A 72,089-nucleotide genomic window follows, 5' to 3' on the forward strand; every position below is an offset into this window, starting at 1 on the left:
TCTCAAGCTTCAATGATGATAAATACAAAGATAAAGTAGAGTTGACAGTTATCTCAAATAGACACTTAGGGCTTCAGTAAGTTGTCCCCCACAGATGACCTCAATGTCATGTTGGATTTTACATGAAGCAAAAGACTTTTCTAAGAAATTTGGTTTACCACTCAATGGACCCTAGTGGAGGGCAGCCTGAGCAACCACGAGGCACTAGTGAAATTATTTTACAGAAAAGATCCGAGAGCAAAATAAACCTACATACATGTATGTGACTGAGAAAAACATTGGGCTAACAATCACTTTTCAGCAAGAAGGTATGGGTGTTTAACCTCTAATATAGCAGAGAACTTCAATTCGTGGATTCTTCTCATACCTGACAAGCCCCTAGTACTCTTTATTGTGAGACTTCGTCTCATGCTGATGAAACTTTATGAGAAAAATAAAGATTAGCGAGCAAAAAATGTTAGATGTTGTTGTGCTTAAGGTAAAATAGAAAGATGAATTTAAGAGAAATGCACAACTACTATGTGTGCAAGTAGTGCATTACATGTGGCCGATCTCATAGCTATAATGTTAATCTTGCATACATGAGCTTGTCAAAAGTGACAGGTTAGCAGGATTTCATGCTTACATGTGGTCTTATGCATTTTATATGAGTGCAAGCTACTAGAGAATTATTGTGACAAGTTTTTCATAGTTGAATCATATTGAGCTACATATAGTACATATTCATTCTTTCCAATGGTGAATAATATTCCACACATCGCTTCTTCGAACCTTATTCTTATGTATCCACCTAAGGTTAAGAGACAAAGAATAAAATACAAAGATGTGGTGTCATACGAGTGTGGTGTGGTTAGCCACAACATGCGAAAACACTCATAAAAGTATGTATGAGTATTCTATGCTTTGGAAAATTATTTAGTTAGTAATTTTTAATGAATTGCTTCTTTGTAATTTATATAGTATTTTTCAATAAACTGTTTCAATATCTTATGTCTGTTGTATATATCTTGCTAATCAAAATGTTAAAGATATGATACGATAACATTACTTATTCAATAATGTGCTTATTTTTCTCAAGTACTCATTAGGTTAAATGTTATATTGTAGGTTCATTTTTTTTCAAGGTGGTTTAGCAAACGAACTTGTAATTACTTTGCACATGTTTATTAACTCAATTTATACATGTACTGGTCTTTGACTTGGTATATGATTGTTACAGGTATAATTATAAAATATTTGTACTAACGTATATGCAATATTTGAGCTTAGGCAAATAATTAAATTTTACGCAAGTATGTTGTATGTCATATTTTTTTTTATACATGTATTGCAGGTCCATTTATAGTGGGCTAAATAGATGAGTGAGGGAGAGGAAGAGAGGGTTGAGGGGGAGGAAGAGAGGGCATCGAACGATGAGGTGTTAAATGATGAGGATAAATTAGCTTAGCTCTAGAAAATCTTGAGGACTATATATTGATGATTGTGTATATTTTATTTTGATAATAAAAAATATGGATGTAATTTTGATAGAATGAACAAAAACTTGAATGTCATTTGGATATAAAGTTCATTCATGGTTGTAATTTTGCATGTTATGTTGATAGAATTTGTAGTTTTTTTGTTATGTTTGTGAATGAATTTTAGTTGTAAATTTCAGTTCTATTTATATGTATTGTTAAATTGTTAAACATGCAGATTGGTTCTATAATAGTGAAATTTAAAGCAAAAATGTCACATATTTGATGAAATTATATACATAAGTAGGAGATTCATATATTTTAAAGAAAATTCACATATATATATATGCAAATTTGCATAAAAAATTACATGTATACAAGTGAATTTATATAAGAAATTCACATGTATATATATATATATATATATATATATGAATTTGCTAGAAAAATTACAAATTTAGGAAAAATTGTATGTTTTGTATATGTGTGATTTGTTTTATATACATGTAAATTTTTTATCCTTCTGCAAAATTTTGTAGAGAAGGAGAAAATTCGCTTATGTGCGAACTTGTATAAAAAATTCACACATTTAATTGAAAATTTGCATATTTATGAGAAAATTCACATGTTTTGTATATGTGTGATATGTTCTGTATATGTGCAAATTTTCCATCATTTTGCAAAATTTTGCACATAAGGAGAGAATTCACTTATTTTAAAGGAAACTCGCATGTATACGTACACTTTTTTCATCCTTTTGCGAAAATGAAGTTGCTTATACATTGTATTCATTTCATTCTTTCACAAAATGAAGTTGTTCATACATTGCATTTATTTCATTCTTTTACAAAATAAAGTTGCTTATACATTGCATTCATTTCATTCATTTTATTCTTTTACAAAAATATTGCTTCTTTGATGGAGAGAAAACAGAGTATGTGTAGTTACCTCAATCTCTTGGGCCTCAAAAATGTTATATATTGTATCTTTGATGGGGAGAAAATACAGTATATCAGCGTTGATTCTATACTCTGTTTTGTTCTCCTAATTTTTCTTATCTCACCCATACCATGCGATCAAACATTCACTGTGAGATACGTCGACTCTATATTGATTGAGAAAAAATACAGTATACATTCTCCATGATGAGAACAAGTTTTCAAATGATCAACTGAAGCAGCACTCACGAGTAACTTATGGACTTTCATTTTTTATCTCATCCATACCATAAAATGTGCTTACCGTAAAAATTCATCGTCGATGATTTTTTGCCGATGAAGTGTCATTGATTTTCTCGCGATCGATGTTTGACCGTGAAAAAATGGTCATAATTATCCACTGGTTGGAGACCACAAAAACCCTAGTTTCTGTGAAACCTTGGCTTTGCTTTTATATTATGCTCGTACAAAAATCTGCAAATATGAAAGAAATTTGCATTGTATTTAGCACTATTATTTATGATATATAGGAAAATCCATAAATTCTTAAAGAAAAGCATATTCACTTTTCGAAAAGCAAGCTTCCTTTTCAAAAATATTAAATGTAACCCTCCCCACTTATAATATTAAATGTGACACCTCAATATTTAAAACAATGCTTCAATATTTACAAAGCAACACTTAGTACTTACAAAATGATAGTTCACATATATTGTATGCATGCTCTGTGAGGTCTTATAAAATATTTGCAAACATCTTTTCTTCTTTCTTTAACCTTCACCTAAACGTTACACCTTGTTTTTGCACTTGATTGGCTGAAATAGCCGTCAATGAAGTACCATCGATGTGTATTTAGTCAAAAAATAGTCATCAAAATTTTTGCAAAAAGAGGTTTGGGAACTACTGATTAGGGACCACAAGAGCCCAGGTTATTCAAAAATATCTCTGGGTTACGTATAAAAGAAATTTTGCATCACTTCATGTGAGACTTCATAATTTTCATAAACCTTTCAAAAATTTTGCAACCACGACAAAATTCACAGTAAATGCTTATATATATAGGTAAATTCGCACGCTAAAACAGAATCTCGCATCTCGCATCGCTTAAAATCAACATGCGAATGAGTGTAAATTCCATAATTTTTTCATAAATTCAACATCAAAAATAGACTTTTGCAACCACCAACGCGAAACTCTTAACAAAATTCACAAAAAAAGGATTTTTTAAAGTGTTGCACAATTCATAATTCCGCATGAAAGTTACAAAAATGGGAGTTGTAAGTCATTGAAGATATGCGCATCATTATGTGAATTTACTTTGTTGGATTAAAATAATCATTTTTGCATCATATATTGTGTAAAATTCATGATTTTTGCAAAAATCACTTTTAGTAAAATTTAATGAGTTCAGGGAGGGTTGCGACATAATATACAAAAATCAAGAGATCCACTCGTGCTAAGAGTAAAAAAGTCCTAAAAAAGTCTAGAACCTGCAAAATTGGACATTGGGCAAATTTCAAAATTTGAGGCATTTGGTAAAACGTCAAATTTGGTCATTTTCAGAACAAAGAAAGAGGAGCAGAAAAACTCAGACAGCTGAAGAGAAAAGGATGACATATATACACTGATACCACAAGAAATAGCCATTATAATGAAATTCTTTGACAAAAGAAGCTGAAAAACACTACTCTGATAAAATATTTCTTCCTTTTTTTATTTTTCCAGCTATCCAGAAGACCAATCGACAGCACAACAGGTTCATGCTTTGGTTACAAGTGTGTTTTCGCTTGCAGCAGCACGCTGACATTGCGGACATAACTCAATTTTACTTCACACGGTTGTAGAATCATACGTACAATGAAAAGAATGGGTATACGCATTATACAGGCTTAGCAGAGGACAGCCACAGATCCAAACAGGAATAAGGCTGTCAGTAGGGCCACTACAATGGGGTAGCCTTCTCAATCTACCACCCATATTTACACTTAGGATGACATGACATCCTATTCTTCAAGCAAAGAATTGTTGAGACTGTACATCTGCATCCACCAAACTGAATATGAAAAGGAAAACAAGAGAACACATAAGAACCTACATTTTAAGTCGGGACAGTAGACTTACATGGTACAAGTTACCAGCCACAAGATGCATATTATCCACCATTTCTACCTCTGCTCATAAACAATCCAAGACGAAGAAACATGTCAAATAGTATAAATACCAATATACTGGAGGACATGGACCCACAGACATTTTAACCCACAAATAAAAACAAAAGATATAGACAAAGTTACAAAGGTAAGACCACGATACCGTTGTCTTGGGATGTGAACCAGAATACTTCTCCATAGATTCTTTCTTGCGCTCTGGATCGAGGCTGAACCCAAGAACAATTTATTAAGGACCAAAACGAACTCAAAGTATCTAAAGCATTCAGAAAGAAGCTGACCTGTTCCTCACACCAAGTAGAGCATAATGTATTGCACCAACAGCTGCGGTAGCAGGAGCCACTGCAGCAGCAGGAGCGGACTTGGCAGCACTTGCCAGAGCTGATCCAGCACTCGCGCCGCGCTGGTATGACTTCAAGGGATTTCCAACTAATGCAGAAGCGGTCTTCCCAAAGCCATGAGCAAGGGTTTTGTATGCCTGTCAACAATTTGTAGAAGAATGAAAACCATCACTTGGCACAAGCTGAACTCAAGCCAGAATGACAAAATGACAAGTTGGACGTACCACATTGGCTTCAAGCAATGAGGAATATACAAATAACGTACATAAATTTCTTGCAGAAAGAGACTTTCAATTAATCATGGCAGCCAGAAAACAAAAAAGAGAATGATTACTTGCTGTACTCCCTCTTGTGCATTATTTGGCTGATTCACTCGCACGGCAGCATCTCCTCTATCTCTAGATGTCAAATGTAATGAAGGTGGAGTATTTTGAAGAATACACTCCGTTTGAAGAAGCACATCATGGGCTCCTCCTGCTAAGTGTACACCTAGAGCAACAGCTTCAAGTGATATACTCCTAAGAAATGCAATTGCACCTAGGGATTTGGAAAAAAAAAGCCTATCAGAAACCTAAACAAACACCTAGACGCTTTAATATCAAGCCAGCATGAGGAGAAAAACATAATCGCTGTTATCAGTCATGGATCTCAGCAAAAGGGAATTTTCCAATTTAGCCAGGGGGTACAAACCATACTCACCAGTATCATTCTCAATGATTTCTCAGCTAGGGTTTTTCTTAAGTATTTTTACCAAAAAAGTAGTTTCCTAAGCAAAGATACAAAATAAAATATATATATATATATAAAATAAAGAAACTCTCTCTCTCACTCTCTTATTTGCTAAATGCCCTCATACCTTTTTGAAAAAGGTCAAACTTTAAACAATTCTGGAAATGTGAAGCATGCCCATATTAAAAAAATAGCCCCTATCAAGAACCACGGTACTTGATTGGTTTTTTTTTTCTAAATCCACCATAAACAGACATAATTGTCCTAGATTTCTGGACAATCATCAATATACAATATATAATAAGTTATTTTCGTACACTTTTTGAATCCTTTATTTTGCTTATTTTTTGAAAAAAAATATTCAACCCAACAAAAATCATAATTCCCACAACCTTCATCAATTTGATTTGGTTTTTGAAGCAAACCGAGTGAAATTGTGTGGGGGTGGGTCATTTCTTTTTTAGAAAAATTATGAATATCTTTTTGAATTTTTATCTTTTCGAAAAATGTTTTTTTGGAAGTGCACAATGAACTAAATGGCGGTAGGATTTTGCCTATAAATAGTGTTAATATCATGATTAAAAATCTATACTAACTCAGTATTTATTTTCTCACAATTTTTTAAAATATTTTTAACATTGTAATTGGCTGGCAAGAAAAAACCATTAAAAATGAAATTTTAAAATATCACCAAGATGGGTGACTATGGTACAAACATAACAAAGTGACGCTGCTGATTTACTGCAATAAAACTAAGCACCTGACAAAGAAGAAACCAAGAATGCCTTCTATGGAAGATCCTAACAAGTGCACCATAGTCATCACAATAGTAGATTTCCACAAGTAGCAAGTGAAGATGAAACTTAAGACACTGGGGTAAGGGATCATTTGAATGAAATTTGACGGTGTACACTAGAAAAGTTGGGCCACAGGTTGCAGATTGGTACGATCAAAAGTTGTAACTTGAATTTGCATCAAGGAAATGATAAATTAGATTCAATAAGTTACAACACCATGATCTGAGAAAACGACCCAGGGGAAAACTCACACATCCAAACAGCATAGAAAAGCCAAGAAAAGACACCAAATGAAAGGTTAGACTCAAACAAGCTTGTGATCCCAGTGACCCAGATAGGTCGAGGTTCAAGTTGAACATGAACTAAGGTCAGGAACCGGGTGAAAGAGGTGTAATCTAGGGGAACTTCAAACACATGAATAACGCATTTACAGGCTAGAAGGAACTTTCCTTGCTTTATTTTAAACAACACCTGTTCAAAATCAAAGAGCAACTTCACAGAAAGAAACATGTGGATGACATGATGCATTTTACACATGTTGAAACCTAAAATATAGTCAGTCACAGGAACTTCAAATTGCACGGACTGATCACATGTGATAAGCCTTTAAGGTGTTGTTTAATTCGTCCTCAACTTGGTATTATTTTCTGTCATGGTAACTATGAGTTTCCAACACTCAAAAAGGTCAATCAAGAATTATGAAGAAATGCACATCTTTCAATCAGTATTTTGGAACCCAATCGCCTAAAGGCAAAAGATGGAAGATAAGTATCCTTATCTGGAGCAGGCAAGCTTTCTGACTATCAGATTGGCACAATATATATGAACAGAATATGCCTGTTGAGTTTTACCTCTTTGTAGACCCTTGAGCAGCCTATGGTCCTTGTAGTTCTTCACTGGCAAGGAAATCAGCTGAGCAGCTCCAGAGCTGACAGAACACAAGGACCGAAATGGAACCAGCCCTTTAAGTAACTCACGAACCTGAGTAACAAAGTATTTGTCCACATAAGAGGAAGCGACAACAACAAAAATACAAATGAACAAAAATTTCATCTTTCATATTTTCTGGAATCATTGAAGCTAACAAACCTGGTTATGGGAAATATCTTCCAACCATTCCCCAATTATTGTTTCAAAAACGCTGTTCCACCCATAAACCCCAGCAGCATGGACATGTTTGAGCTGTAACTCAATTCCCTGGACAAAAAATTCAGTACCAAAAGTCAAACACCAAGGTTAGATAGAAACTGAAAATATTATGACAAATATCTTGGTCATGGAATAGGCATCCTCAAGCTTCAGATAAAGCAAACACAGAACATTTTACAAATGTCCTTGTCTTTATGATGGTCAAACAACTTATACACTGATACAACCTTTCTTAGGTAGGGAAAATGGAGAGGAAGAGGTGGGAAAGTGAGGGTGAAGAGTGGAAATCCCAAACACTAGAATGATTAGATAGTATATGAGCCAATCTCCAGCTACTTGCCTAACTAGAGCCAATCCTTTCTCCAAGGATTAGAGAGAGGCCAAAGAGACTCAAGAGTCTTCTTAGATTGAACAAATAGATGACACAAATGAGTGTCCATGGGCCTATGTATAGACTCCATAGCTCACATGCCATAAAGAACCCAAATCTTATCTTCAAGAGCCTTGATTTTTTCATATTCTACATTAGATCTCCAAATACTCAATTTATAAATCATGTTACACAATTGTGAATCCAACTCAAATATTGTGGATTTGATTAATGGGAATTTCCAACTCACTATTTTGGCAGATAAAGTATGGAAGAATACTTAGACGAAGTTTCTGCCAAGAAATTCTGTTGTGATTTCTTTACGCTTCTGGAATTATTTTTTCCCGAACTCTACTAGTGTCTACCACCTCAGTCACCTTCAATGAGATGTAAAGTAAATCTCAACAAAAGTTCAGGCCAATTTGAACAATCTACACAGTCAAAATTAACTATGCACCACAAGCTGTCAGATAGGAACAGAGTGCAGTTTGTAACAATTACTGAAAATAGACTTCTGAAAAACAATTGGATCTCTCAAACCAGAATTCCAATGGCAGTACTACTACTGGCGTTTGAAAATACACACACAGGACTAAATTTATGTAATTTTTTAAGGTTTTCTGTGGCACCGATTAGGAGTTTACAAGGTTGAAAGTTCAGGTTTTTTAGGATTGTGTTCAGCTGAACAGAACATCTTTCACAGGACAGGTATCAGAAAAAATAACATTTCTGTAGCTTCACAATTCTAATTCATTTCAAATAAGATTTTATCACCTTCTATATAAATGCAGCAATCAACAGAGAATTTTAAAGAATTTTACTGTACTGATTTCCCCCTCAAACTGATTTTTCAAACTCATTGTTTCTGTCAAGCAGTACAGTATCAGAAATTCTGAATTTGAACTTAGCCCCACTTGAAGGAGCTTCTGGCACTCATCCGCTGTTTCGATTTGAGCAACACAAAATTTTAAATTCAATCACACAATCTATAAAATCTACCCTCCAAATCTCAGCTCAAAGGATACACAACCAATTCCCAATAAGACAATATTTCAAACGTTTTTCTGCAATGTTCTGCTGTAAACAGAATTACTAACTCACTTTCCAATCACCTTCCTACCAGATTCCGGTGATGGATGGACAGAATTTTGGTGGTCACACACTACCAGAGATGAGATCTAATAGATCTATGATACAAAAGCTCGATCTGACATTGTAAAGGCAAGAGAGCAATCTAATTTACTCAGATCAATCAATGCAGTCAAGATTCTCATTGGAAAATTTTAGATATGGCCTGAATTCACTTCTACAACTTCAATTCTCCACCCAATTTGTTTCAAATCACCAGATCTACTAAAAATCACTTCAATTCAGTCGAATTTCAATTTCAACATATTTCTGATTGGTCGAATCAATGATCAAACACCAAATTCAACATGAATTTCATATAAAATAAAGGTATTTCATCTGATCTTTACTTCTAACCAGTGGATCTCTTTGAATTTTGTCTAATATGATTCTTCTAGCTTTGATTTCTATGAATTTTGATGAATCTGAACCAGATCTTGAATCCAACTGTTGAATTGAAGCTCAATCTAGCCGATCAAGAGGTTGATCTTGCGGTAATCGACGTCGAATGGAAGAAACTCTGAGTGCCATCTAGATCTCCTTGTTCAATTTTTTATTGACAATGTATCTGATTTGCTCCAACACCAAATGATACCAAACCTTCCTTAGGTAGGGAAAATGGAGAGGAAGAGATGGGAAAGTGAGGGTGAAGGGTGAAAATCCCAAACACTAGGGTGACTAGCTAGGATATGAGCCAATCTTTAGCTTCTAGCCTAACTAGAGCTAATCATATCTCTAAAGACTAGATAGAGGCCAAAGAGACTCAAGAGTCTTCTTAGATTCAACACATGGATGATCCAAAAGAGTTCTCCAATCTCCATAGCTCACATACAATGACAATTATGGCCTTCCCTACTTAGGCTAATGTCTCCCATGTACATATGACCCAATCCCATTCAAGTAATTGACCCAATCCCAACACAAAACCTAATCAACCCCCATTGAGCACAGGTGAGCCAAACTAGCATGGTAGGATCCTCCTTCACATGAGCCATCATCCATGGGGCTGATAATATACACGTGTGATCAATCCAAGTCCTACATCTTACAAGCTGGATCCCATGCCATAGATAAAACCACCTCACAAGTTAAAGGTAATATTGGAGGTGAAGTTTTGTCTGGTACTTGCATTTTTGTGCACCTTTTCTCAATTCTTTTTCTAATTTTAATACCAAATCACCATCATATTGCTCAACCCATACAACCAATACGTGCACCAAAGCTACTGTGCTAGACATGGTCCAACAAAGACTACTGAACAAGCACAAAAGGAAACTTAACTGTATATTAGTGGGATGCTTATCAAGGTTAATCTTTCTTATCTATCATAGATTCAAAGGAAATGTAACAAATAACTACTTTTTAATTTTTTGTCATTTCATTCTCTTTTTCTTAGTAAAAAGTGAAAATGTATTAAGAATCAACAACTAAAGAAGAACGCACCAAGCATATATTAACAAGACATTTCCCCAATGATGCCCAAATTCATATGCCGGATCCTGATACTCATCCTCATCCGTTTGATGCGGGGAAAACACTAAGAGAGATTTTGAAGGCAATCAAACTGAAGCTGGCTGCATCATCCGAGGCTAAGATTGTGGAGGAAATGAAATTGAAGCATTCTCTGCTGCACAAGGAGATGGCCAAGGCACGTTGATTTTAAGGGATTGCTGGGGTTGGACGTATATAGCAAGTGAATTACGAAGTTTTCAATGTAGAATTTTCATGGCTTGGGTAGCCGTGACAGGCAGGGGTTTTGGCTAGTGTGTTGGAGGCGACTTCAACTCTCTCATTTTATTGTCTTTTCAGGATTCCTTTCTTTGTATGAGGGCATGATTCAGGGTAGTCTTTTGTCTCTGCTACAGGGTGACTCCTCGTCACCTGAAACTCTTCTATATTATGTACTCTCGCCCAACATATGCTCTTGAATGAATTATTTTTCTTTAAAAAAAAAACAAAATATTCCCCCTAATTCATGTCTTAAAACTAGTGCTGCATAAATGATAGAAAATGTTAAACAATATGACCAACAGGACATCCAATCATACATCATTCATCATTCTCTCACTATTTTCTCTTGGTAGTCATGCTTTTCCTCTGCTCCTAGGTATTGATCCTCTTACAAACTGTAGGGATTAAAGGAGACTCGAGAGAGAGAGAGAGAGAGAGAGAGAGAGAGAAACAATGTGTGAAAACCATATATGTCATTTGAAGCTTCAAACTTACATATAAAGCCATGAGCCCTTGAATAAATTATACATATCACAAAGAATGGCAAGAAGATCCATAGGAATAGTATCATGGGCCTGAAAAGAGGTCAAAAAAAGAACGATAATACATCTGTACAAAAAGTAAAAGGACAAATAGATCCCTGAACACATACTATACATATGTACATATAAGCAAGCACATATGCATATACTTTCACACCACACCTCAAACTCAAGGTGCACTAACAGGAAGATTTCAGATTTTGGAGAGAAGAAAAAAGAAGTGTGCAAAAGGATGAGACATGGTAAACAAATCTGCCATTTGTTTTGTAGATGTGAGATAAATTGTCTCAACTAAGCACCCTTGGGAAACATGGTGGAAATCGGTCTCAATATATTTTGGTCTCATGAAATTCTAGATTTTTTGCATTTTGCAAAGCATTCTTGTTGTCACAATACATGAGAGCAGATCCCAAACTGATAAACCCCATATCAGTCAAAAGTCTTTGAAACCACACAAATCAAAACAACAGTTTGACCCATAGCTCTAAACTCTTCCTCAACAGTAGACAATTCTACTCGTTGTTGCTTCTTACTTTTCCAAGATATCAAGGTATTCAAGAGAAAAAATGCAAAATCAAATAATAGGTCTTCTATCTATATAAGATCCTACAAGTTTGAATCAAAATAGGCTTCAACTCTAATATAGATGATGAAGACATATTTCATAGAAACTCAAAGAGGTCGAATAATGTGCAAGACAGATACCACATCATTGATACAGGAGCTCTAAAAAAAGCTCACCAAATGAATAACAAAGACAATATCTGGTCTGCAAATAGTCAAGTAGATCAAACTTCCAACCAATTGCCTATAAGCAATAGGATTTTGCAACGGGTTCACCATTAGTCAGTCACAATTTAACATTCACTTCAAGTGGTGTACCCACCCTTTTCTTACCATCAGCAAGTCCAGCTCGAGATACCAAATCAGCAGCTTTATATTGTTGCAACAAATAAATATGTTGTGAATAAGCAACTTCAGACCAAGAAAGTACCAAAACATCCCTAAATCTAGGTTGCATGGGTACTTGTGGAAGGGTAATGTACACATGTTGGCATGGCAAATAGCATTGGTACTTCAAGGTATGGGTTAAACCAATTTCAAATCAAACCTTATCCAAACTCAACCAGTTACATGTTATGTGGAATAATTACCCCTTATCTGGAATCATTTATATCCATTTTTAAAGTTCATAAAAGGTCATTTTCATCTCTCTCTCTCTCTCTCTCTCTCTCTCTCTCTCTCTCTCTCTCTCTCTCTCTCTCTCTCTCTCTCTCTCTCTCTCTCTCTCTCTCTCATGGGTGCGGGTGCGAGTGCGGGGGTGCGGCACTTTCAAAAAACTTGGGTGCGGGGGTGCTGCAAATATATATATATATATATATATATATATATATATATATATATATATATATATATATATATTATGTTTTAACAGTTAACTTACCCCCATCATATTTTTTATGAATTCTTTTATCTCCCACATTCTCTAATCAAACCATCAGATTAATTTGAAAGAAAAAATAAATCCAGGTGATCGTAATGTTTTGGAAAACCCTACCCCTGTAAAACCCAGGATTTAAAAAAAATGGGTTGGACCCGGGTCGGGTACCCACCCCCGTGCTTTTATAAAGCAATAGAGGGGTTAGGGTTTTCTCATTCAAGAAAACTCTCCCCAACTTCGCCGCCTGCCCTGGTCTCTCCTCCCGTCCGACCTCCAGCCGTCGGCCGACAGCTCGCCGAAGTGCCGATCGATAGCCTACCCCCCCTGTGCTCGTCCCTCTCCCTCTCTCTGTTACCCTCTCCTCCCCTTTGGTTTCCCTCCCTCTCGAGCTCCCTCAATCACCGGATCGATAGCCTACCCCCCCCCCCCCCTGCTCGCCCCACCGCTCATTTCTCCCTCTCTCTCACGATGTTTTTTCGACAGTCGACCCCCCTCCCACGGGGCACCCTGTTCGCCGGATACTTCAGCGGCCTTCTCAGGTAAACCCCCATTCCCTGAGTCTTCTTCTCTCTTTTCCTTCTCCCTCGACCCTCCTGCGGGCACCCTGTTCGCCGACAAACTTGGGAGCATTTTTTTGTTCAAAAAATGGACACAAATGACCCTGGGTGCGTTGACCGCACCCAGGATCCCTTTGACTGCACCGGGTGCCGCACCCGCGTCGCGTCGATGCGGGTGCGGCACCCAGTTTGCCGAGTCCCTGTGACTTAGCCTTGCATACATACGTATTTTTCTTCAAAAAAATGCATATGTATACCTACTTTTGAAATTCCTGTGTCATGCCCAGCATACCTGCACGACATAAACCTAAATTCTTCATTACAAGTAGCTTTCCAAGTTTCTGCTCAATCAATGGAATAGTACTAAAATTGTAGTGCAGACTCTCCATGTAGAACATACAAATGTAGTCAACAGATGAGCTTTGCTGAAAACCGAGTACAACTATACCAAATTTCTCAATTCAAGCTCTAGGTATTTATTTGAGACTAGAGAGAGCTCGACCAAGCCTACAAACTCATCTAATAGGATCTAAAGTACCTAAAGAAAGATGCATACATACTTTTTAAATTGGCATTCAAGAAGGCATTTTTGACATCAAGGTGAGATAGATGCCACTTCTTCATAGAGGCAACTACAAAATAGTACGAATAGTATTCGTATGCACAACTAGAGCAAAAGCCTCAGCATAATCTATTTAAAAATGCTAATTATACCCCTTAGCTACCATTTTTTCTTTATAGTAATCAATTGAACCATCCAACAATAGTTTTTCCAGGAGGAAGAGGTACACAATCCCATGCATGATGCATGTGTCCTATCAAACACAGAGGAATTCTCGTCATTGCATGCCGCCATTCCAATTGATTTGCAGCCTCTTTGCAGGTTTGGGGACTCAATATAGGAATATATTAGGGCCAAAAAAGCTCAACACTTAGGAGAAAATATAGGAAAGAGATTTAGATGGAGAGACAGAAACACGAGTAGAATAACAATCCTGCATGTAGTGCAAAATCTATACATTCAAATGATTGATTGCCTTCTATTACCTGGTCTACAAAGGGTGTATGGGTGGTCTATGAATTTCTGTGACTATAACTCTGAATGGACACAACAGAAGGTGAGTGACAAAACTACTAAAAAAAGAACAAGAGAAAAGTATCAGACTCGCTCTTAAGGACCTCAGTGATCATAAAAGGTAAATATTCATTGAAGACATGCCTAGATATATCATATAGGGAAGCAAATGGGTCAGATCCAGGATGGAGATTTTGCAATTTTGGCTGTTTCGGATCTGACTCCCCCATGTTTTTAGCTGTTCCGGATCTGACCCGTTTGCATCCCTAATATAATAACACCAACAAACTTTTTTATTCTCAGCAGAAGCACCCTGGAGTACCAAAGCTGCCACGAGTACATTGGGTTACAAGCACGGTTACTAGAATGAGAAACAGTACCGGGACAGAAACAGGAAGCAGAAATTTTAAAATTTAGGGTTGGAGAATTGGGAAGCGGGTGGCAAGTGACAAGGAGAACCATTTAAAAATGTACAGAAAATGAAAAACTATTTAACAAATATATCATAATCTATAAGTTATTTTAAGACATCTAACCTATGTCACATGGGTGCGGGTGCGGGTGCGGGTGTGGGTGTGGGTGCGGCGCAATTTCAAAAATTTTGGACACGGGGACACGCCTATATATATATGTATATATATTTAAAAATATATATATAACAATAATAAGACTCTGTCAAAGTTGTGCCCATTAGGGGACACGGCTATATATATATATAACAATAATAAGACTCGGCTATATATATATTTTTTTAAAAATATACAAAAAAGATCGATTTTTTTTAGTTTTTTGCCCTAAAAAATGGACGAAAATAGACTCGATCAAAGTTGTCCGAGTCCAAAATGTGGACGGACTCGGCCCCGGTGCATTGACCAAGTCTGACACTTGGTTGACCATGTCCGAAGCCGCACCCGTGTCGGGGCGTGTCGACGCGGGTGCGTCGACCCCCTAGCCGAGTCCGTGTGACATAGCATCTAACTCACTTAAAATAAGGAAAATAAACATGACATTCAAAAACAATAAATGCAATAGTTTAGACAAGAATGACATTTATGAATAGTAAGTTCACTTTATATATCAAGGTATTATCCAAACTGAAAAAACATAGAATAATGCGTCAAGAATCCCAATTCCTTAAATCTCTGGAATTACATTCTTCAATACTAATCGAGATTTTTCACAATGGGCATTAAGCTTCCTGACCACTTCCTGCTCATTTGAGAAAAAGATGGCTTTCTGCTTTCGAATAGGATTACCTAGGAAGTGGGATTCCTGTAACTTTGGTTACAAGATATTACTTACGCAATGACTTGCCTATAAGAAATTCAAGCAAAGTGCAATACAAAACAACCCAAAATTCACCAAAAGATTATTTAAAAACGAATCTTATGGCCAAAAGACTTCAGTCCTATGCATTTTCATGTGTGCCACCACTTTGTGTTCATTTTATTTTACAAGAAAGGATTTTTTTTTCATTTTCTCTTCTCTACTAGACAAGATGAAGTACAAATGCAGACGGGATTCAAAACCAATGACCCTACCTAATGTAATGCAAATAAGCCAACTATAATGATAGTTGAGAATAAAGACAGGGTTAATGAATAAGAGATTCATCACCATCAAGCCTTATCCCAATTAAACAGGGTGAGCTTCAAGAATCCTGTTTCCCTGTTCTTCAGGATTCAATTGCCATCCTCGGCATAATAAACCAGACTATCCTCTCCAGAACCAGAGAAAACCGAGTTTGTTTTAAAACAATGGAGAACCGAAAAGAAATCTCAAAAAAATAATAGAATACATGCAGAATAGAAAAAACTTCAAAATTGTATAGAACTATCTAAACTCCTCTAAATAAGTTGCCTCTTTCTTTTACCATGCAACAACCACACCCTTCAACCATGTGTTCTCATAAGATGTCTTAATATGTAGTTAAACATTGACAACCATGGTCTCTGAAACAATGCAACAATTATGCAAAAAGGTAAAATGTAAAGAACAGCCTGACCTTCCAAGGGACCAGATTAAGAAGCTCCACATAGTTTCCCCCACCAAGTGCTGCCAAATCAACATGTTGAGGGATGTAATCTACACGTAGAATACTTGGACAAATGTCGCATTTCTGAAAGAGGGAAAAAAAGGAAAGAAGCTTAATATGGAGACTAGGATCTAGCACTGAAGGAGTGAAAAAAAATGCAACTTTAATAACTAATTCAACAAAATTCTGGACACTTCTCTCCAACAGTTTACGAAGCTGCAACACATCCAGTAATCTGAAGAAGTAAAAAGATAGGAAAGACATGATATGAAATTATGAAGTAAAATTAGTTATAAAGGAAAGACCCAAAGGTACATCATATGACGAATATAGAGATTGATGAATTTAAACCAAAGGAGACCTTGACGGATATCAATACATCAAAAGCCAAGTTGATTGTGCCAAAGTTTATGGGTAACGACACAGAAATTAAACTCAACAAAGCAAAATACAGAAAGCAAAAGTTTACCTGGAAAAAGGGAAGCAATGCCTCCTCAACAACACTAAGTTCGCTAACACTAGTGGCAAATGTAGAAGGCCTGCCCAGGTCATTGGGAATAGATGAAATTCGGTCACTGGAAGGTTGCCGATGTGAAAAGAAAGAAACCAAGAAATCAAGTTGACTTTGATGAAGATGTAACAGCAAAGGAAGCAGTGACAATCTCATCCTGCAAAACACCAGAACCAACCAATTTAGTTTTTCCAAGACTAGAAACAATTCCAGACGTAAATGATCAAAATTGTTTCAATTTTTCATTAGTTAAAAACTATTTGGGTTCCTGCACAACTAGTACAAAAGCCTTCAGGGTAATGGAGAAGCAGGATGAATCAAGGGAGATTTCCTAAAAGCAACACAGCATAGTCATAAATCTTGTGTTTAGAATTAGAAAGATTTAGCAAACTCATGGCAGGTTAACAGCTTAACACCATAGAAGCAGTTGTAACTTCCAAATAGTACATTGTTTTTCTTTCATCAAAATGTGTCTTTTTTCTGAAAAAAGGGAAATTTTGCATTAAGTAAACCACAAATACAGCAAACAGAAGTAATATTTCATCAAATGTGTTAAGAGGGAAAAAAGATAACAGGATTACCAAGTTCATCAGGAAAAATACTTTTTCTCTAAGCAGAAGAAAAGGTTATTGAACGGTTCCTTTTCATTCCTAAAGGACATGTGGGAAAACTCATACATTATCAATATCCAAGGGTTACAGTTTTCGATGTTGTCCTCTAGAAGAAAGATTTCCACATTTATAGTTGTTGGCTTAACCTTATACAAACAAACCAATCAAACCTTTCACTTTAACATTCTTTGTTTCTAATGGAAGAAAAAACAATAGGAGCAGTTAAGCAAAAAATAAAAGCCATCTCTAACAATTTCTCCAGAAAAAGGTAATGCAAGCATGGTCTAGATATTGCTAAGGCAGCTCTTCTCATGCATGTGTAGAAGAAAGATAAATTTTGTAAGTGTACAACAGTTCAACCACTACCATATGTTGTGCCAAGGTTATATGCTTAGCAGTCAGAAAAAACAAAGAGAGACCATACACTATTCTTTAAGAAGATTATGGCAATGTAACATATAATAACATTCATTCAAGTCACATCAGTCACAATGGCAAATCAGATGCAGATTACCTACAAAAGCTAGAAATGAAGGGGCGAGAGAGAGAGATGACCTGTATTCTTCAAGAGGGATCAGAGGATCTGGCTTAACAGATTCTAAAATCAAATTTACTGCTTTTGCATGACTTTCTCTAGGGTGAAATTTTGAATGATAATATCCTAGCACCTTCAACACACAAAACAGACAAATTTATGAATTTCAGTTTGACCTATTGCAATGAAAAATCAATCTATTAAAAATTAAAAGATCCAAAGAAAATAATGGTTCCATTAGGACAAATGCTTACCATTTTCCATGGTGCATCTTTGCTGCTATCATATACATGAACCTCCTGGACAGACACTGAAAGCTTAGATACATGCAGTCCTCCATCGGGAAAAATATCATATTCAATGTTCATCCCCAACAATGACAGTTCTAAGCATTTGGTAGTGTCACGTCCACCTACCTTTGAAACATGTGAACGGTACCTCTTAGAGCTGGACCAATCAGATCCTGCAAACATTGCCCATGTAGCATTGACGTTTTCAAGAATAATCCGTCCTTTTCTCTTCAACTCTCCACTGGGTGAAGCAGAACCATTAGAGCTTGAATTTTCACTACTAACCCTCGATTTTGCATATCCTGAAGAATGGTTTATATTTGGGATATGATTCTCTACGATGCAAAATGAGCCATCTTTATACCATCCACTCCTCCCACTGTCCACATCTCCACACGCTGAAACAATGGTTCTAGATGAAAGACCTGCTTCACTGTATTTACGATAACCACTAGGACCCTGTGCAGGAAGTTTTGCATCTAGTAAATAGTAATCATCTATAAATTCAGGCAAGCAATTGGGAGATGATTCATCAACATTTCCTGGTTCAGAATGATGCAGTAACTTATTTGAGGCATTTAGGAGAAAAACATCACTACTTGTAGATGTAGTTACATTTAGAAAGTATCCCTTTTCTTGAAGAACTTCATCAGGTGAAACATAAGAACGATTGCCCAGGGTTTCAGATGGATGAAAAGCCCGAGATGCTCCCTCATGAAAAACATCATCTAATATCTCATCCATTAGTCCAGGTGCCACGGAGTTATTATCTTGGGTTGTACTATTAGCCTGCTCAGAAAGAGGAGATGTAGCAACATTTCCATCAAGTATTTTTGTCTCACTGCCTTCAACATTGGCTTGCATGACACTATTCCATCTAGTCTGCAAGTGCATCACAGACTCTGTTATATCAGGAGCAAAAAGCTGCTGAAGTTGGGCAGCCAAGCAAATGAGACCAGCTGTTGTGTCATGGCATGTATTGATTTTGACATGACAACCTGAGCAACTTAGTTCCCATGTGGCATCTTTAGAATCAATCTTCAGAATCACTTCCATCAGGGTCTCCCCAGCTATTTTAACATAACCATTAGTATGGAGATGCCCTACATCATAGTCCACCAAACTCCTCAAAGCAGGCAACTCACAAAGAAGGAGGCCTATATCTTGAATTCCAATTGTATAATCATTAGAGGCTGAATTACCAGAAGTTCTATTAGAAACATACAATGAAGTTGCAGCCAAAAGACATGCCACACCTTGCTCCCCAAGTTTTTCTGTGGATTTAGAATCCAGAGATTCATATTTGAACTCATCATTGCGGACCTTAAAGCCATTCTGATAAGGCTCGTAACTCAGACCAACATCCAAAAGTTCCAGAAAAAAGGACTGATAACCCTCTTCCTTCTGAGAGCAACCATTTTGTCTATCAATGTCAGAAGCACATGCACCATCACTAGCAGGCAAACAAAAGAAGGACGATATAGCTGCCAACCAATCCAAACGGCCACCTGGAGCAACTAGGGTCCCGCATTTGACAGTTACCGATGTTGCTGTTTGCAACATATTGGGATAACTGAGATGAATGACTGAAGTACCAGCAAAGCCAGATGACAAAGCATTGGTGCCACATCCATCACCCCGTCTCATGGCAGAGTTCCTGGTACAGAGCAGCATAAGATCCTCACATGCACCTGAGACTTCTCCAGCTATCTTAACAATGGAACCCCACAGCTCACCTTCACCATGGCTTACCCAAAGAATGCTCGAGCTTGGCATTCCACCTATATTTGTCCCAGAAAGCAATTCAAACTTCGCAACAGTCAGACGTACACTAGCCCAAGAACCTGGGAGTTCCGTCTGGATTGATCTATTGACATCTAATGCCTCCTCCAATTTGATTGAAATGTCTAGCACATCGCATTCCAAAAGGAATAATGAGTGGGAAAGCTTTATATCATGGGATTGTGGTTTCTCTTTCGAAAGGTTCTCATCTACATTTACATCATTTTGCACTGGGCCATCACTAGAGAAAACATCCAGCACTTGGCTTATTAGATGCACTAGCAATGCATATTCAGTGTGCCCAAGACTAACTGAAGCTCGAGTAAAATGGACGTGGAAGGTAAAAGCAGAACTAGAAATCAATTCCTGCCGTAATTGGGAACTCACACCTGCTTGATCATTGATAGTTGCTACAGATGCAAATTCACATTTTCTCCCAGAATCTTTGCTCCTACAGAAATTTCTTGAAGTAGCCGCATCCCATGCACTCTTTACTACATGCATGTCTGCGACAGGACCAGCTTTCCAGATCATAAAAATACCAGCACATTCATCACAAGTTCCTGTGACGGATGAGAAAATCTCTTTTGCAGAAAATGATGGTTTACTAGAGACACATGAGTCGCCCTTCGAAGCATCTTTATCAGGTGAAGAAATTAGATAAATACTTAAGTTACCAGTGTTCAAAAGAATAGAAGAGGAAGGCGTGCAAGTGAGACTACCCCTTGAACATCCACTGTGCGCATGAAAAGTGTCTCCAACTAGATTTGTCCTGACAGATGGACACAGGTTAAGAACAATGAAATTATTATGGATGTACAAACTTCTAGAATCCCCACATCCCTGAACGGGGAAGCACAGAATTATTCTTGTGTCCGAAAGAACAACACTCCCTTGCAGATTTGTCTCTGTAGGATTTACCATACCTCCACCTGTTTGATCAAACTCTTTGTGAACCTGTGGAACACAAGTCAAGGTGTCTGAACTTCCAGACACAACACTTGACATAGCAGTTTTACCAACTGAATTGCACAGATCCAACAGCATATTGACAGTATTTAGGTTAACCCACAACATGATTGGTGGAAGCTTAACACAGAATGAGGTTGACGTTTTTGGTTTGTCATTAGCATGTCTAGATATCACTGAAATTAGTTGCTCGGAGAAAATGTCAGTTCTCAAGATGTTCACCTTGATACACTTGGCCTTTGAAATAGGTTTGCGAAAATCTCCTTGCACATTAGCATTCACAGGCTCCACCTCCAAGTCCCCATCCTCAATATTTAACTGACTCACACTCTTGAACATATTAGGATCTTCGAATGAAAAAGGGAATGGCGGAAGAGCACCATGAACTTCTGCCTGCAAAGAATCAACAGAATTCACCTCTCCAAACAGTTCATTCCCATTAACTGATGAGTTCAAATTTGTAGCTCCATCTCTAAAATTAAAGCAATCATCAACAGTGATCTGCTTCAGTACTGCTTCAAGCTTCACTTCTTGGGGGGAAATCTGTTGCCTTTGCCAGACATTAACATCAGTTCAACGAACAAAGAAATGAAAAAGTACATAAATTATACTCACATCTAAAATTGTCTGCAATTATTACCTGGAAAGTAACAGTAACTCCGTGAAGCCTGGCTTCTAGATAATGCACAAATCCATGAAAACAATCAGCTTGATCTGGCAAAGTATACTGCTGCTCAGGGTGCTCAGATTTGACAACAGAATGCTTGTTGATATACATACTTTCCCCACGGCTCTTCAGGTCACTAGACCTGTTTTGTCTCTCATCATGGAAGAAAAAAATGATGGATATTCCAGCAATTGTTGCATTTATATTTGTTTCAACATGCTGCTGCTCTGTACAAACAACAGGATCACAATCAAGGTCTCGACTCTGGAGTCCTGAACAACTGAAACATCACACACACACACACACACACACACACACACACACACACACACACACACACACACACATTAATTGTTGCAACACATGCTTCCATTGCTTAAATAAATTTCACAGTTAAGATAAAAGAAAAGCAGAACAGAACTTACATAAGAGCATGACAAGATATGAATCAATAAGCTTTAAACTTTAAGTATGCTATATTAAGCTCACCTGACATTCCACCATTTACAGCTACAAGTTGACATTATCTATGTAGTCAAAAGCGCTAGGCACCTAGTCAGTAGACTCCTAAAAAGATTAGTCAAGGACTAGGCAGGACTAGTCGGTACCCCAATTAAAATATAAAAAAGTATACAAAATATACATAAAAATATGTTTAATTCTTTTACTAATAAGATGTTTCCATTACACAAGTACAAAATTACACATGCTTTCATATATTAATATACATAACCATAATATACATATACATAATTGTACACACACACACATATATATATATATATTCAATTATTCACAACATATTCAGTATAATCAACAAAATATGCTTTCAGCCTTTCACAGAAGCACAATAACACATATATACATAAGAAACAAAGTAACAGACACATATATAAAAAACATAATCCATTAAAATTAATTGTGCATGATTTCAATGTTTTACAGAAAAAATCCCAAAAGCAAAGTAACACACACACACACACACACACACACACACACACACACACACACACACACACACACACATATATATATATAACTAAGCATGTTTTCATCATTTCACAAAACGAATCACAAACACAATATATATACAAAAAAATAACAGAATATATAAGAATAATAAATGGTTAAAATGCCCTTGTGCCTATGCATGGGCAGCTTAGTCACATACTAGGCGCCTTAGTCAATGCCTAGTCGGCAAAATTTGTACTTTTAAGGTGCCCACCTAGGAATTGCAAAGCCTAGGCGTTTTACTTATGCCTAGACCGACAATGTGGACTAGTCGGGGCTTTTGACTACATAGGACATTATAACTAAGAACACTAAAATAATTTATGCTTATTGGATAACTTTATATTTCATTCCTAGAATCGAAAAAATTGCAAAATATGGGGCAGTGTAAAGGCCACTTAATCTGGGATCAACAGCTGTGGCAGAAACTAAGATATGTGTCGACCAGAGTATCGTACATGAGCTCATAGTTCCTGCCAACCGAATACAAGTGGCAGCAGGTTTTGAGCAAGAATTGCATGGTTTGGTTTTGTCTGACTAGCAGCCACCCAAACTCTAAACATTAAAATATGGCGACCTGGAATAACAGGCATGAAAGTTGACAAGATGAAAGCTACCAACAAAGATCAACTGTTCATAAAGAATACTTTTGCTTAAAATAATGCACCTGCCTTCACTATTCTGAAACTGCAGGAAACCTAACAATCCTCACGTTAGACAAAAACAACTGTGCTTTCTTAAATTAACAAGTATTCTAATATAACACAAGAGACCTAAGAATAATGTCATTTTCCAATGTATGATATTTTTTAACATGGAAACTATATACCCTTTTCCAAATTACAAGCTTAACACTACATTATCACCCCACATGTTCTTGGAGATAAAACAATGAAAAGTGTCCTAGTAACACAGATTTAACATAATCTTTTCAGTTTTTTCTTGTCATGAACCCAACCACCACCACCACCACCACCCCCCCCCCCCGCCGCCGCCACACACACACACACAAAGAAGACGAACATCACTGAAGGATGAAAGCTATGCAGCAAGAATAAATATATGATGGACTTTCAATGAATCAGGAGAGGTTACATAAACGCATCCCAAGGATGCATCAAAGGTGATTCTTAATTTCTTACAATATCTAATGATCTTTAGGCACCTCAAGGATCTTGATGGTGATAGAAATGTGGTAAACTCAATGACCACAATTTCTAGAAGTATCTTTTCGTAGCTTCAACACATTAGTGAATAACCTAAATCTTGTTATGATGGGAGACAGTTGGAAGAAAGATTCAATAAAATTGTCTGCCAATAAAAGAAGGGAGAGATGGAAGGATAGGTTCAAGTTAGATCAAAATGCAACACTAGGAGGGAGAAGTTTTAGGAAAGGAGAACACTTCCAAAGCCGTCTTCGGATTGCAAATGCAGCATTGTAAATACAGGAACTAAAAGACACGTTATTGGTGCTGCAGATGTGGATAAGATGATGAGGATGGAGGCAACATGGACGCGAAGAAGGCAACTGTCAAGAGCACCCAATCACCACATGGGAGATACCGTTTGGCAGTTTGAAGAGTCAACTATGGTTCCAAGAATAGACCCTTCCATAGCTCTTCAAAAAATTTCAACCTGCCTCTTGTGTTTGGAGACATGTCCATCATTGAACAAGAAAAAGAATTACCAGCTCAATTTATTAGCAAGAATATGTAGGACCGAACACAAGAGAGGAAGATAAGAAAGAACACAGTTACCAAAGGAGAAGACCCATTATTTCATTTTTGCATTTATTGTGATTAGTTAAAGAAATCAATCAAAAACATTAAAAAAAAACTCTCTTTCTAATACGCAGACCTTACCAGAGTTACCAGTCGAGGAAGCGGGAGCGGGAAGCGAGGCACTTTCAAAAATTTAGGAAGCGGGGAAGAGTGGGACTACTTAGAAGAAAATTCTGAACCGTCTCGGAAGCGACCTAGGAAGCGAACCGGAAGCGAGGGGGAAGCGAAAAAAATAGAAAAAATGGGGAAGCATGGGGGAAGCGCGCTTCCCATAAAAGGGAGGTGCGCTTCCCAAAAAAAGGGGGACACTTCCCCTCATGCTTCGGAAGCGCGACGTTTCGCGCTTCCCCTTTTACCTAGGCGCTTCCGGTAACTCTGGACCTTACTAAAACCTTTTAAATTTCTAATACTTACTCAAACTTGTTATACTATTGAAGTAAATATTTTTTTATTGGAATGAAAGTAAATATCTGATTTTGATGCTTCATTTACAATTTTTTCATGGCATTAGTGTATTCATTATTTTTATTTTTTAAATAATTTAATCTTAAACCTCTTTGACATGTAATAAGGATGCTTTTGTAAATTGTAATCATGGTTGTCTTTATTATAGGTGCCATATATTATTTGGTTATTGTGCATATTTATTCATGTTATAATGATTCCATAATTATATTTACTTAATATTATAGTTTGATTGCTCAAATGTGTTTGACTCTCTTTGTAGTTGATTTTTTAATTCCTACAACAATTTTATTTTAATTTTTTTGTATTTTAAATATTTTTTTAAAGCTTTATTCAAATTTGATTTTCTTCCATGCATCCTATGTTATGATATGGTATGATAAGCTCCAGTTTTGAAACCTTCTGATATGTTTTCTACAACATTGAGAGTCTAAGGATGTAAAAGCCAAGAGAGCAACTCTCACAGAGTCATAGATTGTCTTGTTAGGAGCTTATGGTAACCTAGCAGGTCACCAAGCAACAAGGGAGGCACAGATCAAAGAGAGGAGATGGGGCTTCAAACAGCCTTCTTCAATATCAAATGCCACTGAATCCAATGGGGGTTAATAACAAGATTTTAGCCAATAAGGTATCTTACTATCCCTAACCCAAATAATAGTACCCTTACATGAATGATTTCAAATGCTTGAAGCTTCCTCATTCGGATCTCTGATCATTAATTCATCATTTCATACTCTCTTAGCTCCTATGGAAAGTAATCTATCATTGGCATTTGCCATACAATTGATATTGTACACAAGATGCCAAGTTAAATATTAAGTGTGTCTAAGATGGGAAAGTCAAGTAGCCATGGATACTTCCAAAGCCAGACTTTCACTCCTCCTGAATGGTCCAGTGACTAACTAATTTCGAGGAATGCAGCACCTATCAAAAGCTAGGGTAAGAGAGTACATTACAAAATGTTCTTCATGATACCCAACTATTTAGGAAGTTTCCCACTGAAAGGTCATAAAGATGCACACTCAGCCTATTAAAAAAAATCTACCAAAATCCAGCTCAATGAATATGATAATTCCTGCAATTTGGTTGCAGATATGTAGATGAATGAACTTCAGCACAGCAACCAAAATCTTTTAGCACATAAAAAAGAATACGTGAATTAAGTCAATGTTTCATTCCAATTTAATACAGCAGTGACCAAATGACTAGTGCGAGATAGAGCCAATTATGACCACAACTAATCAATTGATTAAGGATATCAATGGTAAGATATTTTATGATCCTTGATTGAGAGGTTCCCGAGAAAAGGTTACTACTATCCCATGAAAAGCAGATTTGTGCTCCTGGTTGGCCAATTTTCGTCCAAACTTGTTCTTTTCAAAAAATGCAACAACAACAACAGCAACTACGCCTTCATCCCAAAACAATTGGGGTCGGCGATATGAACCAAAAAAGAAAATCATTCTGGGTCTTCCACATGAATCCTTCTCCTCCAATCATTTTTATCCAATGCCATGTCCTCGGTAAGGTTCAAAGCATTCATATCCTTTCCTATCATCTCCATCCAAGTCTTCTTAGGCCTACCCCGACCTCTTTTAACTAATATATTTTTTCATTTCTCCATCCTTCTAACTGAAGCATCATTAGGCCTTCGCCGAATATGTCCAAACCACTGTAAACGATTCTCTCTCATCTTATTTTCAATGGATGCAACGCCTACCTTCTTACGTATCTCCTCGTTTCGAATCTTATCTTTTATTGTATTTCCACACATCCATCTAAGCATACGCATCTCAGCTACACTCATTTTTTGAATATGATGTCTCTTGGCAGCCCAACATTCCGTACCATATAGTAAAGCGGGCCTAATTGTCATCCTATAAAACTTTCTCTTTAACCGCAATGGCATTCTACAATCACACAACACTCAAGTTGCACTTTTCCATTTCATCCACCCAACCTTTATCCTATGATTTACATCTCCATCAATTTCTCCATACTTTTGAAAGATAGATCCCAAATATTTGAAACAGTCATCCACCGGTATTTTTTGCTCACCAAGCTTCACTACACTCCCATCACTACTTCGTTGCTTACTAAACCGACATTCCATATATTTTGTCTTACTCTTACTCAACTTAAAACCTCTTGCTTCCCATGTCTGTCTTCATAATTCTAACTTAGCATTAACCTCAGCTCTAGACTCATCAATCAAAACAATATCATCAGCAAACAACATACACCATGGCACATTTTCTTGAATTGATCTCGTAAGCTCATACATCACTATAGCAAATAGGAAAGGGCTTAATGCAGTTCCTTGTTGTAACCCAACCGTTATAGGAAAATTGGTTGTCACCCCTCTATAAGTGCGGACATTGGTTACTACTCCTTCGTACATATCTTTAATTATACTAATGTACTTGAGAGAAACACATTTCTTCATTATTGTCCATCAAAGAACATCCCTAGGTACTCTATCATATGCCTTCTCCAAATCAATAAAAACGATATGCAAATCTTTGTTCCTCTCTCTATATCTCTCAATAAGTTGTCTAAGAAGATGGATAGCTTTCATAGTTGATCTTTCAGGCATAAAACCAAATTGATTCTCCGATATCATGACAACCTTCCTCAACTTATACTCAATCACCATCTCCCAAAGTTTCATAGTATGACTCATGAGTTTTATACCACGATAGTTTGTGCAATCTTGTATATCACCCTTATTCTTATATAGAGGCACCAAAGTACTATTCCTTCACTCATTAGGCATCTTATTTGTCCGCCAAATCTTATTAAAAAGATTTGTTAACCATCCTAAACATTTCTCACCCAAGCATTTTCAAGCCTCGATAGGTATACCATCTGGGCCAACTGCCCTTCATGATTTCATTTTCTTCAAAGCCTCTACAATTTCTTTCTTTTGAATCTTACGCATGAAGTCACGATTCAATTCATGAAAAGGAATGGAAAAGTCTCCAAGATCCTGAGCATGACTTCCATTAAATAGCTTATCAAAATAATCTTTCTATCTCTCCTTAATCTCCTCATCTTTGACTAAAACCCTTTGCGTTTTATCTTTGATACATCTAACCAGACTCAGATCCCTCGATTTTCTATCTCTCATCTTTGCAAGCCTATAAATATCATTCTCACCCTCTTTGGTATCCAATTTGTCATAAACCTCCTTATAAAGCTTATCCCTCGCGTTTCGAACTACTTTTTTAGCTTCCTTCTTTGCTATCATATACTTCTCCAAATTCTCATTATCACGACTCTTAGATTTCTATAACACTCTCATTTAACCTTAATAGTTAATTTGACATCCTCGTTCCACCATGATGTATACTTACCTAGCAGTGCACCGCCTTTAGACTCACCCAATACCTCATTAGCCACCTTTCTCATGCCACCCGCTATCTTATTCCATATTGATTCTGAATCCTCCTCGAAACACCAATCAACTTCCTTAACTACCTGCTCTACAAACATTCCTTGTTTAGCTCCTTTCAGTGCCCACCACTTAATTCTAGGATCTATCATATGTCTATCCCTTTTGCGGCATTTTCTAATTCTAAGATCTAAAATTAAGACTCTATGTTGTGTAGCTACACTTTCTTCCGGTATAACCTTACAATCTTCCCAAAATTGACGCTTAATGGAATCATCTAAACCTACTTGGTGCATAAACACTAATTGTTCTTTTCAAAAAATAATGGGACAAAATAAGCCTATCAGGAGCACAAAATGCCCATCTAAAATGTAAGTATTTGTTAGACCTCAGGCCTTTTCCCACTTTCTGCATAAGCTGAACTCATAGATACCTTCTCTTAGATTAGCCATGTCCATTATCAAAACAGACAGTAAGCGAAACACTAAAACATGATGTTGACAGACAAAGGTAAACAGACATAATGTGTACAAGCCCCAGGGAAGTGGCGCACTTACCAGTTGGGATATGCAGTGATCCAGAAGCAAGGGTAGAAGCAGCAGATATTGTATTGAAAACAGAGCAGGTCCAGTTCCATATACCACTGCTACTAAGAGCTGACTGAGAACCCATGCCATCAAGACATTCGAAGAACTGATCTACGCTGTAAAGGAGTAATAAGCATGTGTGAGTCTATTATTTAAATCATGCAGTTCAGCTGCAACCAACTGCAACCCAAATACCTGGTTATCAAATAAATAGCAACGCAATTTTCAGACACAAAAAAAAAATATGAGCAATATTTAAGATGAATTAGAAACAACCTTGCCCCAAAATCTGCCTCCACTTCAGCAACATTGTTTTTCGCTTTGTCAACACCCAGTGGCACCCAATCAAGTATTAAATGAGTCCCAGGAAGCAACCCATTTGGTGTAGTTTCAAAACCAATATGAGAGTTCATGTTTGCTACCAACTTGTCGCTGCTAGGGATCAATCTCTCAGCATCAATCATACGTGAAACCAAACTAAATGGATGACAGTGAGATGCAGATCTTGAACCTACATCAGAATCCACAGCCTTGCAACACGTCTTTCTGCTAATGTTTTTCTCAAAAAATTTGAAAGACTCCCACAAAAAAATGATAAACTCTATGGAGCTAGGCTGAAACCTTATCTCAAATGGATCAATATAGAAGTCTGCATCCACTCTGCCAATATCTAAAGAACCATTTTTCCATGGCATGCTTAGCTTCAGAGTTCCACAAAGACCACCATTTTCCCCAGTAAAAATAGGAATTGGAGGGAATGATGCCTTGCAGCTTTCACCAGGGCCCAATCCTGAGGTACTTGGAAATTGAGACCGACTTTCTTCATCAATCATCCGAACAAGTTCCACTGTTGCCCCACGGAAAGTCGCAAAATTCGTTAATTTTGCCATCCCTAGGAAGCCATCACCACGTGAACCTGAGTCTGAATGTGTGTTAGCATTTTCAGACAGACATGTCCCATATTCCATTTCCATCATATGAAAAACCATGATGTTGCGAACGGGTGACATCTTTCCAAGCTTTTCTGTGTGGGGATCCAGTGCAACAATCAGATTTCTTATCTTTACATGGAAATTAGAAAGCAAGCACTTCACCAAATTCGCTATTGTCTTTACTCCCTCATGAACATCTAAAGGAACCAACCCAGCATCTTGATGGATCCTACCATCCACATCCTTAAAGGGATTACCTAAAACTGATGACTTATCATCTTCACATGACATCACACCTTCAACAGTTCCTGGTATCTTTTCCACCAACAGTGGCGAAAGGACAAGCTCAAGATCCTTTATTTCAACCTCGCAATTACTTACCTTCCATGGTATTTTGACTAATAAAGAACCGATGGATCCATCTTTGACCATGACAGGTGCCATACCTAGCTGCAAAACACAAAGGCAAACATAAATTGTCAGTTTTACATTTTATTCAGCATATTGGCATTATAGCATCTTCCATATCTTCAAAAATTGTCACAATGTGAAGACCTGCACCATTTAACACTTCATCCATTGATGATTAACATACTGTGCATTAGCTCACCATTTTAAATTTTGAATTGAAGCTGGTTGAAGAATCATGCATGTCATTTAAGCATAAACTATTATCTTCAAGTAATAAATGGCATATAATTATCATCAACACAATATTAGATATGGATCCCGCACTGCAGAGGTATATTCCTGGTTTCCAGAAGTTATCACATACAGTTCCCTACATTTGTGCTCAAAACAGTTGTCTGTGAATTGGGCATTTCCAACACTTTTTTTGCAAATCCAACCATGTATGTGTCCGATGGTGAATTTGCTAGGAATCAGCTGTTGGATCGTGTATTTTCGATGAAAAAAATATGTTTTTTGGATGCATGAATATTTATGAAAATTATGAGCCGTTGATTTTAAAACCTTAAAAAATCTTGTTTATGCATCAGAATTGGATGATTCAAGAGCTGGTCCTTATGAAACCAAGTATGTAGATCACATTTGTACGGTTAGATTCAAGAGAAAAGAACAAAAAATCCAAGAAAATCGTGGCACACATGGTATTTCTTATATTCTAGTGACTATATATACATGGTTTATATTTAATACAGATGATTGTAACTTGTAAGTGTAATCTAGTTTGAATCTCATGATGCAAGTTGTTTTGACTCAATCTAACCTTGTAGATGTGTTCAGCATGCTTGATTTAGTGGGAAACTACTCTTAGGTCATGTTTCTTTGATAAATTGGTGCATTTACAACCACCCATTTTTGCATTGCCAAAAAAACTTGTACATTGGTCGGATTTCGACGTATCAAAAGTCGGTTCCCACTAAAAACAGTATGTAGATCACATCCATGAGATCACTTGAACCAAGAAAAAAAATTAAAAAAAACCAAGTTTAATAAGTCATTTGGACATACAAATGATTGTAGCAAACTTTATATATATCATAGTCATCTCAGCTATATCTCGGCAAGGAAATTTCTCGTGATAATATAGGTTTAGCGATAAATCTCGGGAAAAACTCAGGGCTTAAAAAGTTTTAAAAAATATAAAAATAGCAGAAATAAGTAAATAACATATTTAGATAATAAAATACAAGTAGAAAAAGAAATAAGTAAAAAATATAAAAAAATAAGAAAAACGTAGTAAAGATATAGAAAACAAGTAAAAAGTAAGAAGTATTGATAATAAATTAATAATGTGATGGCATCGTGATAATATTGTGATATTATATTATATAAATTTCTGATATTTTCAAAATATCGTGATATTTTCAAAATATCGTGATATTTTCAAAATATCGTGATATTTTGTCTTTAATATCGTTTTTATGAATTTATAGTGATAGTATTCCTATATTTTCAAAATATAGCATATATCATCAGTGTTGTGAAAAAAGTTGAGGCGTAGCGAGGCGCTCAACCATGTATGTGTTTGTGACTATCATATATATATACATCAAACTTACCAATAGCGTCAATATTATGAAAATATAGCAATATTATCACCATTTTCAGCCAGACTGATAATATCAGCAAAACATCACAAAATAAAGATATTGTGATAATATCACAATATTTTTGTGATATTTAAAAAAATCTTATTTTTATATATTTTAAGTTTACATTTTCTATTTTTGGGGTTTTTTAAAACTTGTTAATTTATATATTTTGCAAGAAAAAATAGAAAACCTATTACTTTCCTATCTTTTTTATTATTATTTATATTTTTCAAATTTTAAAGCTTCTGAGATTTTCCCGAAAAAAAAGCACTTCTTGAAAATATCTCTGAGGAAAACCCTTGCTGAGAAATTACCTTGAACAATATAGGTGACTATGATATATATATAAGTCACACGGACTCGGCTAAAAGGTCAACGCACCCGCGTCGACCGTACCCGACACGAGTGCGGACACGGGTGTGGCTTCGAACACGGGGCGGACACGGTCAACTAAGTGTCAGACTCGGTCAACGCATCAGAGCCGAGTCCGTCCACATTTTGGACTCGGTCAACTTTGACCGAGTCTATTTTCGTCCATTTTTTAGGGCAAAAAACGTATAAAAACTAAAAAAAAAAACGATCTTTGATCGTCTTCCTCCTTCTTTATGTATTATATTTTGGTAAGTTTGTGTTGTTACTTCAATAGAATTACTTTTTTATTTTTGCTTTAAAATTTATAATCTTATTATTGTTATATATATATATTTTTAAATATATATATATATAGCTGTGTCCCCGTGTCCAAAATTTTTGAAATTGCTCCACACCCGTGTCGTACCCGCACCCATATATATATATATATATATATATATTGTATGACATTGTACTGGACGTTTTGTGGATCTGGTCATACAGATGCAATCCTATGAGCAAACATATATTAAGAGATTTTGATGTTTTGCCAGGTATTCAAGGAATCTAAAAATCAGTGACCCATGCACCAAATTTCATGGCAAAAAAAAAAATTAGCATTAAACTAATTAGATTCAAATTATATTTCTACATAAAAACCCATGAGAAGACATGTTTACATAGATTGATTCAGTAAACCATACTTGTATCTTTGACATTTTATTTGATCGTGTGGCACTTTTGACAGTGCCAAAGATCCACAAGTTAAAAAATATACAAGGACCACTAGCCATTGGTTATAAGAGTGCGGAGATCACAGTTACATCTAATTGGGAGACAGCCTCTGTACCATCCAAACTACATGACCGATAATTGATAGAATCCAATTAAACAGCTTTTAATACTGCAGTATGGCTTCCTCTGTTTTTGAAGAAGGATTATATTACTCAGTCTTTTCCCAAGTAGCACCATACGATGTCCAAGAGAAAACTAGCAATGTTTTATGATTTCTAACAATGAAGCAATCGTTCACTAACCAGCAAGCAGAAAAGATAGGTCATGAAGCCAAAGGAAAAGACTGCAGTATGGCTTCCTCTGTACCATCCAACCTACATGACCAATAATTGATAGAATCCAATTAAACAGCTTTTAATACTGCAGTATGGCTTCCTCTGTTTTTGAAGAAGGATTATATTACTCAGTCTTTTCCCAAGTAGCACCATACGATGTCCAAGAGAAAACTAGCAATGTTTTATGATTTCTAACAATGAAGCAATCGTTCACTAACCACCAAATTTCATGGCAAAAAAAAAATAGCATTAAACTAATTAGATTCAAATCATATTTCTACATAAAAACCCATGAGAAGACATGTTTACATAGATTGATTCAGTAAACCATACTTGTATCTTTGACATTTTATTTGATCGTGTGGCACTTTTGACAGTGCCAAAGATGCACAAGTTAAAAAATATACAAGGACCACTAGCCATTGGTTATAAGAGTGCAGAGATCACAGTTACATCTAATTGGGAGACAGTCTCTGTACCATCCAACCTACATGACCAATAATTGATAGAATCCAATTAAACAGCTTTTAATACTGCAGTATGGCTTCCTCTGTTTTTGAAGAAGGATTATATTACACAGTCTTTTCCCAAGTAGCACCATACGATGTCCAAGAGAAAACTAGCAATGTTTTATGATTTCTAACAATGAAGCAATCGTTCACTAACCAGCAAGCAGAAAAGATAGGTCATGACACATCAAGCCAAAGGAATGGATATGAACCTAATCCATACCTAACCTAAGCAATTCAGTCCTTGTGCCTAACCAAGGCCAGGTATAGGTCATTGTGAATTGGTCCTCAAAGAAAATACTCCATAACAACCAAGTGGCAAGAGAAAGGCAGAGCAGAAGAGAAAATGATAAAAAAAAGACCTCCGAGAAAGAATTAGTCAAAAAATAGATGTATACAATATCATTACCAAAACGACTTGATAAAAATGGGATAATCACTGGATCACGAGGAAGATGCACCATAAAGAATCATAGCCTTTAACCATTGAGACATGTCACTCGATCAAAAAGCTTCTTACAGATAAGGGCATCCTATTCTTCAGAAACTATCTACATGAGGAGCTTAAAATAAGAAGGCCCCTTTCCTCATCCTGGGGGGACATGGAAGAATTTCACCAAAAGGCACTTTTATACTTCCATTGAACGAGCTTTCAATTTAATGAATAATACTGATATAAAGAAATTAACATCACAGATCATATCACCTAGATGAAAAATCAGATAATACCAAAATAAACCTTCACGATTACATTAAACGATCAATGCATGTGTACCACATTGCCACGACAAAAGAAGAAGATAAACTCCATCTCTCTCCTCAAACTTGAGGTATGCAGCTAACAGAAAACGCAACAAGAAGAGGAACCCCAAAATTTAAACCATCAAATACCTCGCCCAAACCTTTCCTTTTTTCTCGGTGCTCAATAAAAAAGGAGGACGGGTTGCTACGAACAGAATTTCGACAAATAACCCTAGCTCCATTCAGCCAAACTTAATTCATACACTTCCACAATCGAAAAAATTGAAGAACAAAAACAAATTAACCACAATCACCAAAACCAATACTCAGAAAAATCCAACCTTTGCCCCAAGCTACCAAACCAAAAACAAGCGCCCCAGCGAGAAACCCCCATCATCCTAATTCATACACTTCGAAAGTTGCAAAACTCGACGAACTCAACAAAATCAACAACAATTACCGAAACCAACACCTCAAAATCCAAAACAAAACAACCGGGCTGCCGCCGACAAACATTAACAACGAATTCAGCAACGCAAACCTAACTTGAATTCCCCGACGACCCTAAAACTCTGTGATCGAATCAGAATTAAGGGGAAAAGAAGGAATAGACGGACCTTCTGGTTGAGGTAGTCGACATTGAGGGCCAGGTCGTTGAGCTGGATGGAGCCGGATCCCAACTGGACGTCCAATTGGTCGAGATCGAGGTCCCCCAGTATGATCTTCCCCAGCTTCTTCTTCAGCACGAACCTGAAGACGTGCTTGAGCGCCCATCTCGAAAACATGGCGCCTGTCGACCTGCCGGAGCACCGGCGGGAGCGTCGCCGACCGCCGGAAACCCCCCAATTCGCTAGGGCTTTCGCACAAACCCCTTTAAGCCTTTACCTTAGGTTTTGGGGGACTGGAGAGGGGAAAGAGAAGGGAGATTTCCCATCAGAAGGAGGAGAAAGGGAATTTTAGTTCTTTACGCGACAGCGAAGAAGGAAAAGCAATGATATTGTCAAACAGGGATGAGAGAGTGGGTACCACACCGATCCGGGCAGCTGACCGACTTGGGCTCGTAATTGGCTGGATATGGAGTCGAGTTTGATCCGGATCCGTACCGTACCGATCCATGGCCATAAGGAAGGAAATCTGGAGCGAGGTGTCGCTTGAGAAGTTTCACATCAAACCCCCGTCCGACTGATTAAGATCCTCTATTTTTAAATGTATATATGTATATATAAGAGAGAGAGAGAGAGAGAGAGAGAAAGAGAAAGTAATAGGTAGATACCTAATGCTTTTTGTACGTACCACAAGTGAATAGGGTTTTTAGGTTGTTTTTAAAAAAATCTGACCATACGGATCAATTTGTTAGGAAATTATTTTTTTTAAATATATATATATATATATATAATTTTTAAGCATTGAATATTTTTTTTTAAATTATAAACTGTTGATTTTTTAATCTTATAAAAACGTGCTAGAATCAAACAATCGTAAATTAGATTCCCATAAAATCAAGCATGTCTCTGTGCTCAGATTTTAGAAAAAAGTGACAATCTTTTCAAAGCTCGGTAGGCATGCGGTAGCCACAAAAGCATCAAGCAAACCCCTACCCATTACTCTCTCTTTATATATATATATATATATATATATATATATATATATATATATATATATATATATATATATATATATATATATATATAGGTCATGTTGGGTCGAGTCAGTTAGATACCCCTGCAAAAATCATATTCATAAGCCAAACCTAACTTGCATGTTGCTCAGATCAGGTTTGGGTCTACCCAAATGCTATTCTGATTGGCATTTTTTATGCCTATACCAAAAAAATCAGTTTTGGTCGACCCAAATACTATCCGGTTTGGCATTTTTTATGCTCATATCCACAAATTCAGGTTCGGGTCAGGTCAAGTACATGTTATAAACTCGACCCCTAGACAACCCTAAGACCAACCAAGGTTGTCTATGGGTCAAGTTTATATTGGGTGTTTGACCCAACCTGAACCCAAGGGCATAAAAAATGTCAAAAATTGATCGTACTATCCTTCTAAAATGGCGTGATTTCAAAAATGCCTACCAATTTGCCAAAATCATCCCTTTGTCCAACATTACTGATTCTTGACTTTTTATTATATTTTTTATCATTCGCACAAGTGAACCTGTGATTGTCCATGCGATAGATATGTACGCTGTCTGAAGGTCACAACATCTCAATGACAAAGAGATTCGAATGAACATTTCATAGACCTGATAAAATTTGCATAAAAATTTGACCAACATGGCTAACTTAAATCTCAACACAGGAGATTCACATCTGAGATGCGTAGATCTTCTAAGATTTGCAAGCTTGATGCAAACCTTCTAGAATTTAAAAGATTGAGTTTATAAGATTCACTTCATACATTTGCAGAAGTCCTGACTTTTGCTCAAACATCATGCAAACTTTCTTTAACTAAAAATGCACATAAAGTCAGGACGTACGTCCGCAAATTTATGAAGTGAACCTCACATTAATATTATATGTGAAAGCCTGACATTTGTAAACATTATATGTGAAACTCCTATTAATGAAATATGAATTTATTTAACATGTAAATGTCTTAAGGTTATTTTGTGAATGTCCTTTCCCTCACATATTTTTTTGTTCTAGTTCATCATGTCCACGCCACATATTTGTCAACCTCCTCCTAACGTTCGCTCAGACGACTTGTGAACCTCCTTCTTATATACGAAACTTCTGACTTTAATTGTGGACCTACTTAACATTCTCATATTCACCATATGAACTTGTCATGTTCATAAATATTTTTATTACTTTTGTGTGAATCTCCTGATGCACATTATGTTTGCGAAGCTTCGTATGTGCATTAAGTGCAGTTATGCATATGTATAAAAGTTGTGTTTCATATTTAAGGACCATTTTTGCATAACATTAGGATTTCTTTGCGAGGCTTTTGTGGTCCTCGGCTGTGGATCCCCAAATTTTGAAAACAAAAAAAAAAGGTTTTATTAAAAAAAAAGTTTTAAACTGAAAACTATATCGAATTTAAGAGTAAAGAATTATAGGGTCTGCTCTTTAGTTGTGTGCCTTTCCTTTTTCGCTGAATAGGGATCAATTGCACTAGGAGCTCAAAATCTTCAGCACCAGGCTTTAGCTTGTGAGACACAGGACTAATAAAGAAAGTGAGTTTGATGGTGTGAGCCACCAGCAAAGTTAAAAAAAATATATGAAACACGAATAGGTATATGAAAGTTAGCAAAATCCATACTATGAAATAAACACAAAAATGAAGCATAATCGCACCTCAGGCTTAGGTAGCCCTTTTCTATGATGGTGATAAGCACAGTGAAACTCGAACAATACTTCGGCTAGGTGAGGGCTATAGAAATTTGGTGAGATAGGGGATTTTTGTTATATGCTAGGCAAGGTAGGCTTTATAACTCCCCAAAATTTCTAACTTAAAAAAAAAATAGAAAAAATTGATTTTTTTTTGTTAATGAGAAAGAGGTTTTATAGCACAACAAAAATCCATTGGTTGACCTAAGTTAGCAAACCTCAGGCAGGTTACAAGCGTAAGGACAACCACGTAGGCCTCGATCCAACTCCCCCCATAAGGCTTGGATCTCGGTTTAACAACGATTCCACCTTGATTTATAATCAAACCATCGATCAAAGTAAAATGCGTGTAGATAAAGCAAAATTACTTTGAGCAAAAGCAAATATCATTCCAAAAAATATGATGCAAGGTTTAACCAATTTAGAGTTTAAGAATAATAACATGTTTATTAAAATATCAACAAAATAAAATAAGCCTAGAGGCATTGGTCTATCATCTCTGCCTCGCATCCCAGCCTGCATTGCTCATCATGTCATTCCTCTCTTATATCCCTTTAAAGGGTTAGACTTGTGAAAGCCTGACACCTATATACACTAAAAATGCAAGAAACTATGTACCATTAAAACATATATCGCATTTCAGATATTCATGAAAATTATCAGCCTGACATATGTGGAATGAAAAACAAGTGGGCGGCCTGTGACCGGGAGATAATTCTCAGTTGACACTTGAAAAGACAATGCATCTTAAACTAACTGCAGTAGTTGGGCACTATCACCTAGAACACATTGATAGCCCTAACCTCCTAACCTTCGAGTGAATGGAGACACATTGGAATGCTTTGCCCTCTTAAATTACCAAGAAGATAGGTCTCGGGTAACATGATATCAAAATAAAACAGAATACTTTAGGTGTTTATTGAGTGGCCCATGATCGGGAAATAATTCTCACTTAATAGTTGAAAAGACAAGAATTAAGATGCATCCTCAACTAACTGCAATAGTTTGACACTATCACCTAGGACACATTGATAGCCTGACCTCCTAACCTCTGAGTGAATGCAGACTCGTTGGGATGCCTTTCTCTCTTAAATTACCAAGAAGATAAGTGAATCTATCAGGGTCAATCATGGTTTGCATCACCTATCCTCTCCAAGATAGGACATGCAGACGTAATGGTTATGAGGGTTGTTTATCTCATAACTATATGTTTATGCTCTGGTTCCTTAAACCATTCGAGCATCTTGCCACGGACAACAGAACAACATTTATTTAGGTGTGCATATTTATCATTTATAGTGTACATCGTTTGCACTCGTAAGGTTCTTTATACCCCTAAAAATGTTACAGAGCTAACACTCACACATGCATGTCTTATATGCCTTATAGTATGAAAATAAGTGCATGTCACACCCTAATTATCAATTAGTTTTCCCAAACCTCAAGCTCCTACTTGAGCCATAGTAGTTTATGTATATTGTTAAAGGTAACCTCTCATTTCATTATGCTACTAGTTCAAAATAGTTAATACACTAGTGTTTGGAAACCAACAAAATATCATGATTAATCATACCCTTATCCAGTTAAATAGCTTTTTTTTTGTTCAAACCATCTTAAACCCACAACCAAGGTCAAAGAAGGGGTAATTACAACTTAAGAGTCGACTCACAAAGTTTTGGAGGTGACTCTTATTCAAAAGAGTTGATTTACAAGATACAAGGGTTGATTCTCCTCAGAGGAGTCGACTCACAAAGAGTCAATGGTTAGTTCAAAGTACATGGGTCGACTTTTTTTCAAAAGAGTTGACTCACAAGCATACAGGGGTCAACTCTTTTTCAAAAGGGTTGACTCTTTCTTCAAAAGGGTTGACACTCCCAATATAGGTCTACTCTTTAGATGCATGGGTCGACCCTTGTTAGTTTAAATTAATAAGGCCATCATGAGAGTTGACTCTTCAAACACAAGGGTCAACCCTCGGGTTGTCTAACCACTCTATGAAGCAAGGAGGGTTCGACCCTAGCCTGTAGGAGTCGACTCCTATGCTTTACAACATGGTTTCATCTTCAAAACTGAGAGTTTTTACAAAATTTTGCTGATGTAATTTTGTGTGATAAAGGTATGCATTACAAACAAATATATATTTTAAATCTCACATAATCCCAAGCAATATGCGTAAGAATACCTACCTCAAAGATGCTCTAAAATTTCTACGAAGGTGAAGCAATTTCTTGTTGTAATGTTGCAGGTAGGGTGACACAAACAATCCAGATCAATGTGGCGGTTATCAGCTAGAATGAGAGGCAATGGTGGTGAGATGACTAGAGATGGTGGTAGAAGTGAGTGGCGGCAAGATGAGCGGATGGTGACATTGGCTAGGACATTGGATAGGCAGCACCACCAATAGTGGTGGAGGGGCTGGTTGAGGTAGCAAAAAGGGAAAGAGAAGAAGGCTGGGCTGGGGTCAGCACCACCACCTAAGGTGGTGGCTGATCAAGAAGAAGGAAGAGGCTGGGAGAAGGTGGCTGAGATGGTGGTTGCAACCACCAAAAGAGATGAGAGGAAGAGAGAATGGGATAGTGGGGTGCATACGAGTGAGAGTGAGGGAATGAGGTAAAAATGGGGAGAGACATGGGTATTTATAGCCATGGGAGGGGTATGGGGTGATGACATGTGACAAGGGAGGGCCTACACATGTAAACGGGGCAAGTAGAGGGAGGGAAGTGAATATGTATTCTCCTTTTGAAATCCAAGGGGAAAACAATGAGTTGTTTTGGGAGTGGCTATATGGGTCTTTATTGGATCCTAGCTAGATCCAATCCAAATCTAGTCTAAATCTAATCTAGTATAGTTAGGTTTAGGGGCTGGTTTCACTAACTAGGTCTTAACCTAGTTAGTGAAACTAGGTCCTTTTATATTTCATATATTAAAAAAAAAGAATTTAAAAAAAGAAAAATTATAAGAAAATATTTATGAAAAAAAATAGAATTGTCATACATAAATATTTGATTGCTGGTCAACCTAAGCATAGGCGACTATGACCCCCAGGTCATATCTGTCCCTGAAATTTTTTGAAATTACTCTGATGCCCCCATGACTTGTTGAGAACGCTCTAAACTCATTTTAACTCAGTTTTAAACGAAATCAATATTGTTCTTCTTGAAATTTCGATATGAATGCAACCATAAACTCAAAAATCACAAAAAAAAATAAATTACATTTTTTTTTATGTTTCAATAAATAATATTTATCATAATTTCTAAATATTACAGGCTTAACTAGGCTAAGATGCTAGGTCTAGAAGGCTAGGACAAGTATGGATTTTTGTAGGGTAAGAGCACTTCTAGATCTCAAATGTAAGATGCTTAATTGAGGAAATTGAACCCTCTATTTATAGATTTTTTGGCAGATTCTAGCATGGTTCCTATGTATCAAGGATCTGAAGATTGAGATTTGTCCAAAAGTGAGATGGCATGACTTGATTGACTAAGATCTAGGAAGTCTCTTAAAGGTTTCTTGGCCTAGGATTAAGAGAGAAGATGGATAGTAAGTATTTTCGAAATAGGGTTTGGTTCATTGAATGATATCTTACAAATTTATGAGATAGGATAATGCTCTAGAAGGCTTATCTCTATATGGCACACATTTTTGGACCAAATGAGCTGCAAACGGTACATATTGCTAATGACAATCTATGTATCGTTAGGAAAATGTTGATGACACATCCTAAATTTAGCTGGTCACTGACAATAATCTATGTATCATTAGTAAAATATTGATGACACATCATGGTTTAGGTCAACTGCTAATGACAATTCATTGTCTGTAGATGACACTTCATAGATTGTTTTGGTCATAACTTTTGATTACGGTATTAGATTGATCTAATTTTTAATTTGTTTGAAAGCTAAGATCCTTTAGTTTAACTTATTATTTGGACAAAAACCTTGAAGAAGTCATTTTGATACCCAAAATTGAGATTGACGTTAGCATTACTTTAGAATGAGCCAAAAACATATGATCTTGATCTTATGAAATGACTATGTCAAAATTGGGATGTCTATAGATAACCCTTTTTGTTGTTGAGTGTGCGAAGCTCGATTGACAACAAAGAAAGTAGAACACTGTTTTTTAAAAGAGCAAAATATTGGGTCTCACATTATACTATTTGAAAAAGTCTTGTGAAAAGAAAAAGACATTGATGTCTGACGGTGAAAGTGGTAGTTAAAGGTATATACACAACTTAGCACAAGGGTCTCTCTATGATGCTTATCTATATGGGTAGAGAGGTTTTGCCAAACGAGGTTGAACCAAAGACTAAGTTAGTACCTCATTTCACATGAGGGCTTTCCTTTGAACTCAGTTACTATGAACAAGAAGTCTTTGTTGAGCAAGGTTGGATAAAGGATAAAACAAGTGTTTTGTCATGTGAGATCGAACGAAAGGCAATTGACAAGTTTGCAAGAGACAAAGACTTCCTCTAAAAGACAAAGTGAGAGAGAAGATTTTTGGAAAAAAATATCATAATATGACAAAGAAATTTGAAATGATATTCTTAGTCCAAACATGCTTTAGAGAAAATGGTTGATAAGATAGTTTATGTGCTCGTCAAATGGGTTTTAGATTACTCCATTAATCTGTGGGATAACCTATGAACCTAAAATTTGTTTATCTATATGATGATTATAAGACATGACTGGGCAGGTTTCCTAATGGGTTAATTGAGTTCCTATAACATGTTAGAAGAATGCAAAATGTGATGCATGAGATGCATATAAATGCATAAAGATATATGGATTGGCCTTTAAAGAGACCCTTTTGGGCAATTGGATCCATTTTGGAAGATAACTACTAACAACAAATCATGTCATTAAAGAACTGGCAACGACAATCCATGTGTCATTAGGAGATTGTTAACATGTTTCAATCTTTGAATTCTAGTAGGATTGTACCTCTTATATTGATGACATTTTTTACTATATGCTAACGACAATCCTTGTGCCTTTACCAATTTTTGCATATTTTTAAATTTTGAAGCTTCTTGCTGCTTTCAAAATACACTACAAGAAAAACATGGATTAGCGATGGATGCTTTCCATCGCAAATCCGTCGCTAAACTCGTTTAGCGACGGATTAGTGAAGGAAAGCATCCATCACATAATTCTATTTGCTAAATAGCGACAAAACTAATCTATCGCTAATTAGCGATAGATCATGTCCGTCACTAACTAAGAACCGATTCGGTTTTGCGACAGAATTTAATCTGTCACTAATTTAGTGGCGGATTCGTGACGGATTAAATTCCGTCGCAAAACCAAATCGGTTCTTATTTAGCGATGGATTAGCGACGGACATGATCCGTCGCTAATTTAAAAAAATTTAAAAAATTGTTTGAAATATGAATATCGAGAAAGATTTCTCGTTATACAATGGTCGAATCTGGTTATACAATCGTTATACAAGCCTCTACAAAAACAAAAACACAAGGAAATACAAACTGCACTCTTCAGCATTATTCATTTAGCATTCAGAATTTCCAGTCGAACCTACATGTTATGGGAAATTACATAATAACACTAACCTAAAGATCACAGAAAATGCCTCAAGACTTTCATGAATCACAGCTCATTAGTGAATGTGTTCATGTTATCTTTAACCCATTAAAGAATTCATCCTTTTATTCCTGATATATGCAACCACTTCCATGAAGAATATTGTAGTAGTATATGCAGCATATGATCAGAACTTTTTTTGGCAACAACATGCATAGTCGCATCACTCTGGTTGGTGCTCTGCACTGAGTTCACCCCACCGGACTTTGTACTTTGCTGCAAGGTAATGAACACCAACAGGTCCTCGGCTACCATATGGATAAAGCTCAGGCACAATCTTTTTCTCTTCTATTTCTTTCAGTAGTGGAGTGAAGAGTCCCCATGCTGCATCAAGTTCATCACTTCGGATGAAAAGTCTCCGCTCTCCCTCAATGGCATCAAGCAACAGCCGCTCATAAGCATCTGGTATTTCCTTCGAGTACCTTGTCAAATAAAGAAAATTTTCAGATGATTGTTGAGTTAATTGCCCAAGACATTTCAAAGAAACATGATAAAGGATCCCAGGTGTTATAAGGCAGTCAAATTTTTTTCATATATGCTAATACCAGACTCATATGTGTTCTAAGGTTGTCAAAAAACTTTCATAGTGATCTAAAAATATAAGGCACTAGAAAATTCTAAAACTGCTGCTTGCAAGTTAAAAAAGGAAAAACAAACCACAGTAGTTATTTTCACTATAGATGATTATATGTTATATGTATTTAGATACCGAAGAGTAGTCCAGATTTCCAAGCCCTCACAATTATAGATCATGCACCTGATAAGCCATTTTTAAAAGGAAAACTATTTGTTGCATTAAGACCTGGCAACATGTGAATTTCCTGTTTCATTCAGTTATCTGGGTTCTCTTTCTCATGTCTTCCAAACAAACTCAAAGGATCCCATGCTTTTTACAATCACAGGTATTAAATTCCTGGACATATGGGACTTACCCAATTCTCCATCAAGCTTGATAATGCAAGGATGTGGAACTGTTTCAAACATTGCAACTTCATGCTATTATTGCATTTTCATATTTGACTAAGTTATTTTATGAAGGTTAGCATAGTTGAACATTCCTGAATTAAATATATTAAAGGTAGTAACTGATATGGTGTCAGGTTGCTGAGATAAAGGTACTTGAGGAAACAACTAAGTATAATTTGTTTACACCACACACCACACAATAAAAAGGTTGAGAGAATTCTGTCCTTGGTGCCACCTAATAGTATGACTATTGGGAGTCATGCATAGAATTCCAAACCATGAGATTTTCTTTTATTGGTCCACCAATGCTAACATCCATAATCAGCTCAGCAAGTTCATCTAATATAAGTCATCCTAGAGTACTAATGTACTAAGTAACTTTTAAATCATCCCCAGAACTTTTTGGAAGGAAATGGTTATACATTTCCAATAATCAGTCATGACATGTCATGAGATTGAGAAGTAACGGCCCTATTCTATGACAGACATGCAAATGGAGTGACTTGATGAAGATAGTTGCAGAACTTAAAAAATGTCAAATTCTCAACAGGAAACAAAAGTAGAATCTGGGAGACATTAACACAAAAAATAGAATTTTTCACACAACAAAAATTTCTATTGTATCAAGGTTAAGTTAGATGATTCTGAATAGACCACAAAGAATCGTTAGAAACCAAAAAGTAGTTTTAAAAAATATATAAAATCACCTATCTGTTGTAGATATTGAAGCAGACATTGAAGAGATACCAAAGACCAAAGAGAGATCCAAGAATCAAGGTCTCAACCATGCTATTGGATACCTCTTTCGCCGGCAAAGATAAGCTCCCACCGATGCTCTCTGACATAGAGGCGGCCTTAACCGTGACAATCCTCCTTCCTTTCTGACATTCAATTGGAGAAACAGACGGAAAAGTGGAGTCGCAGTAGGGGTTGGTTCGCCTCTGCAGACTTCAAACAATTGACATTAGAATATCAAAAAACAAGATACATACTCCTGAAAAGATTATTCCTCAAAGATAACAATTGCCTATTCTGCCAAAAGTGCAATACAAACCTTGACCAAGAATCAATTCATATTAGGACTTTCTCATGGAGGTTTTCCCTAGTGAAGAAACAAAAAAAGTAGGTAGCGACTACGAATCCTAATGTTTCTGATCCAATCATATTTCTGCAAGGAATTGGCAGTGGAGCATATCTCTGGCTTCATAGCAATATAGGCATACAACAACAAAAACTAAGGCTCGTTTACGCAGTTAACCATAAAAAGCATGGACAATGGAGCAGTTTAAGATTATTTTAAGTCACACTCATTTCAAAAAACTAAACAATGAAGTGCATGGGATGACAATAAAACCCACATTTGTTCTATCTGCAATGCATGCTTGCTTATGCATTAAACTCATGAAAATGATTTGCTTTTGAAACTTGAGAACAAAGGCCATATACGCAGCAATATGCTTTGAATATGACATGGATCATTATGGATGAAAAGGGACAGAACTACCTCTGGAACATTTCCAAGCCCAGGAAATACATGGATGATAGTCTTTCAGATTAAAAGCAGTGACATCTGACTAATTATGATATCAAAAAATTGTATAAATATGGGGTAAGTTTGATTGAAACCTGAGAAACATAAAAATTTCTTTTTGCTTGCTTCATTCTCATGAATCTCATCAGCAGAAGCACTTACGTCAGGTAAGTTCAATAGATGCACTGAATGACATCCATCCGATACCCAAATTGTTGGTGACCCTGAAACATAAATGAAATTTAAATATAAAAATCCATAAAATTTATCATAAAAAAATAGAAAAATATAAGAAAGGTGACCCACTTGATGTATAAGGAAGAACTGCTAGTATCTGAACTTTGATAGGACAATCTAAAGGTCTTGTGGCTATGTTTCTGGAAGCAGTGGAGGCTTGATCAGTGAACAAGCAATGAGCAGTATGAGGCAGGTACAACAGATGCATGCTGCCAACTAAATCCAAAACCAAAATCCTCCACTGGGGCAGAGAATGGATTAAAACTGCTTTACAATTTAAGAACTTCGAGCTTCTAAAAGCTGCAAAAGATGAGCCAAGCTCATCTAAGTCCTGCGTCAACTTGATTGTCCAAAACTTAACTGCAATAAAACAGGAAAAAATGGACAAAGAAAAAACTTCAATCGACAAGTTACAGTTGAACACTCTGTACATGATTAAATCCAGAACTCTGCGAGCTGCTTCTTCCCCATGCAGAGCATCCCCTGTCTGTCGACATCGTGAAAACCAGGCTATCGAGCATCAGATGCTATGCCACGATCTGCTGGAGGAGGTAATTCTGGGCAGAGGCAGCGATCAGCGAGGTGATCGTCCAGACGACGCGCAGTTTCAGCCCGCCGTTCATGTAAAACGACTCTGGGATGCCTCCCTGGTCCTTGGGGCCGCAATTGAGGTCCCTCTCGTTTTCAATGGCGAGATCGACAGGGAGATCGTCGCCAGCAGCGGGCCACCGGCGGAAGGAGGGGGCGACGAGGATGGCGCAACTCTCGAGTGAGCTCCCGAACTCGGCCTTTCACTTGAGGAGGGCGTCGTCGTCGACGCCGAGCTCACCATCGGGGAGCTCGATGCGGAGCCGGCAGAGGACCTCGCAGGGGGAGTGGTAGGAGACCTCCGCGAGGATGACGCGCTTGGGGCGGATCATCTGCTGGATGGCCTGGATCGGCCGGAGGATGCTGCCGAGGAGCAGCTTGGCGAGGTGGGTGAGGACGCCGCCCGGTTTGGTGCCGCCGCTGGGGGAGGGGTCGTTGTTGTCGTCATCGTCGTCGTCGGAGATGATGCAGTCGATGCAGACGATGATGGAGTTGACCTGGGGGAGGAGGGAGGCGAAGCGCTCAGAGACGACAGAGCAGCGGCTGAGGGCCTTGACGTCCCCTAGCTTGTTCAGGATGAGGAGCAGCACAAAGTCAGAAAGCCGATCGAAGTGGTCCACCACCACCATCGACATCCCAAGCCACTCTGTAACGAGAGAGAGATAGAGAGAGAATTTCGCGCCCAAGTTTGGCGGGTTTAAATGAAAATTAGCTACAAAATTAGCTATTAGCTATGAAATTTTTTGGTCTTAAAATTCATGGCTAATTAGCGACGGATTAGAAACGAATATTTTTTGTTGTTGATTCATCGCTAAGTTGCGACGGATCTTGACACAAAATTGTTCCGTCATGAATCCGTCGCTATTAAGCTACGAATTCGTGACAGAATTTTTTTCCATCGCTAATTTTACAAATAGCGATGGAAAAGCCGTCAAAAATTTTGGTCGCTAATTAGCATTTTTCTTGTAGTGATATAAAAATTCTACCTTGTTTATGCACACCTTCAGCTTTTCAATCATGGTGAAGATCGAGAAAGATGATGTGTTTTTGCGCCTGGTGCATGAGTATCACAGGGTCTAAGAAAGTAATCTGATATGATGCTTTATTTTATGTTTCATTTTTTTCTTGTTCTTGTGGTTTTTTCTTTCTGAATCCTTTTATGGGCAGAACACAAGGCATTTTGTAGCCTCTAACGCTTCTCCACGCTGATTTTGTTTATGGGCCACTAAATTCATTTCCATACATCGATAATATTTATCAGAGTATCATCTTCAGTGAGCAATTAGTCTTTATGACTTCCATGTAAATGACAAGCTAGTTACTGCCTTGGGTAGAGAGGTAGAACCCTCGTACATAGACCTTTTGGCTTCCCATGGGGGAGTTGACTATCACTCTAGACGAGTGTATCAAGATCCTGAGGCTTTACTCTCCTCCATGGGTGAGTAGGTTCAAAACCAATTTTTCCTAAATACCAAGCCCTATGATGATTAGAGAACAACTCAGAGGAATCTGATCGGTGGTGCTCAATGGTCGAGAACAGCTCGTTGTGAGGTTCCATGCCTAACTCTAAAAGCTTTATGGGAAGATTACCGGAATATAATGAGCAATCACAACTTGTCTCACTAGTTCAGGATGCGACTTAGGGGTTGCTTCACTCTTTGCATTGTGGTATTCATTGTTCTAGGAGGACTCACGAAGTCATGGATTTTTTTACACATGCATCTTCTGAAGCATTGGTTTCATCTCAAGAAGCACCTCTCTTTAGGCATGGCAACCTTGGCATGTCTCTAGCGAACCTTGAACACTTTTGCTTACTGAAGGGATAAGTGATTTATAGGGAGTAAGAACTTGCTCGAGATCAAGCTTTACGAACATATCCCAGACTTTTTTTTTTTGCTTTTTTTTTAATGCAATTTATGAATGTAAAACTGAAAAGAAATAGCATAAATGCTTACAAAGTTAGCTTCTGGGGCTTCTTGGAAGTCCTAAAGGTCTCAAACAAAATAAAAATGCTAACGACAATTCATGGACTACTAACGACCATCCATGAATTGTTAAGGTCAATCTGATTATCATTAGTGACAAACAGTGGCGGAGCCAGAAGTTTTTCGTTGGGTGGGCAGACTTCGGGTCTCATGGATAATGCCAGAAGTTCCCAACGATGACTCCATCGTAGGTGGGCTTGCCGAAGGTGGGTCTGTCTGGGTCCTCGGCGGAAGGGAGGGCTGCCCTCTTCGAAGATAGGTGGTCATCGATCTCCATGGTGAGGGGCTGACCACCGTCATCGGCAGGTGATCTCTTCCGCTTGTTGCTGTTCTGGTCTCCCAGCCCTTCATTTAGACACCGAAAATTGATGGTGCAGGCCATCGGTTTTAGAGAGAGAGATGGTTGTCTTCTCCTGTTCTATTTCGGCCTTGGTGGCAGAGGGAGAGAGACATATAGAGAGAGCGAAAGAGAGAGTCTAAGGCTGCATACAGGTCGGACTACAGTCCAGACCCATGTGAATTTAGGTCTGAATCAATTCATTTATGGGTTAATCAAAGACTCTTTTAAGCTAATGTATGTAAAAATATAAGGTAAAGTAACAAAATTATTGGATAATGTGCAAAAAACAATTACTGATATTATACCTGACATTTTATGAATTTTTTTTGGTTTCTAATTTTGGGGTGGGCGACCGCCCACCCATGGCTCCGCCACTGGTGACAAACATCAAGAAGCGGGTACCTGTGACCTGAACTCCTACCGACACATGCAATTGTTAAGGACATATCAGCTAAAGACTACTAATGACACTCTTAAGACTCCTAAATGCACTATCGAGATTGCTAATGACACTAGGGCATTTTGAAATTGTTGTTATCCCTAAAAAGGGAAAAATCACTTTAATTAGAGCTATTTTTGCCACTTTTCCAAAAAAAAAAATTCTCACAATTTTTGAGCATCCGAGCGAAAGATGGCATCCACAAGCAGCCGAACTTTGGATTCAACCATGCGGGCGACTTCTTCAACTGAGGATCGATCAGAAACAAGGTAGGTTCTTGAATAACCCTTTTCCTTTTAAAAGTTTCTCTATTTTTTTTTGTGTATTTTAGCCTGAAATTAATCAATCTAATCAGTCCATTCAGATTTTTGGCTAAAAAATGACCATGCAAGGACATTTTTCCTGCATTAAAGCATGAAAAATCACATGAAATCAGTGGTTCACCTTTGAGTTTCTCGAGAAAACACCCAAAACAGACTTTTTAATCAATACCGATTAAAATTGTGGCTTTTAGGGCTTAAAACTATAAAAAATAGATTTAAAAACACTTTAGAAGCTTTTTAGCTAAAACCACTATAAAAACAATTTAAAATCCGGTAGAAAGGGCTAAAAGTAGTTGTCAAAAACCTCAACTACTAACAATACATTATCATTTCCATCGGGTTTCCTGATAACACTTTGAAAAATGCTAAGGACAAATCGATACTCCAGATGTGTCATCAACATTTTAAAGTGGGTACCCACCTTAATGTTGACAACACATGAATGTGTCTTTAGCAATATGTTAAAGACGAGAGGGTGTTGAGTGTGCACCCCCGAAACATGCAATGTAGTTACAGTGCGTGTCTACGGGTCTCCACTAAGCGCTGCATGGCGCTCAGTGAGGTGTACGAGGGAGTCGTACACTGTTGTATATCAGCCTGCATAATGTATGACGGTGTACATACACCACACGACGCTCAGTGGGGACTCAGGAACATGCACTGTAGCTACGGTGCGTGTTCCTGGGGGGAACATATAACCTGCCCACGTTAAAGACACATATATTACCATTAGCAAATTACGAATGACACTTCCTATTTTGTTAATAGCCACTCATTTGATGCTAGAAAATACTTATCTGGATTAGCTTTACAAATAGTACTTTGCAGCTGGTCATTCTCGCTGACTCAATTGGGGAAGAGTCTATGTCACCAGCGAGGGGCATCTCGGAGGAAAGTGGGAACTTTGAGGAGCCAAAGGTCCTTCTTCATCCGTTGGTTCGAGGGTTAGCCATGGCTGCTATGTGCAGGAGGCCATAATTGTGGCCCAGGGAATTGTTGTTGCTCCAGTAGTGGAGGTGACGATGACCGTTCTCCAAGGGGTGATAGATGATTGTTTCCCAGGGCGCAATGACTTCTGAAGAGATTCAACTCCTCGATCTCCTTCCTTCCTCAGGTAGTGTAGGACTTTTTGCCTGATCAGAGTCACCACATTTCTGGTCTGGTACACATGGGAGTGGTAAGCTTTTGGATATTGACTATTCTTTTCTTTTCTGCTTTCTTAAGGGATTCTCTCTTGAAAGTTTTGATAACCATTTTCATTTCGAATATAGGAGATCATCAAGAAGAGATGTAGGACACACCTCGAGCTACTTTGCACCTAGCAGTTGCATGAGGAGGATGAGCTAAAAGGCACCATGAATGAAGTCGGGTTCAATTGCTTGACCCGTTGTAGGATTTTGAAGGCCAACAAAAAGTTGATCTTGGCATTGGTTGAGAGGTGGAGGCAGGAGACCAACACCTCCCATTTTCCCTGGGGTGAGATATGTTGGACATAACGGATCTAGGTCCAACCCATTTGGGTGACCCAGTTTGACACCATTAGTGGGCCACATTAGTGGACCACATAATGGGGAAATAGTGGGTGGCAGTTACGTAGTTGCCTCTTTTCCCATTATATAAGGGGGTTGGCTGCTACGAAGATGATGAGAGTTTCGCCACAGGTCTACCCAAATTTCACATAAAGATGACGTGGTATAGGGTCATGTTCACCATCGACCGAATGAGGAGAGCGCCGAACACCCGCATGCATACTCTGTGACATCAGCAAATAGACTTCTAGGTATGCTTTCTATGTATGCTGATGTCAAAAATGCCAACATTGGGTTATGGGCCCACGTCCACGCATACTGCTACGCGTAGATGCGTGCGGGCCTGCTGACATTTGCTGCGATTGTCGCCATGGGGTGATGTAAGTCGCAGGTTGACAGCGACAGCCACCATGAGGTGACTGTTTTTCTGACAGTCTGTCGCCATGAGGCGACTGTAACAGACTGAAACTGTTGCCATGGGGCAACGATGTTTCCCGGCAACCCGTCAACATTGGTCGCCATTAAATGGAAACTGTCGCCGTGAGGCGACAGTCTTTCCCGGCAGACTGTTGCCATGGGGCAACAACCCTCACTGGTGACAGAGCCACCCTGTGGTGACCACCCGTCGTCGTGGGGCGATATTGGTCACCGGACGATGGTGACAGTCATCGTAGGACAATTATCTTTCCCGGCAACCGTATGCCGGTGGCGGTAGCAGCCTCAGTGACCCTCATTAAAAAAAAAACAGATCGAGGGTTTTACCTATGGTCGTCGGGCTGCAGGGGGCTTTGTCGGCGTCAGATTTTTGCCTCATGATGTCGCCGGGGATATCACCTGGAGCATCGCTGCAGACGTCATCGGAAGGGGGGGCCGGGGGGGGGGGGGGGTGTTGGCTGGATTGCAAGCGTACGTCTGGCGACACATGGAATCTAGGGATTAACAAACCCTTTTCTCTGTTTTTTGTTTAGTCGTGCGGCTTCAGAGCCATCTGCCATCGCCGAGGAATCAGGGTAATCCTCGTGGGGTGATATCCTAGAAAGGGCGGCCGTCGGTCGTCCACAGTTTTACCGGCACCGCTGGGGCATCGTCGGCGACATTAGATCTCCTCTAAGCATCGACTGCCATCACCATCAGAATCTACATTAGGAGTTGCCGGTGCCAGTGACGACAGTAACCCCCAGGCGACGTGGGTCGCTGCTTGTGGTATCCAACGCCGTCGTGCCCCTTCCTCTGCTCTTTCATCCGTTGGGCTAACAGTGGAGGGCTAACAGTGGAGTCGTTGTCGCCAGAGCTTCTGCAGGGGATACGAGGTCGCCATCGTCGGCAGCCAACCGGTCTGACCGTCGGTGCCTGCATCGACACGTCGCCGTGGGGCAACGTGCATGTCCCTCGAGCGACGTGGGTCACCAGTTATGGCTCCCGAGCGGCGTGGGTCACTGTCGATTGAGACGTTCAATTTCCTGAGAAACCGAATGCATTCGGTTTTTTCAGGAAACCGAATGCACGTCTTTTGCAGTTTTATTTACTGTTGTGCGATGGGTCGGATCGGTGCACCGTTTCGGTAATGAGCCCAATCCAGACCCATATGGGTGACCCGGGTCGGACCGGGTTTTCCAAGCTGGTAGAAAATCCTATCCAAACCCGGATCTTGTGTGGATCTATTGGATGTCGGGTCCTAGGATCAGACCCGGACCCATTCGATATTCGGGTCTGGGTCTAATACATTTTTTGGGACCGATTCCTTAAGTTTTGGATCCATTTTAGCTCGGGTCTAGATCCGGACCCATCAGACATTAGGGTCTGGGTCTAATTCGGAAGATCCAGATTTATTTTTGGATTAGGTTATGGTTCAGACTTACAAGGTATTCGGGTTTAGATCTAATCAGAAGGCCCGAATTCGGTTAGTACTGGGTTAGACCCGGATCTCGTTTATACCGGGTCGGACCCGATCTCAGTTTACATTGAATTTGACTTGGATCTAGTTAAAGCTGTGTTTGACCCAGATCCAATTAAAGTCGGGTCTGACCCAAATCCAGTTTGAACTGGTTCTGACCCGGATTCAGTCAGGGTCCAGACACTATTTGGCCTGAACTGGATCAGAGACTGATTTGGCCCCTTCCGGGACTGGTTCAGAGCCATTTTTGACTGATTTCTTACAGTTTCTCACCAGTTCTGAGATGCTAAGACCTTATTTTCATAAATATTAAAAGATACAGGGATTTTGGCATACAATTATAGGGTTTTTATGAACTTTTCTTTATACTTGACACAGGTTCATAAGGTTCAAAATCGGTTTGGACACTTAGATGACCGGTTCGGGACCGTTTCAGACCGGTTCAGAGTCATATAAGACTGGTTCTTGCTTGAGGACTCTGGGTTTTACCCATATGAGCTTGTTTTAGTTATTTTTCATGCTTTATAAAGTGTTTATTATATAGAAAGCATGACTTATGCATATTAATTTATGTGTTTCATGTTTGTTAAGTCATGCATGCTGGTTTTAAACATTAAGCATGAATTATGACTAAATTCATGATATTTTATTATCAAAATTAGTTTATGCATATAAATTGAAGCATGAACTTGTATTTTTTGATGTAAAGTATATATTGTCATGAATATACAAGTATTAAAATATGTGTGCATGGGCATATATTTTTGGTAAAATATCTTGATTGACCGATTCATATTATCACCAAAGTGATCTGAGTCATATTGATTAAGAATTCTTTGAACCATATTAAGATTCGTTATTATGATTGTGTGTGACTTTATGAAATAACGATTCTACCCAAAGGTAGGTTGTTGTATTCCAAATTCACACAGGGTGTTATAGTAGATGTGTATTTCAGCCCATGAAGCATGTTTGTACTCAAAGGTACAGTGCTGAATTGCCTCTAGTTACATAATCTGCTAGTTTCACCAACTGAAGTCAATTTCTTGAGAATTGAAGAGACGGAACAACTATCAGTATTATCGTTTCCACCAAAGTGGAACGATAATGACTCAACTATGCTTGTCTCGAAAAAGGTGAATAATAAGGAGTCTCATATTTACCTTTTCAATATAAATCTCGTATAGAGCGATTTATCTCTCACTCATGCGGAGAATAGAACAACCATTTTGAAGGTTGTCTATGAGAAGTGAAAGCACTCAAAATGATGCCCATGAGAAGTGAGAGTATTCGAATAATCTTAGTCTGTTGTTTTTGCAATCTTGAGTGATTCAGAATATTCAAGGTGTTATCTCTCACTGCAGGACAGTGAAGAAATTTCTGAAATCTATTGGGACAAAAATTATTGATTTTATACGAGGTTTTATCTCTGTCCATTTGGATAAGAAATTTCATTATAGATCTTGGTATTGTGGACCTTATTGAGAGACCACTGAAGATCTTTTGTGATAATAAAGTAGTTGTGTCCTTTTTAAATAACAACAAGAGCTTAATCTCATGTCGACACATAGAGTTAAAATACTTTATTGTTAATGAAAGGACTGAGAATCATCTGGTATGTATTGATACAATTGGGATGAAGGAAATGACTCTGGATCCTCTTACTAAAGGGCTAGCACCGGGATTGTATTCCTAACATGTAAAGGGGATGAGTCCTTTTGATTCTTTCTTATTTATGATAATACATTATGTGATCACATTTGACTCTTTATGACTTTATGAATTGTTGATTTTGCATAAAGGATCTCTCATCTCGTTTAGAGAGAATAGCAAAATAACAATATTAAAGGACCAAAAAGAAAAATAGGTAAGAGACTAACCTATTCATAAAGGTAATTTCAACATGCTTAAGCATTGAAGGTGAATTATAGTACAATACATGAGAATATGATATTTCATAAAAGAGTGCTTATGACTCATATGATTCATCCTTGTGATAAAGGGTCGCATGTGAACCCACATGAAGAATTAAATCGAGATAACAAAATAAACCTCAATTTAGTGCACTTTTGGTGTTAATGGGTCAAGTGGGAGAATGTTGGACATAACAGACATAAATTAGAACATCTATTGAAATAAACAACCTACTCTAAAACATGATGCGTAATCTAATATGCAGCAAAACGTTAAGTGATACTAACAAAAACCTAAACAACGTGAACTAAAAAATTGGCATGTATACTGACTCAACCTAATTAATTACTTTATACTATCTTGCTAGCTTAATTTTTAAAGCAAAGACTAACTTTATTAAAATATTAACCCTATGAAATACCTACAGCTATGGGAAAAACTAATTAACTACCAACAAAATAGAATAAATAAATACAAATCTATGCTACGTTATATGTTGAAAACATCTAATAAAAAAAAATAAAGACACTATCTGTTGTAGGACGTCTAATAAAAACATAAAAAATTGAGATGCTATATGTTGATGAAGACTGACTGATAACCAAAAAACGTTGTCACAATGCTAAAACATTAGTGAAGAGCAACTGAACAAAACAAAAAAAAACGTTAATATGCTAATGGAGAACAACTGAGTCTAATGATGAAAACAAATATCGTATGAATACACAAACTAACGTGCAATTTATGAACTAAACAAATCACACTCTTAGGCCATATATAAAAAAAAATTAAAATACGTAGACCAATAAAGCACACATATTATGAACTAACATATATTTTTGTTCTTTTCTTTTAGCAATAGCTGAAGACAATTACATTGGACTAAATGCGAATGCAATGAATCACAAAATGAAACAACTAAACTATGTTATATAAAGTTGATCCTAACCCTAAGCTGAATGCAAACACGATGCAAGATGAGAAACAAAACAAATACAACGATAAAAGAAATAATGGTGCAGAAAAATGTAAAGAGAAGGGGGAGAAGAAGAAGCTCACCTCGCGGATCGCTTTTAATGGATGGGTTGAGAAGAGAAGGTGGTCATTCCAGCTGCATCCACGCTGCCCCGATGAAGAGAAAGAAGTTGTCGATGATGAAAGGGTTTGAAGCTTAAAGAAAAAGAGGAAGAAGAAGAAGAAGAAGAAGAGGAGGAGAATAGTAGATAAAGAAATCGACAAAAGAGAGAGAGAGAGAGAGAGGGAACAAGGGAGAGAAAGAAGAGAGGGGCAAGAAGGAGGGGGCATGAACTCTAAACCTAGAAAAACGTGTTTCAGCCCTTGAACATAACTATTTATATTAAAATATTAGGTTAAACACATTTTTTAAAAAGAGTGATAGTTTTTCAATAATTTTCAAAAAAGGTCTTTTGAAAAATGTGTTTCCTAAAACACACATTCCTAAACTAATTAAAACTTTTACTTAAACCTTTCTAAACTAATTCAAACATTAATTAAAAATTCTTAAACTAAATTAAACATTAAAAAACGCAAGGCGGCTTTGAAAAAAATATGATTTTCTGATAAATTTAATTTCAATGCGGATTCTCAAAACTAACGATAAAAATAGTTTTTTAAAGTGATTTTAACATAGATCATGCATAAAATAAGATGAATAAAATGCCAAATGTATGCATGATCATGATTATCGATGATGCATTTTTTATGAAAAATATCAGACACCCATATTTTTAGCTTTGGATGTGACTCCCTCTCTACTCACTTTTGCACACTAAGTCGTGCTTTCAAATTACCGGGATGACCCTATTCATAGCTCTTCATTGGCTTTTGTTGTTATGCTACAACAATAGGAAATGATGTGGGTGTAGACTTCTTTGTTGTCTTCTTCTTATTGGCCATATTGTATTAATAAACATATTCAAATTTTTCTACAATAACAAGACAAAAAATATTGAACAAACATTGCAAAAAGCAAACAAATAAACTATTTGCGTTTCAAAAAGTATTTCAAAAAAAAAACATTGTGCTTACCAAAAATATTAAAAAAGCATTTCATTTCAAAAAAACAAACAAAAGGAAACACTGTTTAATTCGACCATTAAACAAAAGGGAACATTGTTTGATTCAACCGATAAACAAAAGAGAACATTGTGCTTACAAGAAAAATACGTCATTGATGGTTCAATAGTAATGAAGTGCCTCCTATGAATAGTTGCTAGAAATAGTTGGCAAAAATAATTGTTGGAAGGGAAGCAAGTTGAGGACAAAAGACAAACAAAAAAAACTCTAGATTATGTGAAAATAATCAGGTTGGGGACCACAACGGGTCTATATATGATTCAAGAAAATATTTTATAAAAAATAAAAAATATCACATATTTATCATAGTTGCATAAATATTTAAGTACAATATTTGTGATATAAGGTGATTCACAAATTACTTTTTATGAGATTGTTCAATATATGTGAATAAGTAAGATATTTGCTAATTTAGTGATAAGTGGTGATTGGAGTTTCACAGATAAATTAATGTGATTTTGGGAAGTATATATGAAATTGTAAGATATTTACGAATTTAGTATAAGTGAAGTTTCACACATAAATTTATGTGATTTTATGAAAGATATGAGAAAGTGTAGGATATTTGTGATTTTGGTGGTTTCAGTTTCACCAAAAATTTGCAAATAAATTTATGCGAGTTTGTGAGGTTTGCATAAAAAAACCTGCGATTATGGATTTAAGTGAGAGTTGGACCTAGCCGATGAGTGATACAATTTTATCTCAATAGGCCCTCAATTCATAGTTGCAAAAGATAAAAAGGTCCTAAGAATGTTAGATATTTGTAATTTTGGACATCAAAAGAATATTGAAAATTATAGGGTTTATAAGAAATCAGGTCAAATTATTCGTACAGTATGTTCATTTTCTGTAATTTAAAGCTTTAGAAATGATCACTAAAGACACCTATGGACGTGTTTGATTCACTAACAAGTCCTGTGTGGGACTTTATCTTGTGTTTGATGCCCAGGGACAAAGCGGTCTCCCAAACAAACACTTCTTCGTCCCACCATTTGTTTTTTCAAAAGGGTGCATCCGGAACAAGTATCACACGTTCTGTCTAAGCAGATGTTTGTTCCATGAAACAAACACACTCTAAAGGTTCATTTTATGTAATGTTAGATATTTGTAATTTTGGACATCAAAAGAATATTGAAAATTATAGGGTTTATAAGAAACCGGGTCAAATTATTTGTACAGTATGTTCATTTTCTGTAATTTAAAGCTTTAGAAATGATCACTAAAGACACCTATGGACGTGTTTGATTCACTAACAAGTCCTGTGTGGGACTTTATCTTGTGTTTGATGCCTAGAGACAAAGCGGTCTTCCAAACAAACACTTCTTCGTCCCACCATTTGTTTTTTCAAAAGGGTGCATCCGGAACAAGTATCACACATTCTGTCTAAGCAGATGTTTGTTCCATGAAACAAACACACTCTAAAGGTTCTTGATGTTTCCCACATGTCCAACTCAAAAGAGGCAGCTAACCCTTCTTTGTAAGTCAATTACATAAACAAGTTGGTCTGAGGATTTCACTGAGAGTATGAAGTGATTTGACATCTTCACCAGCCATTGTGGACGATGAGGATGCCAAATCACTTTTCTAAAAGTAATTTGGCAGATCACTTGATCTGCTCTGGGTTTAGCCCCCTAGGCCAATAGGGTCTAAAAGTTTGTCATTTATCATGGGACTGTCATAGACCACAACCCCCAAGTAAGCAGATGCATCCTAACGGTGTATAGAGGTTTTTACCAGTGCCAGATTGGGTACGAACCATCTCCAAGTTGAGTTGTTGTTTTGCAAAAACATGAATTAAAAAGAAAAAAATTAATTAACTTTTAAAAAAAATTTAAAAATAAAAGATAAAAAACTAAAATAACTAATTTCTGACATTTTTATCCAAAAATATCAACCAGCCAATTCCTCACGTTCTATGAAAAAGACACCCATGTTTGTGGTATTGATCATCATCAACAGTTGCAGCTGCGATGGATGGTGCAATGCCAAAGTACGGATGGGCAAGGATTTGCCATATCGCCTGATTTGTCCTCGTTCCAAATAGTTGACCCCATATTTTAGGAAGCAGATCAGGTCATGCTGAACATAAGCATTTTTTCTCATGCTGACATTGTGGCCGTCTGTTTGCATTTTGGATAAATGCCATGTGGTTTTGTTGACTTTTGAGCTTTTTAAAATGCAAATCGGATGGCCACGATGTGGGCATGAGCAAAAACGCTCATGTTCAGCATGACCTGATCTGCTTCCCTTGTTAGGGGTTTAAAATAAGCAGGCCTTCAGGGTATGTTTGATGTGCCATTCCCAGCGTGATTCAGGCGAAAATTACGCTAGGAACGACAATTTTCAACAAATGTTGGACGCGGCAGACGACGTTCCATGCATCTGCCACGTTCTTATATGTATGTTATTTTCGTTCCACCCTCCCCCCTATTACAAAAATAACAGGAACAAAAATTTCTCGACGGGCGTGCCAGACCATCTCGCATGCCCGACACTCTCTCTCGGAACTGTCTCTCCCTCTTCTGTGTAGCGGCCAGAGGGGCAGAGGTGGAGGGCGACAGTGATGTTTTCGACGGATATTGGTCGATCTTGACGATGGTGCTATTGCCAAGGTGTCTGAGGAGTCGAACGATGAAGATGGGGATGTAGTTTTGGAGGATGGGGAGGATGGTGTTTCTGCTGAACCAGGGTTGTTGGGGTCAAGTTGAGGAGGTGGGTGTTGAAGAAGAGGAGAATTTGTGTTTGGAGAAAGTGGGTGGATTGGGGAAGATTGGTGTTGTGAAGGTTGGGGTTTTGGGTGGTGATGAAAAAACTGATTTTGGGAGTGACCCAGTTGGTGAAACTATCGATTCAGAGGCATTGGCCTTGTGGAGGTGGAGAAGGATGAAGTGCCGCCAGAATTCGGGGCCGAACCAGCTGTATTGAAGGAAGTTAGAGGTTCAGAGGTTGTGGGTGATGCGCATAAGTAGGAAACCAACGATTCTCAGGATGCGCATAGTGGCCCACACTTTTTCTCCCTTATACCAGATGTTACTGGCAGACTTATGAACAAGCTTGTTGATTTTATTCCTATAGATCAAGCTTATGACTCTATGAAAAAAATAGGCCTCCATAGAGAATTTCTTGCCCACTTTGGTCCTAGAGCTGGAGCTTGTTGGGAGAAAAAAGAAAAGAACACTGAAGAGTTAGCTTTCTGGGTGGATCTTATGCATAAACAACTGCAACGAGCTATTGACAGGGAAAGAATATGGTCAAGACTCACAACATGTGAAAGTATTGAGGTTAGAGATTTTGATTTTTCTAAGGAAATCTTATTCTCTTTTCTTTATTTTATCGTTGAATTCAGGTTATCCTTATTGGGACATCTATAGTCAGCAGTTTCTGTATGTTTTTACCAATATTTGGATTCTTCGTTGCACTACGAAGGAGTACCCAATCCTTTTTGTCAACTAATGGCGCTGATATGAAGGATGATTCTGTTGAAAATCTCATAAGGTTTTGTTTCATTTTTTACATACTTTATTATGTGATTCTTTGAATTGCATTGGTGTTGCTTCTTTCTTGGTGAATAATTTAATATTGATCTCATGGCTATTCTAGGTATCTAATAGGTGGAAGTGTTACATTTTTTAATAATAATAATTATGATATTATTTTTGTAAAACCCGTGAAATTTATGAAATTCTAAATGAATAAAAGGGATCTGTTATGTGAAATAGTAAGATTTTAAGTTAGACAGTACAATTTTTATGACTTGTGGTTTCTAGAACGAAACCGATAACAAACTCTCACAAGTGGTTTTGGATCCGGATCTTGGCGAGATCCGATGATCCGACTCGGTTCACGAGTCCAAGTAAGGAAACCCGATGGTTTCAGGATGATAGTGTGAGATCCGAAGCACATTTAAAGTAAGCGAGTGCAAGTTTAAAACCAACGGGTGAAAAATCCACTTGAAAATGGAAGAAATCCAGCAACAAGGAAAAACGTCCCAATACGACATAAAAAGAATATTTTCGCAAAAGTAAACAACAAGTGGTGAAGTGGAGTTATGGTAGGACACATAGGGTTGTAGAGTTGCAACCTCAATTCAAACCCCCCTGTGCACAAATTATTTTTTTTTTCATAAGAAAGTGATGTTTTCTACCTTGGTGAAAAGGGTAAAAACGTGGGATTATGTTAAGCCTAAATTTTTGGCTTTTCCATCTAGCTCTACCAAGGATTGAGGAGAATCCCAGGTAACATGGAAGAGGGGTACCCATAAAGCAAATGGTGAGGGAAGTTAGAGGAAATCATGCCAAAGACAAGAGGGGGCATTATTGGAAATAGACATCACCCACCAAAAACGTAAGATTTGGGTGAAGTTTTAATGCCTTGAAGATTTGGTAACTTCCCCCTAAATAGAGGAGTTAAATGAGAGATTTTTGGTAAGGAGTTACATTAGACGTCTCTCTCTCTCTCTCTCTCTCTCACGGTGGTGGTCGACCTCCATTGGTGGACGGTGTGGACCTCCCTTGCTGAACGCATGAATATTCATTATCGACGAGGGGTGCCGCTCTAACGAAGAGAAGGGGTTGCAGCCTTGCCGTCGTGAGACTCCAAAGAGGTAAGGAGCATTGCTATTTGTATGTAAGTGCTTGATGCCTTGTTGCACATCTATGTTGCAATAACATGGAGTTTACGTGACAAGCTCCACCTATATGTAGGTATGTTTAGGGCCTTGAGACCCAGGTGGCATGAGTTGAAACACCTACTCGCCAATAGGTCAATATGTAGTGGTTCAGCCAATGGTTCTCACCCTTGGCCAACGTTGGGGCACTGTGGTGTTCTTTGTAAGGGCATTTTGTTCCTATGTGTATGCCTGGTGATATGTAGTACTCATATCAAAACCTACAGTTCGAATCTATGTAGGAAAATGCATATAATTTGGTGTGGGTGTTAGCCATGACAGATTCAAGATCCAAACAAAAATAAAGTAGGTAAATGGCGTGGAACCTTAAGTATCTCAGATTATTATTCATGAAATTATTGTTTGGTTGTATTTTCTTGTTCAATACACCTTTCATACCTTGTAGATTGAATTATTTTAATCAGGTCTGAAGTTATGTATACGTGATTGCTATCTCACATCATGGTAAAATAAAGATATGTTATTCCTATTGGGTAATTCGATTGGATTCGATGTTTTTGAGTGTGGAATGCACTCATATTTATAGTTGAAAGATTCCATACATTGAGGATGAAACGGGTGGCAAAACAGTCCATTTAGAATGATCAAAATGTTTGAAAAATAAAAAAGATACGCCCTTTTAAAGATTACAAAAAATGGAAAAATTAGTCGATTGAGACAATAGTTAGTCGACTGATAATATGTTCAGTCGACTGATAAAAACCTTTAGTCGACTGCTGCAAAAATTTCCAGAAAACAGACATTCTGTTCAGTCGACTGATAAAACCTTCAGTCGACTGATGCTAAATTTTTTCCAGAAAATAGACATTCTGATCAGTCGACTGATAAAACCTTCAGTCGACTGATGCTAAATTTTTTCCAGAAAACAGGCATTCTGATCAGTCGACTGATAAAACCTTCAGTCGACTGATGCTAATTTTTTTTTTCAGAAAATAGTCATTCTGATCAGTCGACTGATAAAACCTTTAGTCGACTGATGCTAAAATTTTTCCAGAAAATAGACATTCTGATCAGTCGACTGATAAAACCTTCAGTCGACTGATGCTAAATTTTTTTCCAGAAAATAGATATTCTGATCAGTCGACTGATAAAACCTTCAGTCGACTAATGCTAAGATTTTCAGAAAATTGATATTCTGTTCAGTCGACTGATAAACCCTTCAGTCGACTGCTGCTAAATGTTTCTAGAAAACGGACATTCTGTCCGGTCGACTGATAAAACTTTCGGTCGACTAATTTTATGATCAGTCGACTGATAAACCCTTCAGTCGACTGCTGCTAAACTTTTCCAGAAAACAGACATTCTGTCTGGTCGACTGATAAATTCTTCGGTCAACTAATTTTAGAAAAAAAAATAACGTTTTGCTTAGAAGATTTGAAGCCAAAAGGGTTGGTCGACCGGTGAGCCTATTGGTCGACTAATAAACATGAAAATTTGAGTAAAAAGTTTTCTAAAATGATTTTCATGAAGGGTTCTTTTAGAAAAGTTTTCTAAAGACTTTTTAGGTGAAATGCAACTGAAATATCTATGAAAAAAATAGTTTTGATGGTAAACTAAATAAGTGATTCACATATGAACTTTAAGATTATGTCCAATACATGAAACACACATGATAAAGTTGGATATTGCCATGTTGCGGCATAACCAGTGGGGGTACGAAACGTACACTCGAACTCATAAACAAAACTGAAAATGCCGAATGTTTAAGTACTCGACACAAAGTGAACCAGAATTTTGAGAAATTGTGGTCGGTGCCTTTGAGGCATTCGATGGGTAATGTGCATATACTAAGATCAACTTGAGTATGAATTGGGGTTTTGAAAGTCCCCTGTGGTGCAATGACTTGCATATAAGAATAAATAAAATTAAAAATATGCACACATAACCTAAATATGGGATTCTGGGTATACCTGAAAGATGGTATATGTTACTGGCTTCCCAGGGTTCTGGGTACATCTGAAAGAAGATGTATGTTACTGGATCCAAACAAACAAGAATGAAAATTTATACATATATAAATTAAATATGAGATTCTGGGTATACCTGAAAGATGGTATATGTTACTAGTTTCCTAGGGTTCTGGGTACATCTGAAAGAAGATGTATGTTACTGGATCCAAACAAACAAGAATGAAGATTTATACACATATAAATTAAATATGTGGGATTCTGGGTATACCTGAAAGATGATATATGTTACTGGTTTTCCAGGGCTCTGGGTACACTTGAAAGATGGTGTATGTTACTGGACCCATGGTCTACCTTGGAGAGGATAGGTGGTACAAGTTTCGTGGACATTCTTGTTCTTGTGAGAGCTAGGCGTCTCACCCGGTCTCCAGTCCACGAAGTTAGGGGACCAGGACTACCAGTATGTCCTAGGTGGTAGATCCAAGTCTTCTGCAGAAGTACAGGGTGCATCCTAATTTTTGTTCTAGCCACTGGGGAGTTCTCTCTCGGTCAGTGACCGTCCCCTTTGGATATCCGTACGGCTAGTCATACGGGTTATTAAATAATAGACCCCCGTATGGTCTCGGTCCGCTATGATGTCTATGCCTGTGCGTACCCACAGGGTAAGAGTAAGATAAGCATTAAATAATTTAAGTCGACTAGAAACTTATCTCTGAAGAATTACATTATGTTGAGTTGACTTTAGTAAAACTTGTGGAATCTACAGCTTGTACTAATGTGGATAAATATACCTCTAGTTCAGTCATCTTTTGCACTGTATCATGAATTAGAAAGCATAATCATCTTCTTAGTATGTTATAAACTTCCATGCTAGTTATATCTGCAGTACTTGCACATATTTGTACACAGGTCACTGAGCACCACATATAAATATAATGCTTCTTACGCAGACAGGGGAGTCTGACCCTTCTGCTTTAAATGTTTTTCAGGTAGCAACTAATTGGAGCATCGGGGTGTCGTTTTGGATAAAGCCAAGAGATCTCATTTATTCAGTATTTTATGTTTGAACTCTGATTAGTAGATTTACATTTCTGTTATGGGATGTAATTAATGACATTAATGTTTCAATTAATGAATGGTATGTTTAGTACTTCTCTGTTTTACCCTGTAATGCGCCCGACTTGTGTTTTTCGCACTTCCGCTATTTAAAAAAAAAAATTTACTCCAAAATTTTTACTATAAAAAGTTGGGGCGTTACAATTTTTCCCATTAAGTTGTTTGTGAAGAATTAGAGTGGCTTCGCTTCTATTCAAATAGTTCAGGCAATGAGTCATATCAAGCACTTGCCAAGGTTTCTTTATAGTTCCTTGCACGAGTGCAATCAGGTCTTTTTCAGTTGGATGTTGTTGCTTAACCTTCTGTGTATGTTTTGTTTTAGAACATGTGAACTTCATTGTCTGCTACATGTCTGGCTATGCTCTTTATGAATTTCACTAGTCAAAATTTTGAGAGTTTCAAGTCTAAATATCATGCTACGATTGGGGAGTACAAAGGAAAGGGTGGGAGTTTCTTGCTTGGTAATGTTGAGAGTAGTCAAGGGGCTTTTCAGGTGTTCTAGCTACAATGATATGAAAATTGTATGACTTGCACGTGACCTTGATATATAAATGAAGAATGAGAAAATGTTCAATGTTGGAATTTCACTTAGGACTAATGTTGGTGCTAGCTAGTGTCAGTTTTGATCTTTTGAATGTACTTGGAGTCTCTGCTAGCTTTTCTTGATAATATAATTCACACTGGAGTTGATATCTCTGATATTTTGTTATTTGATACTTTGTATGGTCATGAATTGAATTTGCATGGACTGTGTGAGCTGCAGAGGACTTGCATTTCTCCATCATGTGGTAGGTGTGGTATACATTAGTAGGCTTTTCTAAAGTAATACATAATGAAATTTAAACTACATGACCAACTCCCTTTCTTAGTTGACTATATCTCTAATTGCTCTTTGATTTTTATCATTTATTAGAGATCTTTGATTTTATCATGTTACTTATTGTAATTTGGTTTAAGAACTAGAAATTCATGGTGTCTAATTTGAATTTTGGTTCCAAAATCTAGAGTTGCAATTGACTTAGAACTTAGCCTGCAAACTTGATTGGCCCAATTAATTCTTGGCCTGCAGATTTGGGATTGTAGACTCATTTAGGCACCTGAGTCTCGGTTTGAGTTTTGATCTAGTTGGGCAAGTAGCCAAGCCTCAGGTGATTTGATCACGTCTCTAGCTTTGCTTGGCCAAGCCACATAAGACTTTAGCTTCATGGGCTTAGTTGGAAGTCAATCTGTGCTAAGTCAATCAATTAGAAAACTGACAGGTAGGTGGCTTTTCTGCTGGCAATATATCTATTATTATACATGTAGTATCATCTCTAAGTCCTTTTGCCTTTAAAGCTTCCTGCAAAGATTATAACAAGAATGATTCAATGTGAGATATTACTTGTATCTATGAAACAACAGAATGTAAGAGGACATTCAATGGACTTGGCAACAACACCACTACCATTTCTTCCATAACCTGATATCATGGTATTGAATGAAACAACATCCTTTTCAGGCATTACGTCAACATGAAAATTACAAATACAACAAGGCATCACTTTGCCTCTCTTCATTTCTTTCTTTCATATTTTCTTGTTTTGTTACAACCAGGGATGCCTTCCAATTTTGTGGATTCAAATGTCTTGTTAAATTGAATATAATTGAGTCTGGAAAAGCAGAACCACGTACTCTATGTTCAAGAAAACCATGCCCACATGTCCTTTTTGCATGGGAGAAATCAATTTATTCTATTCTACGTGAGTGAGCAACTAGTAGGAGTATGGGGGTCGTATGCAGTACAAGCATGGAAGTGACGCAAATGGAGCTTATAGTCATCAAAAGCTCAGGCATTTGGCTACTGCATCAAACAATTTTGGTTTCTTTTATGCAGTAATTCATTCACCTATTCGAACCTTTCCTGCTATCTTTCCTTTTATATTGACATGTTTTGGTGCACTTAGCATGTTGCTTATCAACTTTTGGAAAACTATGCTTGGTTTCTTCTCTCACTTGAACGATGTGGTCAACACTTGTTAAAACCAAAGTACATCAGAAAACCTGATCTAACCTAAGTCAATACTTGGTTTGATTAAAAGGTGTTTGTTTTCTGGAAATCATTTACTTGTCCAAGATTTTGGGGCCTACCCGTCAGTAAAGTAAAATCCAATTTGAGATTCATATTCGAGGCAAAAATCCAATTTGAGATCCATATTCAAGGCAAAAATACATATTCTGGGCAAATATCTAATTCTAGATCCATATTCGAGGCAAAAATACATATTGGGGCCAAAAATCCAATTTGAGATCCATATTTGAAGCAAAAATACATATTCAGGGCAAATATCCAATTCTAAATTTATATTTGAGACAAAAATCCATATTCGAGCCAAAAATACATATTCAGGGCAAATATCCAATTTTAGATCCATATTCGAGGCAAAAATCTATATTGTGGCAAAAAATCCAATTCAAAATCCATATTTGGGGTAAATATCAATATTCATGGCAAAAATTCAATTCTAAATCCATATTCATGACAAAAATGTCATTCAAGATCCATATTGGGGAAACAAATTCATATTTAGTGTAAAAATCCAATTTCAAATCCATATTCATGGCAAAAAATCACGATTTTAGATATAATTACGTAATTGGATCTATATCAGGGCAAAAAACCATAATAAATTGGTTAAAATGTGTAAAATAGTGGATGGATTGGGTCGTACATTAATCCAAAACAAAGTAATTCGATCCATTATCCATGACTGGCCAAGTTATCCTCGTATTGTCATCAAACAATGGACATTTGGAACATAGCATCTGAGTACGGTTCAAACAAACGTTGGACTTGGAACAGATGTTACAGAACAAACAAAACAAATGTTCTGTTCCATCCTTTTTGTTCATTTCGTCCAATCCTGGACAAGCCATCAAACATACCCTCAGTTTACACACTTCATATATACGAGGGTGTGATGTGTACTTGAAAGATAACAAAAGACCTTGAAACAAAATGTGCAGGCAATTCTACACTTGCTGGTTCTTTGCTATTGAGCTGGTTTGACCTGGAATCGTCCCGAACCAAACCCTATAAGGTCAAGGTTTGGTGATAAAAAAAGAGGCCCAATTAGAAACTGAGTCAAACCCAAATGGTCCAATGAGTATATGGAGCTGGGTATGATTTGTAAAATTTTATACCAAACCCTGGCCGACTGAGTGAGTTCCGAACAAGACCTATGAATTTTCAATATAAAAAAGATTAAAAAATTATTATTTTACCAGGTACAGATGTAATCCTTAGAGGATCCAGGCGTGGTTTTCCTTATTTGGACTCCATAGGAGCTGGACCCAAACCCGGAACCAGCACCCTAACAACAGATCTGGGTTTAGACTTACCTAGGTTCGAACCAGGTCTGACCCATTGACACCCCTATATACAGGTAGGGATTTAACTCGGGTCAGATCCAGGCATTGCAAAGTCTAAGCTGATTGGATTTAGCATAATAGGATCCAGATTGGAATTCAGAGTAGGATGGAGATCAGCTAAAACCAGATCTGGATCCGTCTAGCTTGAAATCCAAATTTTACATGTATTTGGATTGGATTTTAACCAGATTCAGATTTTTCTCGTGCTCGGATGCCAAAGCGGATTCCGGATCTGATTATTAATCGCATCTGACTTTGGCTACAAAATCAGACTAAATAGATTTGGTTACCCAACCTGAATCTAAACCGTTTACGTCCCTAGTTTCACGTCTAGGGTACATGACACAACAGAGGGACACTCCACGTGACATGCATGCTATGACAAATAATAACAGTATTATAGTTTCTAAAAGTTTTTAATACTTTTGAATAATCTTTTTTAATAAAGATATAATTTTTATATGTCAAAATATCAAAGAAGTAGTTTTTATTATTTAAATAAAAATTGTTCGTATCCTTAAGTCCAAGTATGAGTCCTCGTGATATAGGTTCTATGTTACTCCAATTTTGGTTTTAATTTATAATTTTTTTTAAAACTAAACTCAGGTGAGGTCCTCCAGAAATTTTCAAATGAATAATATATAGAAAATGTAGGTTTTACCATGTGTAGTATTTGGTATCAGAACCTGAACCAGAACCCATCTCTGGACTTGCCTAAGCCAGGTCTGGCCAGGTCTGGCCAGATCTGGATCTGGACCTCACACTAGCACCTCAAAATCAGATCCATCACAACCCGTTAACAGCCCCGAGATAGCTTTAACTATTTCCCACTTGTAGAACTTCTTGCTTTCTAATTCCTAAAAGTCAGTGATGAGTCGAATAATTCTATGACATATTTTCTTATCTGCAGTATAAGATCTTACGATATTTGCAAACTATGGATTCTTCCATTGGAAACACCATAAAGTATTCGTACTTTTTTTAGAAATCTTCATAAACCCCTGTTAAGAACTCAAGAGACTTCAAGGCTCACATGCAAATCCCCACTCCGAATTTCTCAAAAATCTCTAAGTAATCTTAGAAAACACTTTGATATCAAGTAAACGAGATCTGACTGCATTCTTCATCAACAAATATTTACTGAGAACATTTTGAAACCAAATGCACATTAGGTGACAGCAATTTTCTAGGATCTGAGTGCCTAGTTGGTCCTGGCCGTTCTCTAACTCAAAAACATCCTTTCATAAGTCGGACTAGACCAGGCTTGTGTTTTATTGAGTCGTTGATTCCAAACCAATTTTTATATCCAATGGTACAAGGTCCAAAATCAAACTGCGAGAAGCAGCAATGTCATTAACTAAATGTCACACTAGACAGCACTTTGCAACAGTTAAACTACATCTATGCTGTTCTTTGATTGGCATTTGGTATTTGAGACAGCCATTTTTGTAGACTTTTCAATGTTTTTTGGAGAGAGAGAGAGAGAGAGAGAGAGAGAGAGAGAGAGAGAGAGAGAGAGAGAGAGAGAGAGAGATTCGGTTCAGTTCTCCCCGTTAGAAGGCACACGGATAATTTTTGCACCGAAAAGAAAAGCAAGTGGTACAATCTCAGCACCACAACAAAGTAATGCACGCAATAATTCGCTCCATTTATTGCAAGCACACAATACAGTTATCGTACACACACATCAGGCAAACTTTCATTTAATCCACATAAATAAGAACATGTAATACTGCTCCCATTCTCGCAACCAAAACAATGTAATTCCCTGAATGATGCTCCAAATGTATTGTACACCACAATTTCTGCATCACTGTTTCATCTACAAGTTTCTAATCAGTGTGATGTGAATGCTCGCCCGATGATATTTCACCATGTTGGTTCTGCATTCACTTCAATGGCCTAAGTCCTCCGACCCTCGTTGAATTTACCAATGATAGTTAAGTCAGTGAGGCCTGAAATGCTTTGAGGAAGTTCTTCGATACCAGTGTCATCTATTGATAAACGGCGCAGACTTTTCAAATTTCCCATACTGGCGGGTAGAGCTCTTAGCCTGTCACAGTGAGAGGCTTGTAGTATCTCCAGTTTCTCCAGCAATCCGATAGACTCCGGCAGCTCCCGAATACTGGTGGAATCTATGTAAAGCCACTTCAGATTCTTTGCATTTCTGATTGAACCAGGTAGAGCTTTTAGCCTCTCGCAGCGACTTGCTCTCAGTTCCTCCAGATTTCCCAGTAGTCCAATTGAATCAGGCAGCTCTGAAATCACAGTTTCGTCCAAATACATCCTCTTCAAATTGTTTGAATTGCCAACTGAATTGGGCAACTCATCAAGTGCAATGCACTCTCTAAGATCTAGAGTTTGGAGGCTGGTGAGACATCCAAAGGATTCTGGTATTCTTACTATCATAGTCCCACGTAAATTGAGCTCTTTTAATGATTTCATGTCTCCCAACTGTTCTGGCAAAGTGTTAAAGAAGGTGCATCCTTCAAGGATCAAGAATTCAAGAGAGCTCATCTGAAAAATACAACTGGGAAGTTCCTTCAGCCATTCACACCTCTTCACACTTAAGAAAACCAAGTTTTTAAGATGCCCAATTGATTCATCAAACTTGTTCAAGCTGTAACAGTCATCAAGTACCAATTTCACCAGGCATGGGACAATAGCAAAATCAGGAGCAGTGACAAGATTTTGACAACCAGCGAGGATGAGGACTTTCAGTTTGTCAAAGATCTGCAAACAAATAATTTTGATATTTTGACGAGAAAATGATAAGCATCATAATATCATAGACTAATTCATCGTTAATACTTGCCTTGCTTGTTGTTTCCTGTCCATCCCACACTCTGTTGATGCTGCTCCTCCACAAGTCGAGAATAACAAGCTTCTCAAGATTAAAGTCACGTGGCAGTGAGTCCAAGACACAACCGTGCCATTGCAACCATCTCAATGTCCTGGAGATATGTCCAAATTCGCCTTCAAAATCAACAGCATTGACATGCAATAGTCTAAGTTTTGTCATTGCTTCAAAGGCCTTTGTGTTCAAATATGTCGTGGGGCTATACCATTCAGAATTGAGAGTGATACCTTCAATATTATTTGTTGCCTGTCAATGAGAAACCTCCATCTAAGTCTCCATGCTCGTGAGTTCAAGTTTAATGTAACTTAATGTGCCTACACTGATTCGTCCTAAATCAAATCATGCAACTAATTATTGCTTGCACCACATGAATTTTATTTCGAAAACATACATAATACATCTACAACAACAATCAAGCAAAAATACAAGGATATTAACTACTCATATGTATAAAAAAAAGTTTAAAAACGAGGGTAATCACTAAAATTGAGCAAAAAAACTAACTGGGAAAGTCGATGAGTGTTAGAATGGAGCAAAAAAGCTTTAACAAGAATCACTACAAGAGTACAAGAAAAAATGTTAGGGTTTTGGAGGAAAA

The 72,089-nt window shown here is 37.4% G+C and overlaps 1 protein-coding gene and 1 pseudogene across 1 annotated transcript; both read right to left on the minus strand.

Annotated features, from left to right (window-relative positions):
• Positions 1-4,085: 4,085 nt before the first annotated feature.
• Positions 4,086-35,669, minus strand: ATG2 (autophagy 2). The gene is made up of 15 exons (XM_089996850.1): positions 35,339-35,669; positions 29,338-30,443; positions 29,032-29,177; positions 21,797-22,050; positions 18,370-21,699; positions 18,136-18,248; positions 16,928-17,126; positions 16,429-16,542; positions 7,520-7,627; positions 7,282-7,411; positions 5,239-5,441; positions 4,845-5,041; positions 4,709-4,772; positions 4,517-4,566; positions 4,086-4,434 (listed from the first exon to the last, which is right to left on the minus strand). Exons 1-14 carry the CDS (start codon positions 35,504-35,506, stop codon positions 4,561-4,563), a joined length of 6,138 nt encoding a protein of 2,045 aa, XP_089852976.1. The 5' UTR covers positions 35,507-35,669; the 3' UTR covers positions 4,086-4,434; positions 4,517-4,560.
• Positions 35,670-47,195: 11,526 nt separating this feature from the next.
• LOC149847156 (F-box protein At5g46170 pseudogene) lies at positions 47,196-47,627 on the minus strand (annotated as a pseudogene).
• Between the last annotated feature and the right edge of the window lie 24,462 nt (positions 47,628-72,089).

The sequence above is a fragment of the Nuphar pumila genome, chromosome 2 (genome assembly GCF_984573655.1).
Source record: "Nuphar pumila chromosome 2, dmNupPumi1.hap1.1, whole genome shotgun sequence".
Classification (NCBI taxonomy): Eukaryota; Viridiplantae; Streptophyta; class Magnoliopsida; order Nymphaeales; family Nymphaeaceae; genus Nuphar; species Nuphar pumila.

Excerpts from the sequence above, each read along its gene's own strand:
- ATG2 (XM_089996850.1), bottom strand. The coding sequence starts at position 35,506 with ATGTTTTCGAGATGGGCGCTCAAGCACGTCTTCAGGTTCGTGCTGAAG. Across the intron at positions 22,051-29,031 it reads ATCACTGCATATCCCAACTG|AGCAGCAGCATGTTGAAACA; the intron begins GTAAGTGCGCCA and ends TTGTTTGTACAG. Across the intron at positions 5,042-5,238 it reads CACAAGAGGGAGTACAGCAA|GCATACAAAACCCTTGCTCA; the intron begins GTAATCATTCTC and ends AATTGTTGACAG.